The sequence below is a fragment of the Mercenaria mercenaria genome, chromosome 7 (assembly GCF_021730395.1).
Source record: "Mercenaria mercenaria strain notata chromosome 7, MADL_Memer_1, whole genome shotgun sequence".
Classification (NCBI taxonomy): domain Eukaryota; kingdom Metazoa; phylum Mollusca; class Bivalvia; order Venerida; family Veneridae; genus Mercenaria; species Mercenaria mercenaria.
Genome location: NC_069367.1, coordinates 21,361,728 through 21,433,816, shown reverse-complemented (window position 1 = coordinate 21,433,816; position 72,089 = coordinate 21,361,728). Strand labels below are relative to the sequence as shown.

Below are 72,089 nucleotides of genomic sequence, written 5' to 3'. Positions count from 1 at the left end.
CAGCCGGGACAGTACACATTTGTCGCCACTTGCATTCCAGAAAGGTCAAATATTCTTAGTAATGACTTGATAGACTGCAGTAAAATTGATATTATTCATCTTCTATTTCATATTAAAATGTTGGTGAATCCTGAGCGCTCTTAGATATTATAGCTGGAATTGTCCCGACTTGAATAATGGACAAAGAACTTACAGGAAATCCCACGTTCTTAGAATGCAGTCCACTAGAAACCAACATTATATGAATTATTTTAGCGTAGGCAAAGCTATAAAGGAGCAAGGTGATGCATCGCCTTAGTGTTTCTAAAACAAGACAACTTCAACTTTTGTAAGAGTTCCTTATGTATTTTTATCCTCTAAGGCGAATCTGTCTATATTTTGCAAAAGTTAATATCGTAATAAATTTATAATTAATATCTATTAAAATTGATAGATATCTTGTAATTTCCTTTAATTCGTAATAAGTCAATTACAATTATACAAATTGCTGACAGATTCAAGATATTTTGTAAAATTACGTATTCATTAGACTATCTTAAATCTTAATGATCACAATGTAAAACAATTAGTACATTGAAGATACGATGTATCTGACGTATCATTATATATAAAATGAATATCTCTAGGGAAATGTCACATTATATCCAATTTGCATTTATGTTCATATTTATATGTTTACTCGTTTTATTATGATGAGCTGCAATAGTGGGGAACGTCATTTAAATTTATGTTTATGTCTTATTTCGATACAATATTATAGTCAGGTGGTTTTAACGATAAAAGTGCCCTGGAAATCGTCCAGTGAGTACCGGCATGTTAATTCCCTGGAACAATATCTATGTTGAAGATTGAACCTTTCCAGTGACTTTAATAGCTGTCTCCAAAACATTTAGCATTATTTAAAGTTAATAAGAGTGATCAAAATGTCATACTATTACATTCTGGCTTTGTGACTTTTGTGCAGCTTATATTTCATTGACTAGGTAATCTTTGAGGAATATTGTGCCCAAAATATATTCTGAAAATATTTGCTTTTAGTTAAGATTAATGCAAAGCTAATATAGGATATGAAAAGAGGAAAAAACTGTCTTTCATTGAGGACAAAGTTCATGCATTCAGACATGTCAGTCTATAAATACAATGAATACGTATTTAAAAGTGAAGAAGGAACTTTACTTAATAAAGTAGGATCAAGGAAAAGTACTTGGTATATGTACAATAACTCTACCGAGATTTCGTTTTTACCATATCCCTTTTCTAACTTACGTACAGTACGTTTTTCAAGAAAATAACTCCAAACTTAACTACTCGATTTTGTTGAAACTTCATGTAATAACAAAAGATTTAGTTTTGCTTTCTTTTAAAATTATCACCCTTTATAAAAGTTGTCTGTAATGTTAATCGCTGAATGTCGCTAAGTTGTCACACACAGGTGTAAAATGGTCTTCCTGTCTTAGAGTATCAGCACAATATCTATTGATACGTGTTTTATAATTGTTTTAATATATCTACGTAACGAAACTTTCAGTACTTTCACTTTTCGCGGCCCCCAGAATGTCGGAAATAGCACGAAATTACATTGACGTTATTTGGACGCCAACCTATGCGTGACGTTAGACGTCACTTCCGATGTATTGTTTTTTTAAGTAGTAAAAAGAAGTACTTACGTTACTGATGCCAGTATCGAAAGGTATTTGCTTCACGGATTGTTTAATACTGTAGAAAATATTTCAGGAGCTAGTCATACGAGTTGACGACATGATGATTATGTATTTACTGTATTGTCATTGTACTTAATAGGCACACTAAATATGTTTGACCTGAGCTCCTCGACACATGCAATACAATCAATATATACCATACCTAACCATTAATGATCTTTGACAATTATGCATTTTATTTGTCTACATATTTTGTAAATCAATTCAACACGGATATCTTAATCATTTAATCTGTACATAAAATTTTATACATGGACAATAGGATCTCTTATTCATTTTAGCAAGATTCCTTATTAACGTATGTACCGGTGTCGTGACCAGATTCACGGTTTATATATGTTGTTCAAAACTTGCCCATATACTTATTCCTTTTACAATATTTACAAAAATGCATAATATATCATCAAAATAAGTTTTGCTCTTAAAACATCTGAACGTTCAAAAACCTACTAGCAAAATAGATCATTTAAATACAACCTGACATACTGAGCACTGATATTTCTTACGGGAAAAAGGCAGTGTTAATGAAGATGCAGTGAAAGTGTGATATATGTAAAATAGGTCAAATACAGAAAACGGCAATGCGACGTTAGCTTAATTTACTTAGCAACGAAGCAAAGCAAAGGAAGACATTATTTTGACCATAGGGTTTTAATAATTCCCTATGGAAATCGCTTTAAAGTGCATCCTTTACCGAGGTACAGCTTACAGGCGCGTATGTTACTTAATTTGAATATAATACAATTTCATGTTATTGTTGTGTTAAATAATTATCTAATTAAGTATTTTAAAGCAATGCTGTTACATACTGACTTCCCAAAGTTTTATCTACATTATTTGACTTTATTCATTTATCGACTTCAACTCGTTTTGACAAGTCACAAAATAAAATAAAAAAAAATCATTTATTAATGTTTTTCATGGAAAAGAGGAAAATGAAATAGCTTCGTTGTCGTGCTCTGTCTAAAGATATTTATAATACACGAATAACTCTTTGATAAAGGTATGCAATGTTTCAAAACGTTTACGGTAAATTTCAAGATATTATTAAACTAGCAAATGCTTGGTTAGCTGTTTTGTTCATGGTATATATCCTGTGGCCCTCAAACCTTATATATCAGATTGGACAACCCAAGTGACTTTTCGGTATTATACACAACTAGAAAATCGTTCTATCTCAATAATATTATTTTCATATTTTCCCTATCACTTGACAAACTTTAATAAAATCAAAAGCGTCGCAGACAGGAAAATGGGGGTTTCCACGCCACAAAGCGTTTGCCAAAACTTATTTATACTTCTCTCAAACACTTCGCCTAAATGATTTTTCACGGACCAAATGTGTAGGTAATTATAAGTTTCACACTTGAATAAGCGAAAAGTGTTTGAAGACATTATTTATTTAGAGTACCAAGGAAATTACTTTTCTTTCTGTCTTCAAAGCTTTTTGTCTTATTAAAATCCATCACGTAACAAGAAATTTACACATGTTGCTGAAGTTGGCGACCTTACGGAATAGCAGCCTGAGGTTGGCGGTCTTGTGGCCTGGCGTCAGCGGCCTGGCGGTCTGAAGTTATCGGCCTGGTGGCCTAGCATACTCGTGTATTTCTTATAGAGAATAACAGGCTACTGTCTTTTGATATCAATGTTATCAGGTCGAGGTTGATATGGGCTGGAAGGGGTGAGGGAACCGAACCCCTTCCGCCCATATCAGCCTTGACCTGATGACATTGATATCAAAAGACAGTTGCCTGTTATTCTATTTATCATGCAACTCATTCAAACATTATGTCCTCGTCTCTTATTTCGTAAAAATATTCTGAATCAAAGACTTGATAAAATATTTTACGGATTTGAATATTCATCCGCCCCTGAAACGAAATAATACGGCAGCCATATTGAATTCAACTTCGACAATGTTTCTTGTCTTTCTGATATTCTTGTAAAAAAATAATAATGAAATAAACTCTTACCTGCATAAAAATAAAAAATCATTCTCTTGAATAAACCAGAACATGCTTTATTTCCCCATTATTAAACATTTGACTCAGACAGCTACATCATGTCCAATGTACTGAAAATTTCACTTCCAGTCAGAGATACTTTCAAGTTTAATCAGGCGTAAAAAAAAAATTGTTTGTTTCCGGTGGCCCGACCTACCCTATTTTTTTACCGCCGACCCTAAACTTTTTTAGCGGTAAAATCGGGCCGCATATTTTTGCAAATAAGTATATTATCATTTTTATAGCTCTTTGCACGAATGGACTACTCCACCGATCGGGCGAGTGGTTTTTACGTGGTAACTTTACCAAATTGAGAAATTAATACATCAGGCAAAATTACCTGGATTGACTGGAATTTACCCGCGAATCGTAAAAATATCAAAACGTCATGCTGGTAATTTTCCATTCCACAAACACGTGCGCCCTATCGTAATATCTTATTTACATCGCGGTTACTTTTGACACAATAAACGCGCGTGGTGCATTCATTTTTCAATGTAATCGCTTCAAATTTTCAACACCGCTTGAGAACTAATACAGTTTGAGTTCTGTAACAATTTTAATAAGATATCGACAGGAATGTAGGCAAAATTCTTTAAAAACGATCAGATTTTCATATAATGTTTTGTAAAATTCAAACAGCGCGATCTTGATTATTTACTTCTTTCTTGAAGTAAATAAACGGAACATACTATGGTAATAAAATTCAGACTCTTGACCAGAATGTACAAAAAACACAATTAAAAAATCTTAAATAATGAAAAAGCGGCAGCAATTTAAATACATGGAGTAAAACGATTTTTGGTAAACAGATTTCTGTTAGCACGGCAGAATAGGTTACGTGACCTCGTGAACGTAAATAGAAATGTGGTTTTAAAATAAAGCAGTATGATGTTGTTGCGGATTTTAATAAGTTTTAAATTATTCATAGTACATGTATTTTTTTACACAACACTTTGTAGATATTCTTTTCAAACAATAATGTAAATTCCTTGAGGGCAAATAGGTCACAGAGGTAGGCTATCCACTATCATCGTTCACGACACATTTACATGTCAGTTTATTCGGGATATTGCACATCCGCTTTTAAAAAAAGATAAAGAAAAAACTTTTTTATTGATTTCTTCTCAACAATTTAAGGAATCGAGAAAGTACGATCAGACAGTGATGTGTCACATGGCGCGAAAACATGACGTAATGCCATGACAATCTCGGGCAACTATACCGCTTTGATCTCCACTTCAGATGCCATAATAACCGACACACTTCTTTTAGCTCTTTGAGGGGGTGTTAATTGATGATGAAAACAAAGCTAATTACTTAGTTTATCATCAGAATAATTACCGATAATTATTAATGTTTTTTTTTTCACTTTCAACACGGGTCGACGTGGGGTGGATGATGATTATTGTGTCCATATTTTGGGACACTTTTCAAAATAATTATTTTTCGGGATAACAGATTGCTACAGTCTTCCATTTTTAATTATTTTAGAAATAAGTCCTGTTTCTTTGAGTCATATGAAGTTATGACGTCTACAACATCACAATTTATGTGATAGAATTGGAGGTCCACTAAAGTCTGAGGAGCAGCTCTCCTAGATTTTAGCAGTTGGTGGACCTGCTGAAAAAAGTTAAGGTCGAGGCCTGCAGTCTTGAAAAGTCGGGTTTTAGATGGGATTTACAGGGTTTTCCCTAGCCCCCAAAAAGGTAGTAAATTTACCACTTTTCTAGGTCCTTGTCCCCCTTTTCTTAGCAAAGGGGGCATGAGTTTTCCCAAAAAAAAAAACAATTTTTCAAATTAATTAAAAGTTAATTTCAATCAATTTAAACTATTAAAAGCCCAAAAGAGTATCAAAGTATTCAAGCAAATCCTAACATGTCCCCCAAAATAGTCTCTTTTTTCCAGAAAAATAAATTTGGGGGGACATGATGTCCCTCAAAATAAATTTCCTAGGGAAAACCCTGGATTTATAGTAGTAAGACGTTGAACAACCACTTGCAGCTTTATTAATTCACAATTTGGGCATACCAGTCAAAACTCCATTGTCTAGCATTTCCAGTTAATCCAGAATTTTAGACTGGGGTAGGGGGTGATGGTATTAATCTCAATGCAGATCAAAGATTCAAATCATATTCCTGGCCAGTGTGCTTTTACTTGGTTTTAGTTTGAAATATAAATGTTGGTTGTTGAATAATATTCAATATTAAAATTATTATTTAAAGAGAGAATCCACAGCAAGATTTCATTCAAGTTTCATGTTTAATCAAATATAAACCATGTTCTCCGCAAGTAATTGCCAACTTCTCCACATAAATTAGCGGCGGAGAATGAATGATATAGGACACAACGATCCTATGACCACTTGATCCGTAGATCGACTGCTCTACCTATTGAGCTAATCGGATGGGCTACTCTGGAAATGAAAAAACAACAAAACACAAACATAAAGCATATATTTATTTCATAATATTTAAATACACAATCAAATGGCATTTTATATTGCTAAAACATCATCAAAGTCATTGTACATTCAGGTGTAAATCAAACATAACAATAGGATGCATGTTTATAAGGTTTATAATCTCCCTGTTTGAAACTAGGATGGTGTTAGGTTTAAAAAAAAAATGCCTACCTACCTACCCTATTTTTTTTTGGCCATGTCACTGGAAACAAACAATTTTTTTTGTTAGGCCTCACTAAACTGACACTGATCCAAGAATTATATTTACAGTAACTGATCCAAGAATGATAATAAATACGAAAACTTTTGTTAATAATTAATTAAATGTCCATGCCTTAACTTAAGTTAGGCATCAAACAAGAATAAGTATACTGTACGTTGTCCAGTGTATTGTAAACCTTTCCAAGAATTGATCCAGGTAAACATTGTGATGTCATGATGAACGTTTCACAATGACGTCATTCAGTGTTATTGTCTGTGCGATAAATGTAGAGACAACCTTATTCAAGGAAATTTGTTGAGATTACAGTATATTATAGAGAATAACAGGCTACTGTCTTTTGATATCAATGTTATCAGGTCGAGGCTGATATGGGCTGGAAGGGGTGAAGCAAAAAATTAAATTTATATTTTACGGATTTGAAAATTCATCCGCCCCTGAAACATCTGAACGAAACAATACGGCAGCCATATTGAATTCAACTCCGACAATGTTTTTGACTTTCTGATATTCTTGTAAAAAAAAATAACAATGAAATAATTTCTTACCTGCGTAAAAATCAAAAATCATCCTCTTGAATAAACCAGAACATGCTTTATTTCCATATTATACAACATTTGACTCAGACAACTATATACATGTCCAAAGCGCTGAAAATTTCACTTCCAGTTCCAGACTTTAAAGTTTTTAAAATCACTGAATTTACACTGATCCAAGAATTATAATTAACTGATTCAAGAATAATAATTAACACAAACACTTTTGCTAATACTTAATAAAATGTGCATGCCTTAAATAAGGCATAAATCAAGAATAAGTATATCATAAATTGTCAAGTGTATTGTAAACCTTTCCAAGAATTGATCCATGTAAACATTGTGACGTCATGATGAACGTTTCACAATGACGTCATTCAGTGCTATTGTCTGTGTGATAAAATTAGAGACAACCATATTCAAGGAAATTTGTTGAGATTACAGAATCTATTTAGAAAAAAAGTTGTGCAACATCGAAACTGGACTCTGTAATAAAATTCAATCTGGAAGGAAACTGATGAAAAACTAGTCCGTCAATATGGGAGGAGCTTAATTTTGATATCAGGTCAGTGACCTGATAACAAAATAAAATATCAGGCAAGTGATATCAGGCACTTTGCATAGTAATTGCATGATAAAAACCCCAAACTGCCATATAAAAGCCAGACGATGGCGCTGGGGCTGGTTTTTATATAAATCGTGCATGCTTCACATCCGAAAGCCCTTTTTCAAAATTTTGAATTAATTATCGAATAAAAAATTTTAAAAAATGCATAAATACACATTCTAATATGACTAACAATGTTTTAATGATCACAACGATATGAGCCATGCCATGGGAAAACCAACATAGTGGGTTTGCGACCAGCATGGATCCAGACCAGACTGCGCATCCATGCTGTTCGCTTTCAAAGCCTATTGGGATTAGTGAAACTGTTAGCGAACAGCATGGATCCTGACCAGACTGCGCGGAGTGCAGGCTGGTCTGGATCCATGCTGGTCGCAAACCCACTATGTTGGATTCTTATGGCATGGCTCATATAATTTGACGTCATGTCGACGCGATATTTAGCGCCATGTATACATCTAAAAATAGCGCTTTCAAACTCGGGTGGTTACACGTCGTTCGAAATAATTCACTCGGGCTGCTCCCTCGTGAAATTATTACGCCCGGCGTATAACCGCCCATCGTGTATAAATAGTGATAAAGCACTGTTTTGCTATAAATTATTTCTTAAATGAAACATTCTTGATCAGTTGGTGTAATTATTTTTTAGAACAAAACATTATGAAGTATAATTTCAAAAAAATTATTTAAACCTAACTGCCAAAAATTTGAATTTGCCGGGAGGAGCTAATGAGGTCATGAACCCTAGAGAAATAGAGAATGTTAACAATTCCCACGTGGTAAATGTTATCAACAAACCTGATAAGCAGAAGGCTTCATATATCAATGGAATTAACACCTAGAGTGCATTGTAAAGCTGTGGCCAGAAAAGTAATTTTGAATTTATAAACTGAGTAGAATTTCACAATCATTTCTGCAGTATTTTTTTTATGTTATGCTTTAAAACAGGTTTCAAATCAAAATGTAGTGAACAACTAAACTGCATACACAATGTGACAATTTATTTCTTGCACACCGGGCTGGCGTTTCCATTGATTTTACCCATGCCGGCAAAACCCATCTGGCACCCCTATGCCAGATGACTCTCGTGCTGTTAATGACAACTAGCGATTCATGCACTGAATATGTAACATACGAAAATATCAGGTACCTTGATAGTTACCCTCCGTTCCTTACAGCATATTTCTCGATTCAAAAGACGTTATTTTACGGTAAGAACATACCGTTACGCTACAAACGATAACACTAAAGGGGGACTTTGTTATTGTGCGTCACTGAAACGTCATGACGTCACTTCTGCTTAAGAACGTTAATTTCCCGCGCTTTGTATACATACTCCACTACAAGAATGAGTGCATTTCTATTTGCTTTTTTTATTTTATATTTTGTAAAATACGGCATGCAAAAAAAAATCTGTTAGAATAAAAAGCTTATATTTTACGATATGCAAGACAAAATATCAATCATGTATTTACGAATCGGATAGAAATATCCGTCCGTTGGCTAGCCTCGTTACCGCTCAATGCGCAGGTGCCCTCGGGACGGATATCTCTATCCGATTCGTAAACACATGACAGATATTTTTAATCAAATAACTTATCATTCTTAAGACATTTTCGCAGCAAAACTTGCTAATTTGTGTGTATTGTTCTGCATCCCAGACTTTAATAGTTTATTATTTCCACACTGATTGCTAGATTATCTCAATTAATGGGCCTGTCAGTTATGACAGAAAAGCTTAATGGCTTTTTGATTTTGAAGTTTCACTGTTCAATTTACGTGAAAAGTTTAAATGTCAGGAATGCCAGTCTCAACTATGACCTAACCATAAGTTTGATTCTAATGTAGATGCACAAAATATGGATAGAATTAATTTGCATCCCTGAACATATGCAGGTTCGTAACGTTTTCTTCTTCAATTACCCATTGTTTACATTTGCTTGTGAGTAATTGAAAGTGAGCTATTTTAGCTGACAGACAGCCTACAGAAGCGTTGTTATTTTATAGGCTCCTCCTACAAAATTTACTGCCAGGGTAGTAAATGTTTGGGCTTTAAGGTATTAGACCCGTAATAGAGTACCTCTATTTTGAGGAGTATTCAATTCCTACAACAAAGCTACTTTGACTGAAAATTTTCAGGGGGCGTAGGTTCAAACCCCACTGGGACCAAATGTTGTTTTTTTCTTATTTTCCCTTTTTCCTAGTAAGTTTTTATTTTTTCAAGACATATTATTGATTTAATGTACAAAAAAATGGATTTTTTAATTTAATAAGCCATTTCTTGCTGTTCAAAGTGAATTTACCTCTAAAACAGAAGGGGGCAGAGTTAGACATCTTTAAAAATACTGAGTTACATGCGGTAAAAGTTCTCTGCATTTACTATTTAGACTACATGTTGTGGAAGAAATGTAAATAGGTTTTACTTCTGCCCCAAGATTATTTTTGAAAGAAGCGAGCAAAATTTAAAACAGTCCCACTTGACTCGACCATAATTTTTCAATGTTGGAGTTAGAATTCGGTCTCATTAAATCCGTTTACTTGAGGCACCCTAGAAAACAATTAAATTACGAGGGTGGAATCAAAAGTAATGCAACCAATGGTGTTAAATGACAACTAAAGGCTGGATTAAGAAAATCTTTATTTCAAACCTTCAAAGTACTTTGTCCATTGGTTGCATTGGTCGACGTTTCTGGAAATACTTGAGAAGCTTTTTAAGAACTTTTTATGCCCCCGAAGGGAGGCATATTAATTCTCAACTGTCCGTCCGTTCGTTCGTTAGTTCGTTCGTCACAAAGTTAACCTTTTGCATGAAGGCACTTTACTCGCGAACCACTGCACCCAGGACCTTCAAACTTCACATGCTGATAGTACTTATTGAGTATACTACCCGTGCTGACTTTGAAGTCACCAGGTCAAAGGTCAAGGTCACAGGGGCCAATGTTAACTTCTTGCATAAAGGCCTTTTACTCGCGAACCACTGCATACAGGACCTTCAAACTTCACGTGTTGATAGTACATATTGAGTACACTATCCCTACTGACGTTGGGGTCACCAGGTCAAAGGTCAAAGTCACAGGGGTCAACGTTAACTTTTTGCATGAAGGCACTTTACTCGTGAACCACTGCACCTAGGACCTTCAAACTTCACATGCTGATAGTACTTATTGATTACACCACTTCTACTGACGTTGAGGTCACCAGGTCGAAGGTCAAGGTCACAGGGGCCAAGGTTAACTTTTTGCATGAAGGCACTTTACTCGCGAACCACTGCATCCAGGACCTTCAAACTTCACGTGCTGATAACACTTATTAAGTATACTACTCCTACTCACTTTGGGGTCACCAGGTCAAAGGTCAAGGTCACAGGGGTCAAGGTTAACTTTTTGCATGAAGGCACTTTACTCGTGAACAAATGCACCCAGGACCTTCAAACTTCACAAGCTGATAGTACTTATTGAGTACACCACCCCTACTGACTTTGGGGCCACCAGGTCAAAGGTCACGGTCACAGGGGCCAACGTTAACTTTTTGCATGAAGGCACTTTACTCGCGAACCACTTCATCCAGGACCTTCAAGCTTTACATGCTGATAGTACTTTATAAGTACACCAACCCTACTGATTTTTGGGTCACCAGTTCAAAGGTCAAGGTCACAGGGGCCAAGGTTACCTTTTTGCATGAAGGCACTTTGCTCGCGTACCCTTGCACCCAGGACCTTTAAACTTCACATGCTGATAGTACTTATTGAATACACCACCCCTACTGACTTTGGGGTCACCAGCGGTGCTGCGGGGGCATTTGTCACCATTAGTGACAGCTCTTGTTTCTTATAAAACTTGGCATTCATTGACTTGCCTTTAGGTACAGAAACCTGGATGGCGAGACCTTTAGTAGTGAAAAATATGGCATACATAATCTTTTTCACACTTGCAATCTTTTTGGCAATACAGGCCTTCTGGCATTTTTGGTGAGCCATACTCGGTTACTAATTTTTCGATGCGGTTCGAAGAAATGTATCCAAGGCTCATCACCTGTTACTACATTCATAAATGTTTTTTGATCGTATCTTGGAAACCTTTTCAAATGCTTGCGTGCCATCTTAACGCTTGCGTTTTTGCTCATCAGTGAGCAAATGTGGGACCCACCTAGCACTTTTCTTTTTCAATTTCGAAATATTTCGCAGAATGCGCAACACACTTTTGAAATGCCAACCATGTCCGCAATCTGCTGAGAAGTATATCTTGCATCAGAAAGTACTATTTGTTTTTTTAACAATCCTTGGACTACCTGCAGACTTAGATCGACCAGTTTTAGGCGCATGATTGACAGACTCCACGCCTGCACAAAATTTCCTAACCAAAATGCAAACTGTTGAAAAGGACATTTCATTACTACCATAAACAGCACATGTCAGCATAAATGTCCTTTGAACCTCTTCCGAGAGAAACGCAAGTCTTAATGTAAGACCTAATTTTGTTCGCATTTTTTACACTTTTACCAATCATTTTGCCTAACCGCCTACCTGTAGGTTTTGTGCAAATGTGAACTGCGGGCGAGATATTGTGTCTACATGATTGTATAATTTATACGTCGATTGAAAGCTATTACAACGGGGAACACGTACAAGGGGTGAATTTTGTACTCGCGCTAAAAATAGCCAGTGGCATTACTTTTGATCCCATCCTCGTAACAGTTTTATTTTGAGTTTTGTTACTGTTTACCAATAGTTTAGTGTTTCTTTTATTAAAATCAATGGTATAATGAATTCTCTGCAAACGTTTTAGACAGTGTCCATTACTTTGCAATTTGTCTTTATTTCGTCTTGCGGAAACACCATAAATTAGGCATGTTCTAATCTCTGGCCTGGCAGGCCTGGCCCGATGAGCCCAATTTTCGACTGGGCCGGGCCAGGCCAGGCCAGATTTTATTGTACATAGAGGAATGAATGGCATAAAATCTAAATATACAATTACAGTAGCAGGCAGTATTAACCTGTATTGTTTACTTGCTGCAGGTCAAACAAAATGAGAAACCAGCCCTCAGGAGAATCATTAATTAGGCGTCATTCATCTTATTTGAAATACAGATTTGCACTGAAGAAAATGGTGTAACTAAATGATAACTACCCATTTTTTCTGTGATCAAATTATTTAAAGTCAACTTTAACACTTGGTTTTAAAACTAATGGCTAATTTCATTGATAAGTTTACCTGCTGCAATATAACTGAATATTTGCATGCAGTGTATGCATCTCTTTGGGAATTGTATTACAGGTTGTGTGTCCCTACTATCCTTAGCTGACCTTTTAACTGTTCAGCTGAACTTTTAATGTGTGTTTGGTATGGTTAAGCTGATGTTCAATTTATGGAAGAGTAATAAAACTAATATTCATTGTGGGACCTCTAACTCATTGTCAGGGTGTTGGCATTTTAGATTATTGATATTTTTCTTGCACAAAAAAATAATGGTGCATTGTGTTTACGTTATTTCTAAGTGATATATTTAACGCTAAAAGATGCTCTTCAGCCTGTTTCACAAAACGTTGTAGGATTTTTTCCACATACTTAGAACAATATAAAAACAATCGTACAAAAATATTCAGTATGTGTATAACCTAAACTACAAAATTTATTTATCGCTTCCCCGCACCATACTATCTCAGATCCTAGAATGGAGATAGCATTATTTTAGAAATTGAAAGTTGTTCAATAATTTCGGACAATACTGAATAATCCTCAATAGACAAAATAATAATAATTAGTTAGGTTATTCAATTGGGGGAAAACCAAACCACCAGTCAACTGTCAATTGAGGTGGAGATCCCCTGATAATAGTCATAACAATTAATCAGGCATGACCTTTAAATTAGACTTAATAGTTATGTTAGCTACAGGCTTATTCCCAGGTGTATAATTTTACAGAGTGGGAATTCAAAATGTATTTATATAATGTCTGAAATATCCAAATTTATTCCTCAATAAGTTCGAAAAGTCAGATTTTAAAGACGCTACAGAAATCACTTTCATCTTTTACGAAATTGAAATCTATGGCCTGGCCTGGCCCGGCCCAGTCGAAAATTGGCCTCATCGGGCCAGGCCAGGCCAGGCCAGGCCAGAGATTAGAACATGCCCACAAATTATACAAAATTTATAGAAAACGGCACGGTAAAAGTTGTTTAAGATGTGCAACACAATGCAGACACAGTCAGCTTTAAGAATATACCCAGCAAATATCATTTTTAAACATTACTACCTTAAAGAAGAATGATTTGTATGAGAAGATGAATATAACGAAAACTATGAATACAAACGTTATAACTCAATAAAGCATAAAAAGAATGTTGCATAGCGTTGAAAACAAAGGAAGGTTATAAAATGCTTCTTGAAATCAAATATTTCAAATTATGCAATAACAGTGAGTTTTCTGATTTTTTGTACATGAATAAATAATTGCCAATAGTTATCTTTATGCTTAAATGGAAAGGCGGATAAATTCAACAAAAGCGATAGATTTTTCAAGATATTATTATTCAACTTTACAATATAAGACACTGTATTACACCAATTGCGAACATCATATGAAACAGATAAAGCTAATACCTATAGGTTATTAGCACGTCGAGTTCTTCAGCGGAAATATTCTTCCGCTGAAGAACGAATGCATATTTCCCGATGCAAAGATAATAACCTTTTAATTACATACGCATCTACACGTATAAATATTATGTAATTATTAAAAATATGTTTAATAACCTGAACAGGATTGACAATACTGAACCAAACAGAAAAAAATAGTGCAACAACACACACTGAATTACATCACGCACCTGATATGAAATTCAGGCGTCAGTGTATGGAAAAAATATTGCCGTTTCCGGTACCAGTGTAACTTAACGAGGAAAAGAAACGAGTATGTAATAAAAAACATAACTGAGCCAATATGAGATAAACAGAGACAATACGAGAAAACAGGGTCAGTACTGAATTCAATCATTTTGATTGGTTCAAAAGAGAGGGCCAATAGAAGGACCGGAGAAGTCACTTCCGTTAGATTTTTAAATGACGCCATTTTGTTTTACATCAGAGTTATAGATTACATAATTTTTCATATTTCTGACAAAAAAAAAATCTAATATATCCACGTAATAACCAAGTATGACTGAGCGGATGTACTATGCATTAGGTTAAAAATAGTGCAAGCGGTATATAATTGTTAATCAATACAGTAAAATTGTGTACTACCACTAAAATCTGGAAATTTTTAAGCAATCAACTGTTACTGCATGACATCTAGCTACATACATACACAATTAATTTATACATTTAGTAAAGTTAATATATTTGATAGGAATTATCTGCATTTAAAGTAAATATCACAATATATCTTTTAAATACATACTCGTGATCATATTTTTGTTCACAGTGCATGTTGTAGTGTTATACCAATGTACAAAAGTCACTGACATCGAATCACATTCCTGTCTATAGCTTCAAACCTCAACAAGCGATGTAGTTGTCCTTTATGAGGTAAAGATATCAACTTAAAGCTAGCTTATGAAAAGTCATTGGTGCTACCTAGGTGACTGCCCGTACCCGTGATAATGTCCGTGAGACATTTTAGCCTTCTTCTTCTTTTCAAAGTCGAAAGGTTGCCAAATTCTTAAACAGTGTCTGTGTGGCTAAACACCCTACAAACCAGACCAAATATCAAGGCAGTTGAGTCATTGAGTTCAAAAGGTGGAAATTTATTGGTTATGAATATCGATAAGAAAAATATACATGATCCGTTGTTGTACGTATTATTATTCATGGCTCAGTATGTTGACATGTTGAGAAATTGTTCATCCAAACTGATAAAGACAGTAAAGAAATAGAGTTAAAAATAATTCTTCTTCTAGGTTTTAACAATGTTATTGCATATCTGTAGTGCGACAGGCCGTTAAACTGGCTTCGTTGTGCGAACAGTTGATTTATTTAATCATGTGGTCATAGGTCCTGCCTTTTTTCAAGAAAATGTCGAATACGGTAAGACTCATTCAACTATGAATGTGATACTTAAGTAACAAGAGCTGTAAAAATGTGACTTACGCTTAATATATAATTATATAACGATACTGGCTTAATGTGAATCAAGACTGTTGTCATTGCAAGAATATTTAACCCTTACCCTGCTAAATTCCTGTAATGAACTTGTCCATCTTTCAGTTTGGACAGTACCATTAGCTGTTAAAAGGGATGCTTAAAAGACACTGACAGAATGGCGAACAATGCAGATCATGATCAGACTGCGCGGAGGGTTGCAAAGGTGGAATCAATTGTGTCCATCATGATAAGGCTTTATAATCTATACCATGCTACTAGTATCCCTTCGCAGAGCATAATGTCAGAATTTATTATAAGAATAAAGAAATGTTTACAGTTTGTTTTTGTTGGGTTTACCGTTGCACCGACACAATTATAGATCAAATGGCAACTTCCCTGCTTTGATTGTAGATGAAGACCACACATGTCCCTCCGTAACGAATGTAACGATCCGAGTGAGGCTTGAATCCACATCAGTGAGGGGCAAGTAATTCAATGTCAGTGACCTTCACCGCTCGGCCACAGACGCCACTTACTCACCCCACCCCACTACACTGATAAAAGAAAGAAGTTACATCCAGATTGTGTGAAGTTTCAAAACAGTAACTGAAACAAATAACATAAGATAACATATTTCAGTTATCTTGCTCATGTTATATTTTGATAACTGAAAACAATTAAAGTCATGAATGTATAGCATTGTCGTTCAGAACATTTAAGCAAACATAAAACATTAGCCAGTAAATGTATCGTAAACCCCTCGAAGTGTCAAACACTCAACATCGTATAATGCATAACATACTGTAAGACTGAACATTATGCATACTACTCAGTTTAGCCACTGAGTCACTATCTTGCTTGTTTAGCTATGAATTCCTCTGCCGCTAGTTTAATAACTGATTCACACAGGCTTCCCCAGTCTGGGATAAGTGTGTAATGCTCTTCGTCCTCAACAAGCTTTGCTCGTGTTAGTCTATTGAAAACAGTGAGGAGGAGTCTCGGCATGGCATCTGTTTTTACCTCCTCTTTGAAGATAAGAATGATTGGTTTGTTTGCTTCATGTGCTTCCCTTAATTCCATTTCACACCAACGACTTTCACAGAATGATTTTGAAATAACAAATATAATGACACATGAATCGGATACGCACCGTAATATTTCGTCAATAATTGGCCGTCCCAAGGAAAAATGTTTATCCCCAATACAAATGACATCCCGTTCACAGCGTACCTCCTTCCTTAAAGCTGCATTCAAAGTAGGATTTATGACATTCAGAACACACGCCGCATCTTCACTTGAATATGATATTTGACATAAATATTTTTCTTTCAAGATACCCTTTTGAAAGTCTTTCAGAAAGAGTTTTCGCTTGCACTTTTCTTTTTCCTTTCTTTTTCGTCTTATCAGAACAATTATCCCTGTCACTAGAATGACAATTACAATGGACACACTTATTATAACTGTTGTGCGATAACATAAATATTTCGCAAGCTTAAATGATTCAGTATCTATTTCTACTTCCTCATTTTCCATTATACATACATGTTTTTTCTCAGGTTGTTGATGTACCAAGGTTATTATCCATTTCATAAATTCAGCACTATCACAACTACATTCAAATGGGTTTCCAGCCATTTCAATGCTTGCAGAAGTACGTGTTTTGTAAAATAACTGAATGTTTGTTAATGCTTTACCTTCTATATATTTTATACGATTTCTGACAATATTTAGTAATCTTAGCTTTTCCAGATGTTTATAAATAAATGTGACTGTCTTTAAATTATTGTCTGCTAAATCAATTACTTCTAATATAACGTTATTTCTAAACAAATCTCGTGGTAAATTTGAAATGTTGTTGTCGGCCACACTAAAATATTTCAAAGCGGTAGAAGCTGCGAGTAAATCCTTAAATTCTGGTAAATTCTCCATTTGAAACAGATGGTTTCTTTCCAGATTCAAACTTTCAAGCACCCTTGCTGTTTTAAGTGCAGATGGAGATATGTACTTTATTTCGTTATTAGAGATATCAACCTCTTTAAGCGTATTAGTTAGTGGAAGATGAAATGTTATATTGAAATACGTTATTCTATTTTTTCTAAAATGCCACTTCTTTAAACTGAAATTACAGTCTGAGATATTCAGTAAGGTATTATTTATAATTACCTGATCGTGAAATATGAAATCTGAATACATGTTTTCAACTTGTAAGTAAAGTATTTTCATAAACTCATGCCCTAATTCAGCGCAATTTCTTACGGTTTTGTTATTCAAAAAGTCATTGTCTGGTAAAAAGAACTGCAAAGGAATTGCGGATATATTCAGTGTTTTGATACCTTGGATAAATGGAGCATAAATCTCATGCAATGTACCAAAATTTGTGTTTTCTGGTAATTTTAACATTCTTGCTTGTGAAACATCAAGTGCTTTTAACAATGTTGGTTTCTTTTTCCAGCGTTTCAGTCTATGCAGACGAATACTTGTTCCCCGTAAGCTCAGACTGCTAACCTTTGCCGATTCAAGGAGATCATAGAATGTGTCATTAATATTACATTGTTTTTCAGACCCACTGGATACGTCGTTTAAAGACATAGTTTCGATTGTAATATGAGCATTTAGAAGAGCTGAAATGACACTGTCCATGTTCAAATAAAAGCACTCATAAAACATGAGTTCTGTTAGATGTTTAACATTGTGGAATGTATCCAAACTAAATTCTTTAATACTGTCCCCTTGAAATCGAAGTTCCTGCAAAGCGTCCAGTGTGCTGAAACACATACTTGAAAATGAAACTACAATTTCGCCATACTTTTGATTGTATTTCGCCTTTATGTCTAAAAAGGTTACATACCGCCAGCTCTTGTGAGAAAACAAGGTGGCATTGAAGGATTTATTACCAGAATATATATTGATAAAAACGCGTGTGACATTTGTAGGCAAAGCAACAGGGACTTCATTGTCACAGCTAAAGGTATCTGTATCAGGATGAGTACACATCTGAAGAGTCCAGTTTGGACAAAAGACACATACAAAAACAAGCGAAGTGAACGATTTAAGCATAGTTATTATGAATGTCATCTTTTGGTAAATGTGTGTCTCCTTTATCCTGAAATAAAAATAATAGTTATTTCATCACACAGAGAAATATTAATACATTTAGTCCTGTCAGACTTAATCGGTTACCTAGGTTTTACAACACAAAGTCTAAAGAAAACTAATAAATAATATGTCATTTTACATAAGATTTGATAGAAAATGTAACTGTAAATTCGTTGTAAAAATAAAGTCTGTTGATTCAAAAAATAGCTTAAGTGGCATATTAAAGAATCCCCCCGCACTCATCTACAACACACACACACATACACACACACGCACACACACACACGCACCATATTGTTCTCCGTTATGATTTGATTTGATACTTCGAAGGTTATTCACCTTTATTCCCTAATTCATTTAAGGAAGATTCTCTTTGCTCAGCGAGGATGACTACTGATAATATATGATAGGTTCACTTATGAAGTTCCATTGATCTTGAATATAGGCCCATGGCTTATGTTCACCGCACATAAACATGACAAATATTTCCCAAGTCTACATGAAGTCTGATTAATGGCCTCGACATAAAAGTGTAACATTTAAAGGCACCACCTAACCTGGACTCTGAGATTCTTTACACTTCATTCCGCAATAGCATGATTAGAGCTCGAGTCAGTAAATACCAAATATATATATAGGATTTTATGCGACTATATAATACTACCACTGTACTTTACTGAACAACAAGGATATAATAATGAATATTTCGCGTTAGGTACAAAAGGAAGTTTGAAATGAATAATATCCTTGAACAGTTATGGCGAAGAATGAATCAAGTATTATTTAAAATAGAAATATCTACAGCGTGTCTGGATGTGGCTGAAAGATAACGAATTAGGAAGTTCCTGTATGACTCTTATATTTGACTGTGTAAAAACATGACTCTTGCGGCTATTCAAGATATCTCAACATCAGTTATTTTCAAAAGATGAAAACTAATGCTTTTATATTAAGCCATATATATGTCAAAGTTTGTATGAGTATTTATGTTATCCTCAAAATACCGTAGCAGATATCTGTCACGTCGAGGGGCAAAGACCAAAAATAGTCGCCAACTCGACAATTTCTGGTCAAGGTTTTGTGTTAGCGGCTACAAAATTCGTTATGGTCCATTCATTCGTCGATTTGTCGTATTTTTGTGTATACTGTCTGTATTTGTCGTCTTGGCGTGTTTTCGTGTTGCGTCTTCGTCCGCCAACACGATAACTCGACATGGCAGAAATCAGCCATCATAAATATTCATGAAAATAATGTGTGTGTATATTTTTTTATTTTTTATGACTGCCACGTTATTCTCCAAGTCAAATCAACTTACTGTAAACGGTTATGAAAGAAAGCTAAAACTACCCAGCCAATCTTTAATTCAAATAATTTCCTCATTTAGCCGTTTCCAAATATTGCATGGTTTCAAATGCGGTTAAACAACATAAATAACACTTCCCGTGTATTCTTTTACAGACATATTTAGGGGCCGAAAAGACCCAATGAAATGATCATCGTTAGACACGTTTCAGAAGTTCAAATTTTATTGTGCGTGCGTGCGTGCGTGTGTGTGTGTGTGTGTGTGTGTTTATTTATAATTAATCCCTTTAATCAGAAATTCTTTCGCAAAAGGGCAAATCAAAAATATTTTTAAGTGGGTCATGATGGTCCGAAATCGCTCACCTGAGATTCGTATATTGCTTGTTTTGGAAAAGGGTCATGCAAGGTAAATATCTGTAAAATGCCTCTGTACATGTTATACCTTACCCCTAGGTATTCTATAAGAACCATGGTCATGAACGGAAAAATATACTAACCCGTTTCAATCGCGCATTTCATACCTAAAACACGCAGTTCGGTAAATTTGTATTATGGATATCAAACAAGTGGTAATTTATCTTCCACTGTGTACCGGCCACATTTCTTCAATACATCTTATCTTAGAAAAACAACATGTAGTTTATAGTTATTTCAACGTTACACAGAAAACGTTGTTGAGCTTCCCTGGTGAAGTTCCGTTCTAGATTACAAAACCATTCTGATTGGCTGTTGTGAAAATGTATGTCAATTGTTTTTTTACTACACGTGTTTGCTAAAATGTGAAAATGCAGCATAAATGTGTAAAATGAATAAAATAAACAGAACACATGCAGAGACATGTACGTTTTCAAATTAAAGATCATACACAAAATGAATTTCATTCAGCATTTCGAGTTTAAGTGTGAAATTTTGAATTTTTTTTTAAATTCTGGTTTTGTTTGTTTACATATCGCAAAACATGTGCATACTGCCATGACCTCTAGACCGGATGTTCATTAGGGAGGGTGAAGCAAGTTTTTTCTGTAACGTTGACGAAAGCATAAACTATGTTGATAATCTCAGCAAAATGGAATATTGAGACAATGTGACTGATGCACGAAGGGGGATAAATTATCGCTTGTTCATTATACTAGGTACCCATTCACCGAACTGCGATAACATATACAGAGGCATTGGTGGTATTCGACTGGAGGTTTTCGTTGACAACATAAAGTGGGCGGAGTAAATTTTCTTTCTGTTCTAGCGCCAGTGGTAAAATTATCTTAAATAGGGTCAGTGGTTTCTGAAGGGAAGATTTTTAAACTCTTTACTGATTGATTCGGGTGGGTAATAACATTGCGCGTTGTGTATGCCTGGCAGAGGGGCGGGACGCGCGGGTGTGATGATGGCACAGAATACAAAGACATAATACATAATTATGCGATGGGGAGGAATGGGTAGAAGGAATGATGACGTGATCCTTAGAGGCAATATCAGGAAACACAAGCAATTAATGTAATGTAATGTAAAACAATGTATACTGGGTGGGGTAGAAGGGTTTGAGGTAGAGAATGGCGTTTTGGGGATATTGTGGATTAGAGCTTGATGTAATTTGGGAATGGGTCGGTCGTGGTGTGCAATTATTTTTACCAGCAGTTTCAGAGGAGAACCTTAACTTTTCCTTGGGTATAGTCATACCGGGAAAGCTATATCCGTCACCAGACAGATGATATGAGAATGGTTTGAAAGAATATTGCGGAGGGTCACCAAAAGAACATTTCTGTCATCTTTTTAAATCGGACCAGCGTCTTTAGAAGAGAAGATTTCCGCATTTTATAGAAAGCGATCTGAAGGAATTTAGTAGAAGGTAACATGGGAAATATTCATGTGAAATTATCTTACAGTCGTACCAATGGTTTGACAGCAGAAGGTTTTCAAACTTCTTTAAACACTACTAGATGCACTTGCCATTAAAAGAGTCATGAAATTGGCCTTACTTTTTTCAAAAGCTTTTTAAAGAGTTTTAACAGGTAACCATTAAAATTCACCCATTACTTCTTACTATTTAAAGGGATTATCAGTAGTATAATAATTGCCAGTTAGATCACACTTTTTAAATTTAATTAAAAAAAAATAATTTATAAAAATTTTTATAAATTATTTAATTAAAACGTATATTTTTTTAAAAACAACTTTCTAATTTAAAATCAACAATTTTTAAAAATTATATTTTTTGTAAAACAACTTTCTAATTTAAAATCAACAATTTTTAAAAATTATATTTTTTTTAAAACAACTTTCTAATTTAAAATCAACAATTTTTAAAAATTATATTTTTTTAAAAAACAACTTTCTTAATTTAAAATCAACAATTTTTTATAAATTATATTTTTTTAAAACAACTTTTTAATTTAAATTTCTATGTATTACGTCACTTCCGTGTACAATGTTCACGTTTATTTTAGATTTAGTTTACTACGTCACTTCCGTGTACAATGTTCACGTTTATTTTTAGATTTAGTTACTACGTCACTTCCGTGTACAATGTTCACGTCTATTTTTAGATTTAGTTACTACGCTACTTCCACACATTTTGAAAGTAGTATAGGAGTCGTTTTAGGTACATTTTCATATTATTTATTAAAATAATTTATAATTGTTTGTTCGTTTGCTCTTTGATTGTTAACTTTTAGTATTTTATACAATAATCATACAACGGTACTTTATCTTGTAACATTTTTATGAAAATAAACAATAATAAACCACAAAGGACACTTAATTTGTCTTGATATTGAGCATTATTATATTTTATATTTTTTTTATATTCAATTACCTTTTGGTGGAGGAAGTCCAATGGGTCGAAATACATATTTTTTAAATAACAAACCCAATGTGTTCCAGGTCCAACAGAGTCGTCTAAATTGATTATTCCACATTCGTTTTTTTTTTTATATTACCTATAAATTATTTCTACTAAATATACCTTTAAAGTTTTTTAATTTTTAATTGTTTACCCATTGTTCTATTTCAAGTTAGAAATTGGTTTGTTTAATTTTTTTTTTTTTTTTATATTGGAATTCGTCTATATGGTCTACGTTGAGAATCATCTGTATACCACGGCCTTTACTTTACAGTTAATTAAAGATGTAGTTAAAGGTATTCAAGACTAGCAGCCAACATGCCTAAAAACCGCCGTCTTGTTTTTGTTTTTGTGTTAATTTAATTATACACAACCCATTAATTGTCTTTTTTGATTAGGTGTAACATATGGTATTATCATATTTCTCTTATCATTAGCTACTGAATCATGCCATTCCCAAGTAACTTACTAACACCAGTACTGGCAAGTCCGATAAAGCACCGATACCTAGAGGGGCTAATATTTTTGGAGCTATTTTTGCTGCCATTGGAAAAATTGTTTTTCTAACAAACCAGCCAAAGCTCCCAAAAATCCACCATTTTGACCTTGACTGGACATTTGTTTTTTTGAATTGTAATTTCTAATCCCTTGTTATTTACAACAGCTTTTTTAATTTGATTAATTTGTGTTTTTGTTAAAAGTAAAGGGAAGTTTCCACGTAATTGTTCATGTTTTAATCTAAAATTATATGGAGTTTTATTATTATAAGCTTGTGCTAAATTTTTCTTTTGTCCATCTGTAAGGTTAACTTTATATTCAATATAATTTGATGACATTATATACTTTATTTTTATTTTAGTTTTATTTTATTTAAAAAGTAACAAGTTCATTTCCAATAGTATTTATTTCAACTGTTTCCTCATACAATACAATTGCGTAAATACGATATCTTGCAGCGGGAAGTGAATTTATTTTAACTGTTAATGTAATTTGTTTAGGATCTTCTGTTATTACTTCATTTTTATATTCCAAGTTAAAATGAACAAATCCAAACAAACTTTGAAAATTAAATCTATTTAAGAGACTTCCAGTAGTTCTGTTATTTTGTTTATAATAATAATTAATTACATCGTCATATATTCTTGATATACTTGTGTATTCTGTTTCTGGATAAAAAACACCATTACCATCTTCAAGACGACAAGAGCTTAAAGTGCAATTATTATTATCAACATTTAGTTTAAATGTATCTAATAAAAGCGGATTCATTAGTTGATTATTACTTTTGTCAGGTCGTTGTAAATAAACAATACATGTTGTGGTTTTATTACACAGCCGTTATTCTAAAAGTTGTATTAATCTGTTGTGTATCAGCTGATTGTGTTATCATTTCCGAAGGTATGACCATCTTGCTTTTATAAATCTTTCAGAAATTAGATTAAGTCCAAATTCATTGAAAACCAAACGCGGAACCCATAGAATTGATTTTGGTACAATTACCCTACCTGGGTCTCCACCATCTCTAAAAATTAATTCATCATCATCTGTCAACCGCAGTGTTATTTGAATTTGACTTGGAGGTATAATATTAGTTTCTAAACCCTGAAAAAATGAATAATTATTTAATGGAATTTTAACATTTACCTCTTTAGTACCCGTGATTAATCCTTCCCTAAAAGCAAAACCTTTATTATCAGCAACAGCAGCAGTAGCAGTAGTATCTAATAAATATATATTCGTTTGTTCCAGTTGATTCTGCATAATCTTTGATAGTTCAACCAGATTCTTTCTATTTACTACCTTATATAAATTGTAACATATAAACATTTTTTCCATTTTGTTTAACCATAATGATCAATTAATGAAGCTGCATTATTAATTAAAGCAATTTGATCTCCATCAGCATAATTACCACCACCAAGCTTATTTACTTTAAAACTTACTTAAAATAACCATTAAACCAATCAAAAACTGAGCTTCTATCATTAATTGTAAAGTGATATCCCTTTTTTTCTTGCTTAACATTATTTCCCAAGACAGATATTAAGGCTGTATCTAATTGAATAGGAGTTAGTTCGTATCTTTCACAATATTGTTTTGTTCTAAATGTATATTATATATTATTTTATTTTTTATTAAAGTTAAAACTTTAGTTTTATAAATTAATCTGTTAATACGTTTATGTGTTCCAGCACGAGCCTGAAGCTCATGAAGAGCTGAAGCTCCAGATCCTGACAATAATCTATTTAGTCTTATATTAATATCCTCCTCCTTCTTACTATTTTTACTGTTATTCTTTTCTTGTAATTCCTTAACAATTAAATCACCAACTGCCGGAGCAGGTTTCTTTTTAAATTTTTCAATAATTTTATTAGCAGCTAAATTTCCAACTTCTGTTCCAACCTTTTTTGTTCCACTTTCAAGTGCTGCTTTTCCTGCTGTTTCTAATACTTTTTTTCCAGCGATGCAACTCCACTTGAAAACAATTTTGTTAAAGTGTCAAAGATACCTGTTCCGCGTATAATTTCTTCTCCCGTGTGAGCATCAACATAAATAAATATTCTTTATTTTGTCATAAACTTTTTTATACATTATATAAAACTAAAATTTTTATTTCTTTTAAAATTAGTGTAAAAATGTTTCACCTCATTAAAATTAATTATTCTACCAAATATGTCTGTAATATGTATTTTATTGAATCTATCATAGTTCTATTAACTTCAGAATATCCAACTCTTCGGGGTTCCATTCTAAATGGATAAGATCTTGTAAGATCTGCAGTACTTAAAGCATAGATAATATCACTGAAATTACCATCAACAGTGGATTATCAATAAGATCACAATGATATAAATTGTATCCACAGAGTTAGTTATATTTGGTGTTGTTAGTTCCCCATTCAGTATTTCTCAATGCTTTTTTCTCAAATCCAAGCAGTGTATGAAAATTTGACATTCTTAAATCTAACATAAAATTATCTTTAATTGAAATCAAAATCTTAAAACTACTTAAATCAAATTCCAAACTTATTGGAGCAATGTCTGATTTATCAAATTCATAATCATCATTACTTATTAATGTTTCCTTATATAATATTAATATCAGTGTAACTGTAAGAACCATTTGTAAATATAATATCTTTCCAATCCTTACCATTATTATAACGAATTCTTTTATTATAATATTCATCACTAATATTATGCCAAGAATAAGTCATGGTGTTAATACTATCCAAACCAACAGCATAAGTTTTATTTTTATCTAAAATTAAAGAACGACTAAATTGATTGTAAAATCACTAGGGGTATTATTTTCGTAATTTTTAACTGTTTCAGACTTAACACAATTTTTGTTCCATTTATATAATTATTAAACATATTTTTTAATAAAAGTGTAAATTCAAGAAAAATATTTTTTATATAACATTTCATGTTGTTTTGGTAATAATTTATCGATTTTTAATAATTGATCTATTACCATAATACCTTTATTTTTTAATTCTTCGTTATTATTTCCTGCATCAATTGAACCACAAATTAACTCTAAATCATTAACTAATTCTTCTGGATTACACGGACAAATACCATAACCTTGATTGCCGGAGGCATTGACGGAATCACCCCTAATTATTTTTTTAAATTTCATAGATCTTTTATTGATAGGTAATCCTGATTTTTCTGTTAGTTTCTTAAATATTTTTACCGAATGGATTGAGTGTTTTTTATTTTTATTATATCTTTTATTAATCAAATCAATTAAATCATTATCTACCTTAGTGTTAATTACTTCCTTTCCTGTTATTTTATTTTTAGCGATTAATCTGTTTTGGCCATAAAGTTTATTTAAATTAATAAACAAATTACCATAATGGCCGCTTGGTGAAACTTTATAATATCTTATTCCTTGTCCAACCGTAGGAGCTAAACCAATAATATATTCTAACTGCATTCTGTGCTTTATAAGTTCTCTACGATCATTTTCTAACTCTTCTATTTCTGCTATATCATTTGGGGTTTTTATTTTCCTATTTTTTTACTGCTTATTATACCATTTAAACTTTGGACATCCTTGTTGGTATTTTTTATATCTGCTCTAAAATCTTCTTCATATATTTTTTCTGGATAGTCATTATCTAAATTAAATAAATAAGACATTTCGTTCGGGGTTTTATATCCATATTTTTTTACAACACCAAGATTTATACCAACATCAAAATTTGGTATTTTTGGCTTTCTTTTTCTTTTTAATCTTTCAACATATTCTTTGATTTCATCTTCTTCAGGCGGATCAAACATCTCACTCCTAGATTCTTTAAGATATTAATTTAATAGTCCGTCTTCCATTATTCTTCTAGACCGTAATCTTTATTTAAAATATTAACTGATTTTTCTGATAAACCTCTAAACTCTCTTTTCGTCCAATTTCTTCCTAATAGATTTGTTAATATTTCTTTATTTTCTGGCGACACCGGTCTTGTTACTCTTTCTGTATATTCTGGTGTGGGCATAAGTCTAATAGCCCCCATCTCATATATCGTGGTTGGTAATTTTTTTTTACTTCTGTTGGTAATTTTTCATACTCTTCTTTACTCATCACACGATCTGCTGGTGGTGGAAAATACCTTTCTTCAGTTATTCCTGACCTTTTTCTCCCATAATCTTCTAATTCATCCCCAATCTATTGGTGTTAAAGGAGCTGGTTTTAGAGCTTGTTGCTGTTCTTGGAATAACTCCGGTAAACCCGATATGTTTCTATATCTTTTATTTCTCACCCAGTAACGCTAATTGTTCCTTAATTCCAGGTAATGCTTTTAACTGACTTGATAATTCTTCTTTTTGACTTTCTATTCCTTCAGTAATTGGTTTATAAATTTCAGTGTACATATCACGATTTGCAGCTTTTCTAATTTTTTCTTTCATTATGTCTTCTCTAAGAGCCCTCATCTTTTGCCCGATTAAGTTTTTTCTTATTCTTATTTCATTAAGTTTTGATTGCATTTATATAATAATGTAAGGTAATGTAAAATAATGTAAGATAATGTAAAATAATGTAAGATAATGTAAGATAATGTATTATTATATATAAATGGAAATTCCAAATTATGATACAAAAAGTAATAAATCCAATAACTTTAAACAACATTATCCTTTTATGCCGGATTCATGTTTTAGAATGTTAATATGTGGATCTTCTGGATCTGGAAAAACAAATACATTAATACTATACTTCGAAAACTCTTATATATTTGATAAATTATACCCATATGCTAAAAACTTAGAACAATCTAATATCAGGATTTAATTAAACTTTTAAATGAAATTGCAGAAAAAAATAAATTGGATCAAATGAATACTTGAATATTCAGCTGATCCAGCCAAATTGAACTTGTGGAATCTTGAATCAGAAAAAACAAAAAGTAGTAATATTGATGATTTTGTATGTGAAGGTAAAAAGGTTCAGAATGAAATAACAAAATACTTCATTCAAGGACGTCACAAAAACTGTTGTGCTATTTATTTAAGTCAGTCTTACTATAAAACACCAAAAGATATTAGAATTAATTGTTCACATTATATTTTATTTGAAAGTCCAGGTAAACGAGAAAATGATATGATTTGTAATGAACAAAATATTAACCCTAACTCTTTTGCTAATGCAACAAATCAAAAATATGATTTTTTTGTATATCGATAAACCAAGAAAAGCTTTTAAAAAAACTTTACCGGTAATATAGATGGGAATGTTTAATAACACAAAAGAAAGAAGTAAACCTGGCAGCGTAAGTAAAGTTAAATTTGATATTGATTTAAGTGATTATGCTACTAAAAAACAATTCAAAAAACTTAGAAAAGAATCGGAATCATATCTTCACAGAAATAAGGAACTTGATAACACAATGAACAGAGCATTAGATATGGGAGGTAATAACCTTATAAACCTAGGAAATCCAGATAAACCCAACGATGCAGTTTCGAGACGATTTATGTTTAGAAAAGTTCAAGGTGTAATAGATGATTATAATCTTGAAGATGTCAAAAGTATAAAACAGACACTAGAAGCAGAAGTAAAGAATATTGAAGATTTAACAAAAGATTTTAAAAATAATTCATTATCAATAGTTCAATTACAAGATAAAATTGAAAAAGAAATGAAAGCTATGGTTGATTCTATTAAAGAACTTGAAGAGAAATCTGATTTGACAGACGAAAACATAAAAGAAGTATTTAGAACCAATTTTGAAAAGTTATACACTCAAAGTCAAGAATTAAAGATAGTATGATTAAACATGAAGAACTAAAGACAAGATTATTGAGCTGGAAAAAGTTACAAAATATGTATCAGTTAGAAATCAGAACGAAATAAATAAAACTAAATACTGAAACTGAAAAAAAGAATCAAGATTTATTAGAATTAATTTCAAATAAACTTGCAGAATATAAATCTGAATTGGAAAAGGAGCTTCACAAAGAGGTGATGATCACGGCACAGCATTAGATAACCTTAAAAAGAGCTTAATTCTAAATAGAAACTTTAAGAAACAACTTCGGATCTTGATTAGTACTGTTGACACACGTCATAATTTAAAGTACGCGGAATTAAGTAAACTTACAGGTTTATTACAAGAAGATATCAACGAATTTAATGATAAAATTAAAAAAATAATAAATGATCTGGACTCTGTAGTTGAAATATCAGCTAAACAAGGAGAATCAATTACTGTTAATACCCAAGCAATTTCTACTAATACCCAAGAAATTACAAAAGTAAAAAATGTTTTCTTAAAACAAGAAACACAATTAGCTAGAACAAAAGGTGTTGTTGACATTTTGTCTGCTTCTGAAGTTGCTACAACAAAACGAGTTGATGATTTAGCTAAAGTAATTCTTGAACATGAAAATAAATTTGTAGAATATAAATCTGAACTAGAAAAAGTAAGACGTGAAGTGTTTCTTTTTGAATATTATAATAGCAAACAGTTACATGTAGATTATATTGTGGGGGGAAAATATGACATTGAAGATAAAACAGTTACAACAAAATGTATTAAATACCACAAATTTATTTGCATTATTTGGAATACGAGTTAATAAGATAACAGATTATAAAAGTTTTATTAAAACAGATCATAAATATAATGATCCCGAGGATATGAAGCGAGTGTATTTCGAGTTCAACTAGCTGGGGATTATATAATTGAAGTCAACATTATCGTTGGTTCACCCCTGTGATAGTAATGTTGTTATCCATTTTTCATTGTGGAGCGAGTCTGATTTAGTTGGACGTGAGATGAATTTCAATGTTTCCAAGAAAATTGAAATTAATTTCAGCAAAGGAACATTGTTTACAATTCATCTTGGATGATTCCAGGAATTCATATACTATAGAACAGAAGTTATGCAAGATTCTATCTAGTTAACTAAAACTTTAATCAAAACTTTAATGATTACTTTGTTTTTATTTAACTGGAATAATTATATAATGGGAATATTCAATATATAAACGAAAAAGTAAGTAAAATACGACAACAGATAATAAGAAAACCTCCATTGTTCTTAACATGTTATACTGAAGATACTGATAGTGGATTATTTCAATGGAAAACTGTAAATGCTAGTCCTGGTTTAGTTCAAAATGGTAATAATGCAAGAATCAAGCATGATTTATTTTAATTATTCTTGTTGATGCAATTAAATTAGATAAAGGAGAAGCTAAATTACAACTAAAAAATAAAGAAAATGTAATTCTTCAAGTTACAATGCAAAACACAAAGAGAAGAAATGAATCTATTTTATTAATTATGCTAATAAATTTAAATGAATGATATTATTTCTATTAATTCTTTGAACGTTAAAAATATTCAATTAACAATTTATGGTTCTTTTATTTAAGTAGAAACTTATGTTTCCCCTAAAACAATTATAAAAAATCACATCATAAAGATGTTTTAAAAATAAGAAACTATGTTCTTTCTAAAATTAAAATCACATCAAAAAGATGCTTAAAAAATCAAAAATCACATCATAAAGATGTTTTAAAAAATAAGAAACTATGTTCTTTCTAAAATCACACCATAAAGATGTTTCAAAAAATCAAAAAATCACATCAAAAAGATGCTTAAAAAATAAAAAAATCACATCAAAAAGATGCTTAAAAAATAAGAAACTATGTTCTTTCTAAAATCACATCATAAAGATGCTTAAAAAATTACATCGTAATGATGTATAAATCTTTTTTTTTTATTTGTAGGCTTGGGTAGTAATCCCATCCTTAAGAATAAATCTTTTATCGTCATAACATGATAACGACGTTTTATTTATAACATAACTAGAAACATTATGTTTTTTTGATTTATAACTTTAAATTTATGCATACTTTGTGTTGATTTAAACAAAGTGTCTTTATAATTTTTATGGTTATTGTCTTTTTGACAACGCTTTTTTTAATTCCTTTACATTTTTTAGTATTTGCTTCATTTTCTAGCAAATAAGAATACATTTTGCTCCGTAATCCAACAAACTCAACTACTGGAATGCCGGCAGTTTCATCTTTAAATTTTCCAATTACTTTTTTATTTTCATTGAAATAAAATTTTGAATTACTTTCATAATCACTATTATCAAATAATTCTTTATCTTTATAAAAGTCTTTATACGCATCTTTAGTTTTAATTTCATAACACAATGAGTCTGTGTCAGTAAATAATAACTTTGTTGAATCCTCATACTTTTCTTTAATGTAATTATAATGGAAATCATACATTAAATATTTTGATAAATCTAAAATGCACATTCCAACATAACTAGGTCTATTCAATATAGACTTTCTTTTATTTGTTTATTGTCGTTGAATTTTGTTGCACTGATAATGTTGGACGCGCAATATTTTATAATATTTTTTCGTCATGAGTCAATTTAATGTTAACCCTTTTTCTTAAATTTTCCATTGTTTTACCAAAGACGGAGTTATTCATTAATTTAAAGAAATCCTTTTCAAAAGAATTCTTAGACTCAGATCTTTTCTGAGTATTAAAATTAATATATTTTTCTAACCAAGGACTTTCGTCAAAGGTTAAAACTCTATGTATTTTGGTTACTTTTAAACCCAACTGAGTATACAGTTCTAGGTTTCTGTAATGAACTACATATTTTTCCTTTTTCATTAAAGTTGGAACCAACTTCTTTACATTGCTTTTTCCTATTTCAAATTTTTCTTTAATATTTTAACTATAATTAGACAACCATTCGTCTGGTATAATAATCTTTTCAGGAGCAACAGGGTAATCATTATGGGTCTTCCATAATTTCTCCGGATAGTCAAGATCACACTCAACTATAAAATTGGTTTTACCCTTTGCTATTAATTTCTTAATTTTTTTTTCTGTGAGCCATTTAAAATTACCAGATGGTAAAGACTGGCTCATTGCCCAACCATATAAATTATTCGCATCTAAATAAGTAATATACTTACTTTCTTCTTTTTTATTATAATTTTTCATATATTTATTATTAGCCTTACTGTAACGATTAGCTATATAGCTAATTCCACCCCTAAGACCTTTTTCAATAAATAAAAACATATCAATATCTGATATTAAATCTAACTGAATACCAGTCATTTTTAACATAGCATCCCAGGCTAACCTAGGACTGCTAAAATAATGACAGGGGTCTAACTTATAGTACCCCATACATATTTTCCTAAATTTTTCAAAGACGTCTGTTAAAAGCAGAACATCAGTTTTTAAATATAGATCATGGTATTCGCCCATTGTTTTTATTTTTAATTTTTTCCAAATATTTTTTGCATGTTCATATTCTTCGTTGGAAATATGTGTTTCATTCAACGCAGAATAAAATTCTTCTTTGGAAGGTAATTTTGTATTATTAAATTTATCGAACGAATCCATATAATCATATGGATAAACACCCTTTGTTTTTAATAAATTAATTTTACTTTTGGGAAATTCTTCCAGAAGATATTTAAATTCTGGAATATTTTTTACTAAGTTATCTAACGACTGAGGCATAAATTGAAACGAATCTATAAATACTAAGTCGCTAATCATAAACGCCATATATTTTTCTATATTATTAGGAATGACGTTTATTTGCTTTTTAAATTTACCAATTTGTTGCAATAATAAAACGAGAGTCATAACCTCTCAAATTATGAAATACAACAGGAATTTTATAACTTAATCTAAAATTAATATTGCACTCTGAGTGAGCGCTCCCTCTGAATTTACCAGTTATATGACAATGGTCTCTTACTGGTAAATCATCTTTTTTGTATTCTTTACCGCAGATATGGCAAGATTTCTGTTTCTTATATTCGGTTTCATCTTTTTTAGACATTCTTAAATCTTTATTAAAATTATTTCTTAATACTTCTTTACAATGCTCTTCTTCTTCAAGCATTTTTTCTATAAATTTATAAACAGCATCGGGTCCTCTATAGACCTGAGTTGGCTTGGTATATTTGTCGTCATAACAACAGACGACTTTGTAACCATAACCACAGTCAGTGTGTTTCTGATATTCCTCGGTAAATGAGGTGTCAGAAGTAGGCTGTGCTGAAGATACCTTTTCAGTTAATGCCTCAAAATCAGCATAGATAACAAAAGGTGCTGCCAACTGTTTTTTAAAATTTTCAAATTGTACTTTGCTACCAACAGGAGGCATCTTAATAGCCTGTGTCCCGTTGATAGCAAGACAATTCTCTTTATGATTATTTAAAATTCTTTCTTGAGTAACGTGCTGCAAGCAACTTTTGCAGAAATGTTTTTTATGTTGTTTTTTTTTGTAATATTATTCATTAGTCTGTTAAAATCTTTAATCCAGACATAATGATTTTTCTCATCGTTACTAATTAATAACATATCACAGTGGTCTTCAAAACAACTCTTTGATATATATAATGGGTAGACACCAGAAGGTTCTTCATACCCAAATACATTAAATGAAATACTATTTAAATTTTCGATTTTAGGTATTTCATTTGATGTCACTGGAAACTTTATTCCAGTATAATTAAGATCTTTTATATGTTTTTTATAATTAGAAACTCTTGTAGAGTTATTTTTAGCAGGAAATTTACGTGCCAAATGACACCACCTGAAACACTCATTGTCATTGTTCTTTATATTTATTAATCCTTTTTTTGAATGTTGTAATAATTTTGGCAATTCTAGATAACTAGAAGCGGCTAAAGGCTCATATTTATATCTGTTTATATAATGAGCATTGACTGACTCTATTCGCCAGCCGCTTCCTTCAGATATCCAGTTACCAATTCTGTTTATTATTTCGTCAAAGGCTTGGCGTAAAGTTTTTTTTATTTCGTTTTTGTTAATAACTTCTGAAGCTTTTGATTGGAAATAGGCTGATTTATATATTGTATCAGTTGCACTTATTTTTACAAAAGTTATTTTTAAAACAACATTTATTTTTATACCTTTTAATTTTTTAATCTCATTTTTAAGAATACCATAAGAATCGTTTATAGTTAAATATAATTGATTCTTTGGATCTTGTTTATATTCAATTTTAATTTCAAATTTCTTATAATATTGTTTTTTTGATCTCTCAATTTCCATCTATATATTAAATTTAGAAAAAAAATCTTAGGACCAAACGCACCCTCGGTAAAAACCTATATATATTTCAATTTATATTTTTCTCCATCGTTTTTTGATCTTCCAAATTTTGCCCTACCTCTGCCTTCGCAACAATTTGATATCGTTCTAGTATGAATATTAAGATCTTTAGCTGTTTAATAAATAGTTTTATATATTTTTTCCTCATTTGTATTACAATTTATTGCACTAACTTTTCTAGGATTGTTTCGATAATTATTTGGTATGGGACAATCACATAACCTTTTAAAACCAGAGGTTTTAGTACCCGGGGGTACACTATTCTCTTCTTCAGTTAATAGACAACCACATTTCCATTCAAATAATTTATTTTTTTCTGATAGATAAGGATCAATAACATTTTGTAATTTATCAATGATATGGTTTTTACATTCATCAACGGCTATTTTATTAAGTTTTGATTTAATAACATTTCTTCTTTTAAGAACTTTTTTATATGAATTTTTATCTGGATTTGTTATTTCCTCTAAAACACTAGATAATTTTAACATAACCATTCTATCTACTTTTCTATTAACCATTTATATAATACTTATAGAAAAAATCTTTACACAAAAAAACGCACATTGAAAACATATTATTCCTCTTTGTCTTTTATCCGTTAAGTTTAATTCTTTATATATCTTTCAAAGGGTATTAAATAATTGTTTTCTTTCTGCATTTCTAACAGTATTGAAAATATATCTTGAATAACTTTTTTCTCTTCTTCTTTTCTAGGTCATTAGGGTTATGAACAGCTAAAGCCGCAATCCGTGCTTTTGTTATTAGTTGTTTTATTTTGTGGTGATGTAATTCTAAAATAGTTTCTTGTCGTTAAGTTTTAGTCTATTAATAAATATGGTAATTATTGATGGAACAACACCAACAGCTGCTAACAATACAGGAATAGCTGGAACAAGTGCTAATGCAGCTGACAAACTAAAGATATTTGTTGTAATATATAACCCAGTACTTACTCTCCCAAAATTTATAACTTTTTCTGTAAGCAGCAGCTAGTTTAGTTAGGTGAATAATTAATTGATCTATTGTTTCTATTCCAGCGGCAGCGCGGGGGCTACGAGTCCTCATTATTAGAAAATTAATTTTTATTACTCATTTATATAATATATTTTTCAATTTTAAATTTCTTCCAATTCACTAAAATGGAACCAGCTATTAAATTTTTCATTGTAACCTTTCCATTTTACTAAGTTTGTTTTTTCTTATGTCTCGTCTGATAACTTTTTCTATTCTAAAAATTCTTTGTGTAGTAGGTAAAAGTTCTTGTTCGTAAAATGAACTTGAATTATTTCATCATTTAAATCTTTAATAGAGTATGTTCTTGGATTTGTATTATAATTTTATAAATTATAAATATTTCTCTGTCCAGTTTGGTGTATATCCTTTTTCAAAATGTCTTTTAAGTTTGCTTAAACGAACTCGATCACCAATTTTAAATTTTGTTTTACTCTTTGGTATCTTTAAATCACATATAAATTAAAGTAAACAGTACCTTTATTTAAGTTTTTACTGGCTTCGGTTGGTGTATTTTTTTACTAGAATGTTTTGTTTTGTTATATTTATCAACATTTCCTGCAAATTATCTAAATAAGTATAAGTATTATTTGCTGTAAAATATTTCACATTATTCTTTTTAAACTTCTATTAAATCTTTCGATTACTACAGCCTTTCCTTCATTAAATGTATGATACATATTAATCTTATTTTTATTCAAAAATGATTCAGACTTTTTATTATTAAAATTCTTTTCCTTCATCTATCATAAATTTACTGGTAATCGTCTTCTAAAATTATTTTTTCAAATGCTTCAGTAACAGATTCTCGGTTTTATTCTTTAATGGAATAACCAAGCATATTTACTGAATATATCAATAACGGTTAACAATTACTTTACACCTTTTATTATATTTTGAAAAAGCTTGCATATCAACTAAATCAGCTGACCATGTATCATCAATATCATTAACTATCACTCTTCGTTTCCTAAATTTTCTTTTAATTGGTTTGTGTAATTCTTCTGCTAATTCATCACTCCAATTTATTTCGGGGGCAGAGTATACCCCCTTTTCCCGTTTTTTGACTTTCGTTTTCGTCTGGGCGTTAAGTTGTTAAACTGTTGTTCCTGTCCGAGACCAAGTTTGTATTTCGTTTTGATAGCTGGTTTTACAACTAAATGTTTTGCAATCTTTTCTCCAAATGTTTTTGATTTAGTGTTCTTTAAATTGGAAAGCATTTGTTTATCACATTCACTTTTACTTAGTCCACTATCATAACAATAATCATGATTCATACATACTGCATCCAGTTCGTGACAGGAGGTCCATTATCTAAAGGATTTCTGGCCACAATAGTTATATCTGGAAGTGTTAACCTTTTTTAGGTAATAAAGGTAACATGCTTTATGGATATCTAAATTCCCCTGTACTTTTAACAAACTTTGATTTCATTCTTCCACAAGAGCACAAGTAGCATTATCATTTTTCTCCGTTTTTTGTTGTAACTAATGAGGATTTATATTATCAGTAAATCTTCTTTCTTTCAAACAATATATTTTATTTTGTAAACTCATCTATATTATATGTATTTATTTAAATCACACAATGTCAAGACAAAAACAAGTACACTCTGTGGATATTATTGTTTATTTTTCATTAAAATGTTACAAGATAAAATACCACTGTATGATTTATTGTATAAAATACTAAAAGTTAACAATCAAAGAGCAAACGAACAAACAATTATAAATTATTTTAATAGGTTTTAAATTGTTGTTTAAAAAAATATATGTTTTAATTAAAAAGTTGTTTTTTTTTTAAATTAAAAAGTTGTTTTTTAAAAAAATATAATTTATAAAAATTGTTGATTTTAAATTAAAAAGTTGTTTTTAAAAAAAATATAATTTTTAAAAATTGTTGATTTTAAATTAGAAAGTTGTTTTAAAAAAAAATATAATTTTTAAAAATTGTTGATTTTAAATTAGAAAGTTGTTTTTAAAAAATATACGTTTTAATTAAATAATTTATAAAAAATTTTTATAAATTATTTTTTTCTAATTAAATTTAAAAAGTGTGATCTAACTGGCAATTACTATACTACTATAATCATGACCATAGTTTTAATGCCATATATTAAAAAGCAATGAAATAAATTTATTAAAACCGTAGTAAAATATACCTTGTGAAAATGACTTTGATGGCCATGGAAAGCTACTTATTATAAAATAAACCATTTAAATAAGTAAACTGGCTCCTTAAAACTCCATGAAAAAATTTAATTGGCATGAAATTAATGTGCCATTAAAAAGGTACCTCTTAATTCCACATTAATTAGTAAAAACTAATTGGGCCATTAATTTTTTAATACTCTGTTAATAGCTGTTAATTATTAAAAAATTGATTAATGGTCTCATTAAATATGTCAGATTCAAATTTAATGGGTTCGTTATATTTTAATGGTATATCAAATTCAGGGCCACCAAAATTTGCCATCAATATTAGACATTTTAAGATAATCAACTTCATATTAATATTTGCTATATTGATTTAAACTACGTATTACTACACATGTAAAAGTATCTTTACATATGTACTGTTTTGTAAAGTGCTAGAAGAGTATTTGATTCTTCTTTTTTCTCTCATTATTTTGTAATGTAAACACATGTAACAGCCTCGTACAAACATTTGTCATATTGTATCCTCATTCTGTCATATGTTCATATGAAATGAGAAAATAAATAGATATTGTACTGTATTGTGTTTTACTGAGAAGGGTTTCAAGGTACCGGTTTAATAGATCAAGTGACCATTTGGGTAGTTTTAACTATTCAACATTTTTATATTGACAAACATTCACAGTTTTTATTAGTACAGACATTAGGCGTCAGGTGTATTCAAAAAGCAACTGTTGATGACAATGTCAGCGCTCAATGGGCGATTACAATTCAGCTCTCCTTCAGTACTTTGTGCTCAGGTGCATGGACTTAAACAGCTAAGAGCAAATGTTTGAGAGACTGCACCACAAGTAGCTCCCCCGCAGTCAAGCGTACCGCACTCTTTGATACAATGAAACGAAGAAGCGACTGATCTGCCCTTTCCCATATTGAATTTAAATCAGACTGTAAATCTTCACAATCATGTGTACTGTTCACTTGTCTCTAAACCTCAGTTTCTACTCAAGGATTGGAAAATTTGAAAATCTAAACTGGTCTGAACACATTTTATAATGTAAATTCCTTACCCCACCCACTTTCTTATACAAATGCAGATTATTTAGACAGGAAAAACAAAACAAAAACAAAAACAAAAAAAAAAAAAAACAGAAAAAGTGGCATGCATCAATACGTATTTACCCTTACTAAAATAATGTGGATTGATGTTAACAAATAAATTAATACATTTTCATCCGACTTTCATTGAAATAAATCCGATTTTTTGTAGGAACACAATTTGGCAAACATTTGAAAAAAAATGGCGTTAGTGCATCAAGGGAAAATAACTTTAATGCAACTAAATATAACATCATGATATATTATAGACGATGTGTGCGTAGTATGTATTATGATTAAAGCTCATTTTAGAACAATATGGGACTGGAATTATGAGCATTCAATGGGACGAGTGCAAGCCAAAAACAAAAAAAAAAGAAATTTGTTGAGCTTCTGAAAATATACAAATCACACTTTACAGAACGTAGGATTTAATGGGCATCACATTGCTGTTAAGGGCCATTAAGTTTACTCTTAAATGAAATCGTACAGAACCTGAACATTTAATGGGCATTAAATTAAAATTAAGGGCCATGAAAAATACTGTTAAATTCAAACTATACAGAATTTCACTATTTTTATATAAGCCATTAACTTTTTTAGCTACCAAACTGAAGGTTTGATGGTGTTTTAATAGTATTTTAACATGTAACCCATTAATATTGTGAAACCTGCTAAATAAAGAGATGCAAGAATGAATGGGGTTAATTAGCGCTTTTTCCTATTTTAATGGATATTTTACAGGGTTTTAAACCATGTTTAATGGTATGTGCATCCAGTTGTGAAAGCTATATGGAGAAAATTATTTCCGCTCTTTGGATGCCATGCTTTTAAACAAAACAGAATGGTTCCAAGGAATTTGGTAAAGGGTCACCCTAGAAACATCATCATCAAATTGTTTTAGAATCAAGTGAGCGGTTTTAGAGGAAAGGATTTTCAAAAGTTTCCATATAATCATATAGGGAAAATTAGCTCCAGCCCCTGGTGGCCATGGTTTGTAACAGAAAGGATTTTCTGAAGTAATATGGAAGAGGGTCAAGCAAAGAAGATAGTTGTAAAATAATTTTGAAAGTTGACCATTCATTCCTGAGGAAAAGATTTTCAATGTTTTCCATATAACAATACAGGAAAGACCCAGTGCATTGTTGTCATTTTTATCGAAACTGATGATTTGAAGGAGTTTGGTAGATTGTCCTGTGTGCAAAAGCGGAGTATCACTTTTGATTTCAACATAATTTTTAGTTTTATGATTCATTTGATAGATATTTAGACATTTCAACAATTTGAACCAAAATATAATTTTTAAAACCGGTGAAGCTTCCTAATTCATTCATTTTGAATCGGTTTTTGTTGCGCAAACAAGGTAGGAAATGGAGGAAAAAATAATTTTTCATACTTCCACGGTAAATATATCTAATTGTCAATGCGCATCTGTGACAAATATAATATAATAGTTTTTACATTCCTATTATTCCTTAGGCTAAGTACGTTATACGAGGGGTGTTCCAAAAATAATGTCATTTGTGTTTTATTTCGCGGAAATCGTGCCATGTGTACACAAAACCACCTCGTGTCGATAGAATGATCACTGAATCGTAACATAGGTAAATATCGCGCTCACACGTTCACTGACTTTGGTACAGTGTACATTGCTTTATAGCGTATTCATTACACTTGACACAAAATGACTGGGAAAAGAGCTGAAAATGTGCTTCAAATTACGGCCTACATAAAAAGGTAGGTCGCTACTCGGCATGAAGCTTGTAGATATTCACCCTGAGGTGTGCGACATTTGTGGAGAGGGTCAAATGTCTCACAGGACTATTTGTAGGTGGGTAGCTAAATTTAGGACCGGACAGCAGAATCTCAAAGATGCTGCTCGCACAGATCGTCCTGCAACAACTACGTCGAAAGGTAACATCCAAAGAAAATCCTCAATTTGCTAAGAAAGGATGCCCGATTCACCGTAAGGCAATTGGCCCGACTAACAAACTTGTCGTTAGCACGAGTTCATGGAATTTTGAAGAAACACCTAAAACTTAGAAAAATAAATGCAAGATGGATACCCCATTTGTTAACAGATGAACAAAAGAGGACCCGTGTAACAATGGCAAAAAAAGTTCTGAACATGTACCTGAAATACAGCAAAAAGGTTTTTGATAATATAGTTACTGGTAATGAAACCTGGGTTTATTATTTTGAACCAAAGCGGAAGTATTCCAACCGAATTTGGGTCACCAAAAATGCGAGACGCCCAAGTATTGCCAAACGAATACGAACGGTGAAGAACGTTTTGTATGTTTTTCTTTCACTCATAAGGGTTCAATCATTCAATTCCGGTACCAAAAGGCAGTACGGTCATAGGAAAATTCTATAAAAAAAAGTTGTTCTCAGAAAATTGAAGAACTACTACAAAAGTCGCCGCCCCAAAACAGGACTTAAGTACCTCCGACTTTTGCATGATAATGCACCCGCTCACAAGGCACGCATTGTGACCGAGTTTTTGGAGTCAGAGGTTACCGTCCTTCCACACCCACCGTTTTCGCCAGACCTGGGCCCCTGCGACTACTTTCTGTTTCCCAAACTTAAATATCATCTGTCTGGAAAGAGATACAAATCGAGAAATGCCCTTGGATCTGCTGTTTATCAGTATCTGATGGGTGTTCCCATAGAAGAGTATGAACAATGCTTCCAAAAGGGGATTGACCGGCTCAAAAGGTGTATTCAGGCTGACGGAGAGTATTTTGAAGGGCAGAGCAAGTTAAAATGATCAGAACATTCGCAGTATAGGAGAACCGATGCAAGTGACATTACTTTTGGAACACCCCTCGTATGCTAAACAAGAGCACCGCTTTGCGGGTGCTGACGCTCATCTGATTTTTTTGTATAAAAGAAAAATTGTCCTACCAAGAAAGGGCCATAATTCTTTCAAAAAGCAGGATGGAGTTATGTTTCTTGATTTACAGAGTCAGCTGATGATGGTGAACAACAGTTGCAAGTTTCAAAGCAATACCTTTGATAGTTTAGGAGAAAAGATTACCTAAACATAAAACTTAACCAATAAATCTGGCATTTTCTAAGTCCAAAAGGGGCAATAATTCTTGCAAAAAGCAGGACAGAGTTATGTTTCTTAATGTTATGATGGTGAACAACTGTTGCAAGTTTCAAAGCAATAGCTTCGATAGTTTAGCGGAAAAGGTGACCTAAACATAAAACTTAAGTGCAAAAGGGGCCATAATTCTTACAAAAAGCAGGTTGGAGTTACGTTTCTTGCTGTATTAAGTCAGCTTATGATGGTGAACATGTGTTGAAAGTTTCAAAACAATACCTTTGATAGTTTAGGAGAAAAACGGACCTAAACATAAAACCTAACAAAGAAATCTAAATTTCTAAGTCCAAAAGGGGCAATAATTCTTGCCAAAAAGCAGGACAGAGTTATGTTTCTTAATGTACAGGGTCGGCTTATGATGGTTAACAACTGTTGCAAGTTTCAAAGAAATAGCTTTGGTAGTTTAGGAGAAAGCTGACCTAAACATAAAACTTAACCAAGAAATCTGATATTTTCTAAGTCCAAAAGGGGCCATAATTCTTGTTAGGATAGAGTTATGTTTCTTGCAGTACAGGGTCCGCTATTGATGGTGAACAAGTGTTGCAATTTTCAAAGCAATATCTTTGATAGTTTAGGAGAAAAGCTGACCTAAACATAAAACTTAACCAGGCAACGCCGAACAAGTGATGGCAATAACTCATCATTTTCTTTTCAAAAAATCAGATGAGCTAAAAAACCTTTATTTATGTCACGTCTAAATTGTTCAAGAAAAAATGCAAGAGCGGAGATATATCACAAATAATCTGTAACAGCGCAAAGGTAATTAATTAATTCACCATGCAGTGTCGTTAAATGCCATTTATTGTCATCAAGTGTCGGTATTTCCAGTAATTTTTAAATGAAATTGAAAAGAAATCTAAAAGGAGATAATAAGTATTCAAGTTTTAATATATTAGCCGCACCATGACAAAACCAACATATTGCATCTGCGACCAGCATGGATCCAGACCAGCCTGCGCATCCGCGCAGTCTGGTCAGGATCTCTGCTGTTCGCTAATGGTTTCTCTAATTGCAACAGGCTTTAAAAGCAAACAACATGGAGCGCAGGCTGGTGTGGATCCATGCTGGTAGCAAATGCAATATGTTGGTTTTCCATGGCGCGGCTCAATTATGCTCTTAAAACTGAAGTACAATGTACATGATTACACTAGCATGCATAGATACAGAATAGATCAAGTGGAGATATGTAATACATATCTGGATGCGATATTAAATTAAAGAGTCATTACCTGTTTTACTTGGTATGGTATTATGTGCCCCAACAATATGCGTACGTCACTATAAAAGCCTTTACCTGGAATTAACCGCACTATAAATACAAGAATAAACATACAATAAGAAAAGTCACATTATTCCAAGAACGAACCCCTCCAACTCCTAGTTCAATAGGAAACGAGGCAGAAAAAGATCTTGAATTATTTCGAGGAGTACAAAATATAAAATGTTTCATTTGTGTTGATTTTACGAGCATTTGTTTTCTTTCAATTTCCCGACTTAGGTAATGTTTCTATATAGTTCTCATTGATCCATGAAACACTGGTTCGCATGCGATGAATCTTGTTAAATATGAATTATCTGTGATGAAAGGTTTCAATACAAATAATAAAAGACTCACCACAAATCTTCTGCCCTGTATTTCTGAACACGTATGGTTGACTGGTATACAAATGAGTATGTTCCTTGTTCACTTATTTTTGTTATAACGTGACATCATCTGATGGGGTGATTTTTCTGGCCCACGCATGTAAGTGGAAACAAACACTTATAACATTAGTCATTTGTAATCGTCACTAATCGACATAAGTCATGTGCATCAACCGAGTGTTTGCTAACGAAGAAAAAAGAGGAAGGAAACAATTTTTTGAGGATCAAATACAATTTGAGCCGCGCCATGAGAAAACCAACATAGTTGCTTTGCGACCAGCATGGATCCAGACCAGCCTGCGCATCCGCGCAGTCTGGTCAGGATCCATGCTGTTCGCTATCAGTTTCTTTAATTCCAATAGGCTTTGAAAGCGAACAGCATGGATCCTGACCAGACTGTGCGGATGCGCAGCCTGGTCTGGATCCGTGCTGGTCGCAAAGCCACTATGTTGGTTTTCTCATGGTGCGGCTCAAATATGGATCCTACTATTTACGTCGTACATGAACTGAACAACTATTTATACTCCATGATGTAATCTGAACAATTGTGAATTATAACACTGAAGTGTGAAGAAGAGAACAAAGCAACTAACACAAATGGAAAAAAATCAAAATTTTGTATCAGTCCCACACCGAAGTTCCGGTGCAGTGTTTACATAGATTACTCTGGTTAATTCCATTTTTAATTTAGATGCGCTACAAAAGCACGGAGTTCCCTAGTCAGTATCTACACTTTTTTAATAAAATAAAATTCTTCGACATATTTCCAGCAAATGTTTCAAATACGACAGATAACTTACTTGAGTCACGCCATGAGAAAACCAACATAATGGCTTTGCGACCAGCATGGATCCAGACCAGCCTGCGCATCCGCGCATTAGACCCCAATGTTTGGAGCATCACTCGAAAGTATTGAATAGAAATTTAATAAAAAGGCCAACAACACAAAACATTACATTGTGTACCTATTGAAATATAGTTATTTCCTTCTCACCGTCACAGATTTACAATTAAAAAGCATATAGGCTATATACCAATAAAAGAAATTAGTCTTTGTTACATATAAAAATTCAGCTAGATCATAACAATTTTGATACAGTTTCTAGATTTTCACTCCGTCATAGACCTATTTCCCACAAGACATCCATGCATTTGCTACAAGAAAACGACTTCCTTTGAAGCTTATACTTGTTTGTAGCTCTTTCAGAATGTTGGCAAGGGTAGGAACAAAAAGAAAAATGGGGTGTTGAATGGTATGCAAGTAAACAACCCGAAAGCATGCGAATATAAGCATGAAAAGTGTCTTATTTTATGTAAAATACATTCCACAAGTGAAATAATGCCCATTTGGGCCCCTCGGTTTATGCGCAAATGCGCTAAAATGGAAAAAAAAATAGGATCAATAGACTTCCATCTTGTGCCGAGTCTTTTCATTGTCAAGTTTTATATATATATCTTTAATCAAGGCATTCTGTACAATAAATTGTGTGATCAAAATCATTTTTATTGTGGCAAAACAATTCATAATATAATGATCATTTTATAAATGTCTTTTTGCCACACGTAAATAGCGCATGCGCATTAAAATTAAAACATTTGGTAAAACATCAGGGCAACCAATAGCGTTGTAAATCCGTCTATATTCCATGATATCTTAAATTATTATTAGTATTGTTATTACTAAATTAACTCTGTGTTAAAGATATAATTACATATAACTAAGGATATCATAAAAGAATTAAAAATAATAAAAATTGAAATTTTTGTCACAAAGTATAACATAGGTTCTGAAATGGCTCCAATAGGATTTCCTTACTAGTCATTCAGCATTTTAGTCAGTTTCTGTAGGCATTATATAGCCTTCATAGAGAAACCTATTAATGTATTCAATTCCTTTCCCAAAAGCAAAATCAAAGTAAATTCTGAAGGTTTTATTAGTTTCTTTACTATTCATTTATAAAAGCATTGTTTGACATCAGAGATGTAACTTTTTGCTAACAAATTCTATGTTAAGCATAAAAAATCAAAAAGAAGCGGCTGTTTCGATTTTGACAAAATGTATACAGAAATATGGCAAGGAGGTAGTCGCAAAGTTTTACTTAGCTTTACCTTAAATTTTACATGTTCCATTTTCTTTTCCAGTATTTTCACACTCTTCTCCATACTTACAATCAAGTTGACAGGGACTCTAAAATGAGTAGGTGTCGACTTTTTAAGTATTCGAACCAGTCAGATACCTATATTGTAATGACTGAATTACAGTCTTAAACTTTGATCAAATAGACGTTTTGGAAGCCAATTCCGAAATTAAAAATGAGTAAATTACTTTCGTGAAATGTCATACTCCTGATTTAATATTGAACGTTTGTTGTACATTTTTAGAATGTACAAATCAGTGTAAATATCCAAAGAAATTATAGTTTGTTCTTTATTACAAAATGTTAATAACTTAGAACATTGTTTTGAGAAAGCGCATCCGTCAAAATAATGCAAATATTTATGCTCAATAGTTGTAGAGATTACTTCAATGTTAATTAAGTTATGAAATTATTTATCGTGCAGTATTTTCTGGATTGCTTTGAAATGAGCTATATAGTTCATCTTAAATGCAGATCTAAATCTGCTTATTTGTTTCCGAAGCATATTTGTATAGTTGAAAGTGGAGTTTGATATTGAACATATCATTTAAACGACAATACAAGCATCCGGTAGGATTTTACTATTTATATGTTTCGATTTTCTCTTTTGTTTAACGAGTGATTTTCGTTTGTCAGTTCTCAGATATTTACATTGCATATACATTTCCGTTGATCAAGGTAAAACGGCCATTACATTTAATTTTCTAGAGGTCAAAACAATAGATTTGCTACGACATTTTACTTTAAGAAAAATGGGTTTAAAACTAAAGATTTAAGAGCACTTATCCAGATATTCCTTGAACATCCATTCACCGGCTTTTACCCATAGATGAAGTGGTTTGTAATGCAATTGTAAGAAGTTTTCTGTTCCAACAGTCGCTAGCAGTTATAGTTTATTGTCTTTTCAGAGACCAAGTAGTTCAAAAGTATGTTCTCTAATCTCTGTGATTATCTGAAGTACTGTTTAGATAATAAAAAGTATCTAGATCTGTTATGTTTTGAATCAAAATCCTAGCTTTGACTTTATTTTTTACATTACAACTCTTTGATTATTACCTAGTGTTTTGGGTTTAACGCCGTTTTTCAACAGTATTTCAGTCATGTAACGGTGGGCAGTTAACCTAACCAGTGTTCCTGGATTCTGTACCAGTACAAACCTGTTCTCCGCAAGTAATTGCCAACTTCCCCACATGAATCAGAGGTGGAGGACTAATGATTTCTATCTAATGCAACTTCTGTTTGAATCTTAAAGCTTGTTTTTCATATGAATGAATTAATCATTTTATGCGAAAATTGTCTGAAGCGTAATGCTTAAACGTCAATTGTATGAATTTATCATGTTGTTACGCTTTCGTATGTAATTCGAACCTTTTCAGAATCTTAATGATTTTTTTTTCATTCGTACGAGTTTATTATGTTAATGCATTTTTTATATTAAATGCGACTTTTGTCTGAATCTGAATGCTTGAACATGTATCTTGCATTACTCTGAACTGTAGATCTGTTGTGAACAAAGATAATTGTGTTGGCTAATACCTCATGGATAAGAGAATAGATTTCACACTTTTGACTTAAACTTTGTTCCCGGACGAGAAACAGCATCAGTTTGAAACTTCTGACTTAAACCAGAATAGATATAGATTAAGTGTAACTAATAGAAAAAATCAAAAAGGCGGTGGTGTTGCGATCACTTATAGAAACAAGATCAATATGCGAAGAGTAACTTACGACACTGTTGAAGCTTTGAATATGGTATTTGGAAACCAGTTTTCAAAAAATTAACCATACACATAGTGGGTATGTATAGACACCAGGCTCTATTGACTGATAACCAGTTCGTTACTGGAATTTTTGATTTCAGCGAAAATATTTTACCACATTATGACAATTTACTTATAATGGGAGATTTCAACTTGCATATAAACGCTGACAACAGTTATATTACAAACTTCAAGGACTCCCTAGTAGCTATTGGCCTGGAATAACACGTTGATTTCAGTACTCTTCAGGAAGGACATAGCTTTGATCTAGTAATAACTGAGTCACTTAATGGTGTTCATGTAGAGAAATGTGAGCCTGGACCATTTTCATCTGATCACTGTGTTGTTAAGGTTCTCTTAGATGTTAAAAAGAGGCTATTACTAGTAGGAGCGTGTCATTTAGAAACTTTAAACATTTGAACGAATCAGAATTTTCCAGCGACCTAAGTGCAATAAAGGTTGATTCACAGATTATAGACAAGTTTGTGAAAGAGTTTGAATCGGAAATAGAGGATGTCCTGAATAAGAACGTTTCCCTGAAAGAACAAAAAAAAACTATAATCCAGAGAGCACCCAAGCCGTGGTTCAATAAAAAATTGCAGCATCTAAAGCAACAAGTTAGAAAGTCCGAGCGTACATGGAGGCGTTATGGTAAAACAGATCAGTTTGAGTCCTATAAACAAGTAAGAAATGAATAGAATTTTGAAATCAAACGTCGTCAAAAGAGAAACACACTCAGTGAAAAGATAGAGAACGCTAAAAGTGATTCTGTATGGATTGATATCTGAACTAACTGGTACCAAATCTGAAAACCCACTGCCTAAAGGAGAGTCTAATAATTCATTGGCCGAAAAACATGCTGACTTTCTCAAAAATACGTCAATCCCTAAGTGAATACCAAAACTTTGAACCTCAAGTATAAAGGATATACAAAATTTAAACAAATTTACTGAATTGACTTAAGATGAATTGAAAAATCTCATCAATGAATTGAATACTACGTCTTCAGAGTTAGATATTTTGCCAACACATATTCTGAAATCACATGTAGATTAACTGCTCTCTAGTATCACTAAATTGGTGAATCTCTCATTACAACAAGGTGTTTTGCCTGTGAAATACAAACAAGCAGTTGTTAGACCTCTGCTAAAAAAGCAGTTCTTGAACTAAAGCTTTCCAAATATCGTCCTGTGAGTTATTTATCATTTCTACCAAAACTTATTGAGAAAGCTGTTCTTTACAGATTAAACAAACATGTAAATCAAAACAGTCTTTTGCCTAAGAACCAGTCTCCATATAGGAAACACCACTCCTGTGAATCTGCGCTACTTCGGTTGGCCAATGATCTTCTAAGTGGTATGGAGAAAAAGGAAGTCACGGCCTTTATTGCGATTGCCTTAAGTGCGGCATTTGACACTGTCGACCACTACATCCTTCTAGATGTCCTAAAAGCACAATATGGCGTCTGTGATACAGCTCTTCAATGGGTAGACTCCAATATAAAGCCTCGTACTTGTAAGATTAATATCAACAATGTATATTTATCAGACCGCCATCTTGAATGCAGTGTGCCCTAGGGCAGTTGACTTGGTCCGTGGCTGTATCTCATCTATGCTGGAACACATTTTGATGTCATTCCCAAATCCATATCAGTCTACGGCTTTGCTGATGATTATATAGCAAATAAAAGCTTTCATCCTACATCTGTTTCCGTAGAATCACAAGCGATCGGAGACCTTGAAAGGTGCGCAGTTATAATCAATGACTGGATGAATAGAAACAATGAAAATGAACACCTCCGAAACTAAATTTATTATGTTTAGTAGCAGACCTCATTTGAACAAATATTTTACAAATTCCATTAACATTGCTGGTGATGGCACAGTTAGATATCTCGGTGCATTTCTTGACGAAACCTTTAACTTTAAAGATCTTGTAAATCGCAAATGTCGTACAGCCATGTTGAATTACCTACGAATTAAAAACATCTGAAAATACTAAACAAAAACAGCCACTGAAATTTTAGTCTTGTCTCTACTTATTTTACATCTGGAATATTGCAATGTCATACTGTATGGTGCTAACTGTGAGGTGCGTAAGATGCAATGTTTTCAAAACATGTGCGCAAAACTTGTCCTTAACAGAAGGAAATTTGACAGTTCTTAAAAAGCATTCTATCACTTACATTGGTTGCCGGTGAAAGCAAGAATTGAGTTCAAGATACTTTTCTTCCTGTATAGCTGTCACACTGGCAGAGCACCTCTGTAATTAACAGAATTGCTTACAGAGTATATTCCTAGCAGACAAGTTTTGAGATCGTCTGAAAATTCTGAATGTCGTTATGCAGTTCCATACAACAAGTGCAAAACATTCAACGATAGAAATTTCTGTACTATTGGTCCAAAACCCTGGAATGAACTGCTGTTAGAACTACGCAAAAGTAAATCACTTTACACATTAAAAAAGACACTGTATTTCGCGTCATTGTTTTTATTTTTTTGATAACTGTTTATTGTGGGAAAACAGCAGGTGATAGTTCTTAAATTTTTGTTACATGTTTTACATTTCAACATTTATATTTCCAAGGTATGTTTAATTAAACTCACTTGTTTGTAAGGCTCTATGGATAGGGTAGTGTGTAATATTTCTTTCTTATTAGCATATGATGGCACTATTAACCGGGGGTTTGGACCTCTATATGCAGCTCGTCTGGGCATACCATGTGGTGCTTTAAGCACTGGTATTCGCAATAGGGGTTAAATGACCTCAAGGGGAGGGGTGCGGTCATGACTCTTTGTTACAATAAGGCTGTTGTTATTATTATTATTGTCATTATTAATATTATTATAATTGTTATTATTATTATTATTATTATTATTATTATTATGTACAACGCCATTGAATATATTATTGTAGAAAGATAGGCTTTTAATCAAATTATTCAGTTTCAGTTTCAGTTGAATGCTTGTTCCTTGTTATTTTTTGTATGTGTTTCGTATGTTGATATACATATGTATTTAATACTACTCTTGTCTGAACATTATATGTCTTCTTTTTTGTATCAGTTGCCTGTCTTGATACACATGTATTTAATGCGACATATGACTGAACATAAATGTTTTACATTATTTGTATAATATGTTTATATACTTTTATATCAACATACTTCCGTTTCGAATTCAATGAAAGCATGAAATAAATTGGCTGTGTTTGTGTAGCATGTTTTCTAGATTTCGTTTTAAGTCTGATCCCGGTCGCATAAATATGTTTTAATAAAATTGTTTCTGAGAAAAATCTCTAACTTTCTAATAAAATTTGTTCGTTAGCAATATAATAATTGAAATAATTGTGTAAGATAATCAGGTATAATCCCAAAAGGGTAGGTCTAATGACAACGCTTCTAATATTAAGAACTCAACCATCCAATACTAGCCTACAACAGAATGCCAAGACTTAGTTGAGAAAATTTTGGCCAAGAAGTAACAGAAAAATATGCTCACATATAGAACATTAAAACATTTCAATGCTAAGAGCGGGAATACTTTAAAGCCTGAGAGATGATTTTATGATACGAATGATATGTGGGAAGTTTTAAAGCATTTCTATGTTATAAGATGACACAAGTTTGACAAAGGTTAGACGAACGTAACTTGCCCCTTGTTATGCTGTATGTGAAAGTCATGTCTGAAATTTGAAAGCAATAGGCTTAGCAGTTTTTAAGGTGTATTAGATACAAATTCCATACTAAAAACATGAATATTACTTCATATAGTTTATGTAAACATAAAATTAACAAGTTTGTGTGTATTATTTTGCTTCATGGTGGAGAAATAAAACTTTTCCGCATTTGAGAAATTCTGCCTTAAAATCGAAAATATATTATATTAGAATACAAGACCGGTATACCACTAAAAATGTTAAATTATAAACCTAGGTATTGAAAAGTACACGAGAAAGTCTTTAGTAGACTTCGACACGGTTATGAAAGACAACCATGTATTTCATACGAGAAAATGAAAATAACATATCATCATTATTTTCGTGTCTTGTTTTCACGCGCTTCGTTTCCATTTCCGTATGGGGGAAACCACTCGAAACATTGGATTTGTGAAAAATAAGACACGAAACTTGAATGATAGTTTCTCTGGCTTAAACCATTTCATGTAATTTGGTTGTGTATCATAAAAAATGTTAACTGTAATATAACAAAATAATAAAAGTATCATGACGACTGAAACCTTAAAGTCATTCTTTTCATAAGCACTCATTCTTCAGTAAAATCCAGTATCAGTTGATTCAGAACATGTAACTGGGTCACAAAAAGTTTAGAAACTGAATAGGAAATTTTGAATATTTGAAAGATTTTACTAGAAAAAAAATATCGTTTCGTGTTAAACTTCAGACAATGTATTCATATCAGTCATTTTGGACATGGCTCTTCGAAATTTCGTTTTGTCTTTAGATGGAAAAAAGTTATTTTATTCGTATGTACATCTTAGGATCGAAGAAGGAAGGAAATTTCATCATTATTGACCTCATATGACGCAATTAACACAGAATAGAAATCATGATATTAAACTTAAATTATGTACTCCGTTTCCGAATAATTTCAAAATGAATCATTAGACATTATACCTATATATCCGTCTTTAAATTTCTCATGTTTCGGCCATAATTTCTTCATTCATAAAGGGGTCCCAATATAATTTGGGAAACTTTTCTAACACATGAAACAATGTGAGCATCTTCTTTTCCTGTATTAAGCCCCTTTGTACTATCCAGTATCCTTTATTGTTACAAGACCGTGGGGGGAGACATATGTTTTTCTCAAAAACAGTCTCTAGTTATTAGATGAAATGGGTTCATGTTTGCTAGACATCGGTTGTTTTATATGTTTCTTTCCCGTCGGTATTCGTGGCTGATTTATTTGGCCATGAATAAAGTTGTCTAACTTAAGAGTAATCGATACATCTTTGTCACCAGTTAGTTTTCTGTTTTTATTAATAAAATCAGTCAGGCATAGCTGTCACTTCGCCATTACGTAGACTGGAATACAAAACAAGCAGGAGAACTAGATAAAACTACAGAAAATGTGGCTAAATAGTTGAAAGACACCTGAGGTACCGCGCTGTGAGAATTTTTTGGGGAAAAAATACGGGGTTAAAATTGCGGGATTCCCGCGATAGCTTGGCCTAGGCACAACACTGGTTTTTGACTCTTGAAACGTATGCAATGTTCTGCCAAAGCCCAAAAATCTTTAATGATGCAGAATAAAATTCACTGATGGGTCTGTGGTCACGTCTAAATCCAAAAATGTTGCAGTTTACCAACAAGGTAGTCAGACATTCGCCGATAATAAAGTGAATTTTGTTGGTCGTTTTGGTTTTGTTAGCCAATCAATTACATTTTAACATTTTTTGGCTGCAGAAGTATGAGAAAAATTTCTGACAAACGGAACATTTATTGAAAAATTTAAGTTTTGGACCCGCCGACAGAGTAAAAAGCAATATGAAAATGATCGCTCTCCTTCAGGTTCAAATGAAACAAGCCACGAAAAAAGCTTTGGCCCGGAGATGCACAGGCTCTCATTAAATAGTTTGGATAATTCCGTATGATTACTCCAGTCAATAAGAATATTGATACTTGATAGACAAATATTTACTGTATATCATTTTCTTGTATAATGTTGTTTTTCAGATTAACTGTTAAGAGTGAATTTGTTGTTCCCTTTGACCAAATTATGCCAAGCAGCATAGACAAGTCCAAGGGTATGTATTATAATATTGCGGCATGCCGTATAATATAGAACTTAAAATTTTAGAGCAGCTGAACAATGATTGAGGGCCACTGAATAAATGGGATCTATTCATATACAAAGGGCCATGGCCCTCTGTTTATTCACCTTTAGAAACAGATGCTAATCGCATTTTGAATTTTGAATCTGTCCATATAGAAACTAAAATATGGCCCCTTGTTTAGGCTAAATTAAAATATTGTTTGTTTCCCTCTTTCGACCAAAGCTAAAAGTCTGTGACGTGACCCCCATGATAAAAGATTTTTATTGCGGAAGAGAAGTCCTGTTGTGATTGCCCTGTGTCCGGCGTCCTTCAGCATTGTCATCATTGTCATGAACATTAGAAACCCAGGAAGCGCGTTAGGTATAAGAAGGCCTCTGCGATATGACTGAAAAATTGTTGAAAGTGACATTAAACACCAAGCAAACTTAATGAAGGACTAAATGTATAATATATTGTTATGATTATACATTCCAAGAGCTTTGCAAAAATGTATATGTTTCTATACTTATCTGGTGTACTTATAAGGATAAAGGTAATTTAACGATTTTGCAGCTTCAGTAAAGATGTTTATATCACAATTTTAGTCAATTGATATTTATGATAAGCCTCAAATTGCAGATATCCTGAAAAGAAGACGGAAAAAATCAACGCTTCAGCAGCTCGAGATGGACATTGATTGGTGTGTAATTGAAAGGAAGCAGCAAAATTACACCAGTGATCAAAATGAAAAACTGGTGAATGCTGACAGGAATGACAAATTAGCACATCATGATGAGAATGACAAATTATCACAGAGTGCAGGGAATGACAAGTTATCAGATTTTGAAGGAAATGACAAGTTATCACATAGTGAAAGGGATGAAAAGTTATCACAAAGTGATGGAAATAACAATTTACCATGTAATGATGAGAATGACAAGTTACCGCGTAGTGATGAGAATGACAAGTTGATACGTAGTGATGAGAATGACAAGTTACCGCGTAGTGATGAGAATGACAAGTTGATACGTAGTGATGAGAATGACAAGTTACCGCGTAGTGATGAGAATGACAAGTTGATACGTAGTGATGAGAATGACAAGTTACCGCGTAGTGATGAGAATGACAAGTTGATACGTAGTGATGAGAATGACAAGTTGATACGTAGTGATGAGAATGATAAGTTATCACGCAGTGATGAGAATGACAAGTTGACACGTAGTGATGAGAATGACAAGTTGACACGTAGTGATGAGAATGACATGTTACCACGCAGTGATGAGAAGGACAAGTTACCTCATAGTGATCAGAATGACAAGTTGATACGTAGTGATGAGAATGACAAGTTACCGCGTAGTGATCAGAATGACAAGTTGACACGTAGTGATGAGAATGACAAGTTACCACGCAGTGATGAGAATGACAAATTACCTCATAGTGATGAGAATGACAAGTTACCTCATAGTGATGAGAATGACAAGTTGATACGTAGTGATGAGAATGGCAAGTTACCACGTAGTGATGAGAATGACAAGTTGATACGTAGTGATGAGAATGGCAAGTTACCACGTAGTGATGAGAATGACAAATTATCTCATAGTGATGAGAATGACAAGTTGATACGTAGTGATGAGAATGACAAGTTACCTCATACTGATGAGAATGACAAGCTACCATGCAGTGATGAGAATGACAAGTTACTTCATGGTGATGAGAATGACAAGTTAAATGTACCTCATACTGATGAGAATGACAAGTTACCTCATGGTGATGAGAATGACAAGTTACCTCATGGTGATGAGAATGACAAGTTACCTCATGGTGATGAGAATGACAAGTTACCACATAGTGATGAGAATGACAAGTTACCTCATGGTGATGAGAATGACAAGTTACCACGCAGTGATGAGAATGACAAGTTACCACGCAGTGATGAGAATGACAGGTTACCACGTAGTGATGAGAATGACAAGTTACCTCATGGTGATGAGAATGACAAATTACCACGCAGTGATGAGAATGACAAGTTACCTCATAGTGATGAGAATGACAAGTTACCACGTAGTGATGGGAGTGACAAGTTACCTCATGGTGATGAGAATAACAAGTTACCACGTAGTGATGAGAATGACAAATTACCTCATAGTGATGGGAGTGACAAGTTACCTCATAGTGATGAGAATGACAAGTTACCACGTAGTGATGAGAATGACAGGTTACCACATAGTGATGAGAATGACAAGTTACCACGCAGTGATGAGAATGACAAATTACCTCATAGTGATGGGAGTGACAAGTTACCTCATAGTGATGAGAATGACAAGTTACCACGTAGTGATGAGAATGACAGGTTACCACATAGTGATGAGAATGACAAGTTACCATGCAGTGATGAGAATGACAAGTTACCACGCAGTGATGAGAATGACAAGTTACCAGGTAGTGATGAGAATGACATGTTGCCAAGTAGTGATGAAAATGACATGTTATTACACAGGGATAGGAATGATAAGTTGTCACATAGTGATAGGAATGACAATAGTGATGGGAGTGATATGTTAACTGCTATTGAAATGAATGATCAGAATAGGATGTTGAGAGACAGTGACTGGATAAACAGTGATCAGATTGCGGACGTTATGAATAAGTATAAAAGTGATGTGGATGTAACGTTCAGTGACATAAGTGATGATGAGGATAATGATAAGGATTATGTTCCCGACCAAAGTGACATAAGTGAAGATGATGATGATACGGAAAAGGACCTTAACACGGATTATGATTATGAATATGTTTCCAATTCAGATTCAGAAGATGATACAGTACAGACAAATGTGGACCTTGAACAATTTCTTGATCAGGTTGAAAAAGAAATGGCACCAAAACCAATGTTAGATAAAGAGCCATCCACCAGAATGATTCAAAAAGAGGAAGCCACAAGGCCTATCCAAAGAAAATTAAAAGAAGATGAAAAGCTAAAAGATTTGAATCACAAAGATGTTTATGTGAAGAAATATATAAAGTCAAATGATGGAAAATCTGGAGGAAGAAAGAAAAGTGATAGGCCATATGACACTGTCCATTGCTGCAAATTCTGTAACCGGCTATTTACACACATACAAGATCATCTTGAAAATCGACATAAAGACAAGCTGGAAGTTAAGGAAATCCTTAACATAAGGAAACAAATTGAAAAGATGACAGATAAAGTGTATATTTCTTCTTCGAAGAGGAAACTAGCAAAGCTGCAGGCCCTGATCAGGTACGAGGGTGACCATATGCACAATCAAAAAGTAAAGATCTGCCAAGAAGGGGAACTTTTGATCCAAAGAAAGTCGTGTGTGGGGCAGGAATTCAAGTTAGAAGATTATGGTCCATGTCCAGACTGCCTAGAATGGGTAAAGATGGATACAACTCTGAGAATTCACCAGAAAAAATGTGTCATGGCTGCTGACCTCACAGATAGGGAAATGAAGAAAAAGCGCATCCTAATCATGGAAGCTAAGGCCCTTGCTGGGGATTTTTTGGGCTCAGGGTCAGAACAGTTAAAGAAGGAAGTTTTCGTTAAAATGAGAAATGATGAAGTATCGCAATGTGCGCAAGAAGATCCATTAATATGCAATTTAGGTGAAGTTTGGTTGGCAAAATCCATTGGCCATAAGCTACGAAGAGGAAAAGACAGTTCTTACCACATGAGGCTTGCAGCAAGATTGCTGCTTGCATGCAGGAAGAGAATAGGGGAGCCAGGTATGGATATGTTTCAGCTACTGGAAACAAAACACTTCGACACTGTCATTGAAATGACACTTTCATTATGCGGAACCAATGAGCATGGCGAATTGGATCACCCAAGTACGTCTGGGAAAATTGGATTTGACCTGGCAAGACTAGTCAGTTTAAAGTATGGCCTGTGTTCGAGGCAGAGGGAAAAGCTCTATGATGACAAAGAAGAAGCAGATGAATTTCTTAAGTTGATGAAAATACATTGGGCAACAAAAGTAACAAAACAGGCTAGCGAACTTCTTAAAGAGAGACATTTTGTGAACAGAAGGCAGCTTCCTCATCCGTCTGATATCGAAACTGTAGCCAAGAATCTATCCGTAAAATTAACAACATTTGACTACAGCGACAAGACAAAATACAGAGAAGTGGCCAAGACAGCATTGCTTCGACTAATGGTATATAATAGACGCAGAAGTGGAGAGATTGAGGAATTGCTGTAAGTTTTATCTGTTTTTTTTGCAGGTTACATGTAATTATTAATACAAATCAATTACAGGTACTACAACCTCTTCGAATTACAAATAATAGTTTAAAGGTTTAATACCATTTTACTACTTCAATAATAAATAAAGGTTTAGGCTCAGAAATCGATACATTGATTCCTAAGGTCAGATTTTACCTGTAAAATTGCCTCTCTTTGGCTTTTATGAGAACAGATAACAAATATCTGTTTAATGATTTTGAAAGGTCACAAAGAGACCACATGTCAAAAGCAGAATAACATTTTCTGTGTCAGCTCCGTATTTCCAGAACTCCTTCAAGGAGTTAAACTTGGCTCTAATTTGTATAATACAAAACCTACTGTAGGCCCCTAAGTCCAAGGTGGGCCTCGACGCTTTCTAGTTTATTGGGTTTTGATGTTTTTCAACTCAATATTTGACTATAAAGGATAAAGAAACACCTAGATCAACCCCAAGTTACAGCTTTTATATATTTTGTACCAAATTATGAATGGACTATAGTACCTCAGAGTATGTATATATAGGTATTTAACAAATAATTTTAACTGTAAGAAATTTCTAATCAAAGTGACAAATATAGACAAATCCAATGATTATAAATGCATTACTTCCATTTCCATACATTGATCTTTTTGCTCATAGGATGGAAACATTCCTTAAACGGAAAAAAAAGATGGATGATGTAGAGATGTCGCTTCTTGGAGAGTTGACTGACACTGAAAAATACTTGATAAAAAGTCAGGACCTTATGTGGATCAGAGGAAAGGTAACAGTAAAAGTCAATGAAATATCTCTTCTATATAAAAATGTTGAAAAAATTATTCTCATAATAATAATGTTGGAAATACGTATACATGTAGGTTTGGATGGGGAGAGGAAAGCAGAAATAAAGTACGGTGAAACAGTGATTGAGGGCCAAAAAAATGACCCACTAAATAACGGGGAACATTTAGATACATGTACAAGGGGCCATAGCCCGTATTGTATTTGCTTAAGCAAATGCTAAGGGCCTTTTAAATCCATACAACACAATTGATTTGTCTGTTATTATTTGTGCGATTGAATGTTGATGGGGCGGCAAGAAAATTGCTATATAGATTTAAGGGGCCACGGCCCTCTGTTTATTGCAGAAAGCATGATAATGGGCCTCGGGGGGAGTAATGAAATAGTTTACACAAACAGCCCTTTCTTCGTCTATGCAAAATTTGTTCAGCTTTGTTCATGTGGGTGTGGAGTGAGGTACAGAAGTCCACTCTATCCAATATTTTGGGGCTATGATTTATGGAAAAGGTCCTTTGTTTTTGGACAAAAAACATTTTGTATATAAAGCCCCTGGTAATATGGCCCGAAATGTCATTTAAGTCAGTGCATGTTTGATAAATTCACATAGTATACCAGTCAAAGAAAGTGTTTACAAATCTCTAACCTGTGTACGTGTCCCAAGATAGAATGTAAACAAATCTATTTAGTACTTTGAGTTTTGGCATGCCACTATGCTTTCTGGGTCTGTAGCTACATGTATATAAAACTGTCTTTTAATATTACTTAGTCTTTGCTATCGGTTGTAAAATAAGTTTTAAAGCTTTTTGGTTCGGTGATGCATCGGCACAGAATATGAACATATCTATCGTAAACATTATTTTTTGTAAACTCTATACCTACATCTTTTCTAAAAAAATGCAGATACTTTCCAGTCATACAAAAGAATACGAAAAAACAAAAATACTGATTTTCATAACTTCTCTTAAGAGATAGAGAAGTTATGAAAATCAGTATTCAATTTTAATGGACATTTTACACTTTTATATATGTCATGATATGCAATTTCAGCGTGGCAAGCGTGTACCTGTCCTAATTCCATCCGATGCAGTTCCAGCTTTGAACTACACTGTAAACCCAAAAGTGAGAAATTTGGCAAGACTGAAGAGGACAAATAAGTACATGTTCGCTACAACAGGTACATGTTGTTTACTTCATGAATGTGTTCCTACATGTTTCGTGAACTGCAGTCTTTTTAGGTATAATAATGCGACCCAACTGTGAATCAGAAGATGAAATACATTTGTCGCATATATGCTAGTAATTACAATATAACTGACCAGAGCTGTAGCGAGTATCCGAGTGCTCGGATATCCGCGAGTTCAGCCAAAAGTTCGAGTACAGATATTCAGTGTCGAGATCGTTGGATCGCGATCTTTTTCATGGATACATGAAATATGTAAAATTCTATTAAAAAGCTTAATTAAAGCCAAATTAAACTTCTTCGGCGCATTTCTTGCACATCTAATTCGATACAGGCTGTAAGTTTCTAAACTGGAAGTAAACAAATGCAGTAGGTAGAGTTAACATCGGTCTTATATTCGGACTAAAATTAATGTGATATATGTCAAACAAGTGAATAAACAGTTATCAATTAAAATATTACATTCAATATAAAGATAAATACGTAAATTTGCCATAAATTTCTTTCCAGCAAAAAAGATTACCACTGCTAAAATTCTGCTAAATATTGTGCTTAATGAATGACGTCTTGGGTATCGTTCTGCAAGTATGGCCGAACATTACTCTTTACAGACGTGTTGAAGACAAACATTTGCTTTTTATGTTCATCATTTATTGTTGCAAGTCACTTGGCATTACAAATGTACCTGTTTTAAAATATGTGTTATGTTTAGATGCCATAAAGAAACTGGTACTTTAAGAAGTCTAGCATTTTTCTGTCATTGTAAGTAGTTACTGGGGATTTGTGGTTCGACCTGTGAATCGTCAGCCCCGACTCGCGGATTGGATCGGATCGCCACTTGCCCGATGATCCACAGCCCTAACTGTGACAAATGATGTTCAAAGAGCCAATATTATTAGCATGTCTTTCCCAGAAGAAACATTAGAACAGACAATACAAAAATATGTTTCTATCTGGATACATTGCAAACAAAAGTATACTTTAAGATTTTTTGCTCTGTGTGGAATTATCATATGTTTTGCTGTACTTTTTAGGAGACGGGGTTATTAGTGCTTCAGAATCTATAAATGAATTTGGAAGTGCTTGCGACTTGATTCATCCAGATAGACTTACCTCAACAGGGTACAGGGCTTACATGGCAACAATAGCTCAGGTTAGATTAGAATTTGAAGTGTTCTTTAAAGCAGTCCTATACTTTTGGGGAAAAAAATGGTATATTTTAATAAATTTCATGAAATGGTTTTGAAAATGTTCTTATGAAAGAAAAGGGCTTTTATTTCTGTTCAAAATATCTAAAAAGGTAAAAGACTAGCTGATATTTACATTTATTTAGAGTGTGCATTGGCAGGTGCTAGGGCACTCCAACAATTTTATCTATAGAAAGAGGCGTAAAATGCAAAGTGTATATTATGAAAATTGTTCAATATTTTCCAAATGCCAATGTAGTGGATATTTCAGCTATTTACAAAGTACATTTAAATGAAAATGTTCTTTTGAGGATTGAAATTCCCTTTCCTATCCATGTTGGAATCCTTAAACTATCTCAGAATATTGTACCTACTAGTTGAAATGACTTAGCTTTTTAGCTCACCGAGTTATGGCCCCTGAAATAGCCAAATTTCGCTATTTTGACCTTGTCTGCACAATTACAGCATTGTTTATGATTTACCCAAACTTGCACACATCTTGTATCACAATGGAATCTCAGTTCCTTTCCTGGCAGATCCCTTTATTGGTTGCAGAGTTATGGCCCCTGAAAGGCCAAAATTCGCTATTTTGACCTTGTCTGCACAGTTGCAGCTACATTTATGATTAGATTTTAACCAAACATGCATACAACCTGTGTCACAATAAAATCTTGGTTCCTTTCATGAACAAGGCAGATCCCTTTATTGGTTACAGTGTTATGGCCCCTGCAAGGGTCAAAATTCACTATTTTGGTCTTGTCTGCACAATTGCAGCTTCATTTATAATTTGATTTTAACCAAACTTACACACAATGTATCACAATAGGATCTTGGTTCCTTTCATGAACTTGGCAGATCCCTGTATTGGTTACAGTGTTATGGCCCCTTAATGGGCCAAATTTCACTAGTTTGACCAAACATGCACACAACTTGTATCACCATAAGACCATAAGACCTTGGTTACTTACTTAGACATGGTCACAAGTTTCATAATTATAGACTTATGTAGGGAAGCTTTAAAAAGTCTTCTTTTCCAATACCACAAGGCTTAGAGCTTAGATATTTTGTATGTAGCAATGTCTTGTCTTGTTCTACCAAGATTGTTCAAATTATCTGCCGGGGGTCAAAAATGACCCTGCCCTGGGGTGGGATGGGGGTCACAAGTTACCAATGATGACTTAAAATTTGCTTAACATTATCATGACCATTTTTATAATAAAATCAATTTTGACCAAACTTGAAAATTTGTATACATGTATCTCATACGCATGGCATCTATGGTGGATGTGTAGACAGGTGAGCGATTCAGGGCCATCATGGCTCTTTTGTTATGAATGACTTAGTTTTTTTCTGTTATTTTCAGTGTATAGGTCTCAAAGATCACCAGATCCAGTGGTTATGCTCGCACCTTGGTCATACACTAAATGTCCATCAAATCCATTATCGATTTGCTTTGGAAGGCATAGAAAGAATCCAATTAGGAAAACTGTTGCTTCTACAGGATAAGAATCTCCTGGGCAAATATAGAAACACAGATCTAAAGGACATACTAGAAGGCACAGATTTTGAAGGTAAGTCCCTGGGGTCAAGATCACAAATGCTATAAAAACGATTTTCAACTTTTGCACAAACTTCATTCCTTGACCAATATCTTAGATATTTGGTATGTAGTATGTACCTTGCATAGAGTTGTGTTTGAGCTCTCTTAGGTTTGGTTCATCAATATTAACATGAAAACAGACTCATTCATTGATGAATTCAGAGCATGGACAAAAGTTGACAATTGACAAAGTGTCCTCAGGTTTGTTTTTATGGTATGAGAGGAGTATCAGTACAGAGGGAGATGTTGGTTCTTTTCTATAAATAAAATCTAGTGTTATTTGATTCATATTATAGCAGTGAAATGAGGTATGAATATGAAACTTCAAGTTTCAATGATTTCAGTTCAAATTTTGCACGGACTGTGTGCAAAACTGCTGTTACCTTTCAGCTACTCTATAGAATTTCTATTCATAAGAAATCTGTGTCTTTAAACTAGTCATTGTCTGCTGGAGAGAAAGAAACACATATATCTGTGTGGTAGATGGATCTATAAATGTCCTCAAGACATGGTGAGCTATTGTGATTGCCCAGTGTCTGGTGTCCTTCATCGTTGTCGTAGTCATCAACATTTTGCTTCAAACATCATCTCTGAAACCACTGGGCCATTGAATTTCAAACAAACATCACAGAAATGTTCCTTGTATGGTCCTGTACCAAAATGGCACAAATGGTTCAGTTCTTCTGCACAAAATGGCAGCAACATTTTAAAGCTGATAAACCTTTAAACGACATCTCATGTACCACTAAGGCCAATTTAACTAAACTTCATAGGAAGGATCCTTGGATGGTCCTGCTGAAACAGTTCTGTTCCACTGCACAAATGCCCAATCGCACTTATGGTGGATGTGGACATCATAGACTTGCTTATTAAACTTGTCATGGTCATATTGATAGACTTTGCAATTTAATCACTTGTCTGGCTCCCCTACATACTCTCCACTTTTGCCTGCATTAGTCGGGTGAGCTCTTTAGAGCCATTTTGCTCCTGTTTACTATGAGGCCACCATTGTATGATCAGTAAGAAGTTATTTGAGGTGGTAGGGTTTTCTTTTTTTTCCCAGAAATTGTTGATGAAGCAGACAAGCAGTCTGAAGCAGACAAGCAACCTGAAGCAGACAAGCAACCTTTTGAAGCAGATAAGCCTTTCTTGATTGGTGATGATATAGAAATGGGTATGTGATATGTTTTCTATATTAGTGTTTGTGGAATACGTATTTTTGCGTACTTTGCAAAAGGCTTGAAGAGCGAATATTAGACTACGCAAATTTATAACTCCAAGTAATGCTTGAATCACCAAACTATAAAATTTACAAATTTAAGACCGGGAGAAAAATTTCCTTTAGATGTTTTGTGAAAATTTGTCCCAGCGAAATTAAAGCTAACCACAGTACTTCTATACATGCACACAAAACTTTCCTAAAGATATACATTTTCATAGTGAGAAATGGGGCGTAATACAGCTGAAATGCAAGTAAGAGTTTTTTTTTCTCAATGTCAGTGACCACAAATACTGACCCAGAATACATGTGCAATGTTTCAGTAGAATATCTTTATAAATGATAAGAGAAATGAACTTGCATGCAAAAACTCTGCGTCTGATAGCTTCCTATTCTTCAAATAGTTAAGCTAAAAAGAAATAAGTGAACATTTCCTGCATTTCTGCAAGTTAAATTTTGCATTCTGAATCTGGTGTCTTTCCACATGTCTCTTGCTTTTATGGACTGTTTTGTAATTAATTGCAGAGATGGAGATTGATGGACAAAGTTCATTTGATGCACCTGTTCTGGCGACTGGAAAAGAAAAGAAAAATGCTTCAGGTTTGTACATAAAGTTTGTAAACAGTACACTATATTGATGCTCAGGGAATCATAATAGATAGATTAAATACTAGTTATATGCAAAAAATGAAAAATATCTCTGGTGTTAATTTTTTTTTATTCGAAAAGTATCAGTCAAAAAACCTTTGTTCCGGACCCTTCGAAACTTTTCGTATTGATACTGCTTTTAGACTATTGCTAGATACATAAAAATCATTAATAATCTGATGAAGTATAGCTCATTAGGATTAAACTGGCAAACAATTAAATTCTGTGAATGTATTCGGATAGGCAAACAATTAAATTCTGTGAATGTATTCGGATAATACAGTTACGGAAATTGAAATAATTTTCATTGTAGCATACCGATACGAGTATGCACGGAATATTCAATATAATCATGAAGTGCCAGTTTAAACCTCATGGGCTATAAAACCTTGTGTCTCAGAATAAACAGTACCGGTAATTATGACAATGTTTTGTTATTTTGATAACTTTTTACAAATAATTATTATTATAATTATGCAGACCTAATTTCTGTAGTTTTTGAAGAGGGAAGTCTCCCTTGAATGCAGATAGTTCTATATTTTGCATGGGCACCTGTTTTCCTTTTGATATATTTAGTTATCTTACATTAAAGTACATGTATCAACATAGTTAAAATGAAGAAACTGTCCATAGGAAAAAAACTATGGCACTCGTCTTTAAATGACGTAATGTCATAAACGTTTTTTTTTTGGCGCAGAAAATGATATCAAGCTATCTTTCATCTTAATTCTGAAGAAAAAATAAAATGTAAAAAAATATCACTTTTATCTTTTAGGCTTTGATTAAAAGAATATTAGGTTACTGTCTTGCCAGTCTTGGTGTGCTTGTGGTTATCGGGCTTGTCTCTGACAGGTTTTCACACCAAGACAAGCCTCAGTGTGTAAACCTGTCTCTGACTTGCACACCAAGACAGTTACCTAATATTTTATATGTCTGTAGTCGTCTGATTTCCCTGTTATTACGGAATTACTACAGGGAGTGTCAAGTGCCTGTGTGGCAGCTATGAAACTTTCTTTGTGGATTTTATAAAATTATTACTTTAAATTTCTTAATAGAATGCCATTTTACAGAGCTAAGTATATTGCGGAAACTGGGGTGATTGAAAGCAGACATATTTTATGATGACATTTAACATTACAATTTTCAGATTGAGGTCATTTGTCAGCATTGTTGATTTCTTTATGACACGCTTTAATTTAATGACAATATAATTGCATTTTCAGGCACAAGGGTCAGATGGACTGAAAAGGAAATGGAAGAACTCCGAGAATATGCGGCACGGTATTTGCAACTTAAAAAAACTCCTTCAAGAATAGTGTGTGCGACTTTCATCAAAAAGAGTCGTGAATGTGGTGGACAGTTACATAGGCGGTCAGCCGCGTTGATTGTAAAGAAAATAAGTAATATGAATGTAAAAGCTCGTCAACAAGATGAGAATTGAAAGTTTCATTTTAACTGTAAGGATCTTAAAATCCGACAAGTTTATGGAAGTAGTTTCTTGAAACTAAATACAATTGAAGAGGACAAAATGTGGAAGTGCAGTGTCAGTTTCAATTATTGAAAAGATCTTTGGGGCAGTGCTGCCTGTTGTATTACACATTCTTTATTTTAGGACGAGAGGTCTCCAGGTTTAATACAATGATTTTTGTTTCAATTATCGATATGTTATTTAAGAAATAATGTTATGATTTTTGTTTCAATTATCGATATGATATTTAAGAAATAATGTTACCGTTACCATTTAGTGATTAAATGATTCATATACTCTGCAAATAGAGAGGTAGATTTTTCAGGATTTGTTTATACTATGTTTGTTCCAGACATAATCAGTTCTTAAAAGAGCTATATTCCGATTTAACTGTATTACCATATATATTCAGCAATACAGCACATGACAATAATGTTTTGTTTTCCTGTCAAAGACTCAAAACAATAATTTTGCATTATATTATTTAATCTTAGATTCTCATTGAGAATGGAAGAGATGGCAACATTTTAATTTTCATTTGTTATTACCAGGTATTTTTGAAACATTTTTGGTAACAGCTTAACAGACTGATAATGAAACATGGAAATGGGTGGCAAAGGCAGGGCTAGGCGGAGATTATTGTCTTAACCACCAAAAATGCTTTTTGAAATTAAAAGGAAATACATATGAACCTGTACAACATACTTTTCAGCATGATCATTTTGAAAATAGCAACTTTGACGGCCATATTTGATGATTTTAACCGTCCTTTTTATCATTAAGTACATACACACAATAATATTAAAGCACATTTGAAAAGTTTCATGATTTTTCCAGAAATTTCATGACCCTGAACCAGATTTTTTGTAAGGAAATTATTTCATGCTTCAAAAATAATGTAGAACACAAGAATAGTTTCCACTTTTATTCAGTATATTATTCCATTCTTGTATTTTTGGCATAAGATGTTTTAATGAAAAGTTAACTTTATTAAATTAGAAAACTTGATATTTCTATTGTTAAAGTGATGCTGATCTGCCAAAGTTTATGAGGAATGTATTTGCTAAACTGCAGACAAAGCTGTACAACGAAACACAGACACTTGGTTTAAGCTCAGTCGAGCGACTGAGGCCTAAAGATACATCTTGTACATAAATATGCATATAGACCGTCCACCAACAGCATCTCATGCATGAGAAACTAATAAAACAGTAAATGATGCGATCTAATTTTTTTACTCTTTAAGCACCTTAAATATACATAAGATAAGCAGGTACAAAATGTAAACAAATGATACCGAAACATGTTCGACACACCACTACAGAACCAAAAATACACTTGCAGACTAATAACCGTGTTCTTTTGGAAGACCAATGAATACCCTTTTAAATGACGCTAACAACTACCAATAACTCCACTCACTTTACAAAGAAATCAAGATTGTTTCAACAACTGTCACTTTTTCTCCATCCATTTGCTTCTGAAGCTGTTCTTCACGAATGGTTCCCAGCATCGTAAAAGGGTACACAGCATTATTTTTGAGCCGGGGCCAATACTCCATACTGTCTTTTTAGGTTTTTCCATATTTAACATATTTTTACTGAATCCTGATATTTGACCATCATATAATTTGAAACAAAGACTAAAAGTGCTTATGTATTTTATGTGTTTCTTTTATTAAATCACCTTTAAAATTGCCCCAGCTCAGAAATAACGCAATGTACCCTTTTACCATGCTGGGAACCATTCGTGAAGAAGAACAGCTTCAGAGGCAAATTGATGGAGAAACACTGACAGTTGTGTGAAACAATCTCGATTTCTTCGTAAAGTAAGTGGACTTATAGGTAGATACTGGTGTCATTAAAAAGGGTATTCCTTGGGCTTCCAAAAGGGAGCTTTGTTTTGGTTCTACAGTAGCATGTCGAACTTGTATTGGTATTGTTTGCTTACATTTCGTACCTGGTCATCTTGTGTATACTAGGTGCATAGAGAGAAAAAAATGGGATGGCATCATTTACTGTTTATCTTAGTTCCTGATGCGTGCGATGCTGCATATTTATGTGCAAGATGTATCTGTAGGCCCGGTCGCTCGACTGAGCTTAAACCAAGTGTCTGTGCTACGAAATTATGACTATGATGTTTTTCAACTTTGTTTAACTTTAGTTCCTAGTTATTGTGAGTGATGTTTTTATTGTTCAAATTTTTGCTGTTCAAGTTTGTCAAATTAAAATTGAATTTCAAATTAAATATGCCAATAGGCTACATTATGAGAAAAGAGAAAGAGCAAGTAACTCTATAAAAAATTAGTTGAATGATTTCCATTCTTAAACTCTGTTTTAACAGTTAATTATAACTATCAGAATATTTACTTGAAAGTCGACATAATTGTTTAATAGTGATGACCTCATCTCAGTAGACAAAAGGAGGTATTTCTAAGTTAAGATTTTCGTGCTAGTCCACTTTATTCCTAAACCATGTTTGATTTTCAAATAAATGTTTACTGATACCACGGTTTTGTTTATTTGTTTATCCAGTATTTGGCAAAGTTCTCTCAAACTATATCTATTCTGATAACATACAACAGATGAATCTTGCAACATTTGTAAGAAGTTGACCTTAATGCATGTACTTTGCATTCAGATGGGTCATAGTTTGACAAAGATCCAAAGGTCGGTTTGAATGTGAAGAGCTTAAATCTGAATATATCTGTTTAGATGCTACTGATACAAATTGGCATCTGGCCCTAAATATTGTTTAAGTCATCTGTCCAAATTACTAAGACATGGTCTTGAATATTGTTTAACCCATTCCCTCATAATTACGTTTTATGCCCCCCTTCGAAGAAGGAGGGGTATATTGTTTTGCAGATGTCGGTCGGTCGGTCTGTCTGTATGTAGACCTATCCATTTCCGGATGATAACTCAAGAATGCTCGTAATCGGCTTAGATGGTCTAAGCATGCCCAGGAAGGGTGTATTAACTGACCGCCGCGATATGACTGAAATATTGTTGAAAGAGGCATAAAACTCAAACAAACAAACAAACTAAACTGGGTCATGTGGGGTGAAAAATGAAAGTCACAAGGAAGCCGGAGTATTCTGAGATAACCACAGAATTTCAGTAAGGTGTCTTACAGGGGAGTTTCTATGGTGATATTCAATCACGCAACCCACAGAGATGAGAAACCATTACATCTAAAGCAAAGTGGTATGTCACAAATTTTGGCCCCTGAACACTTTGTCCAAACTTTGACGTACATCGTATGGACACTTTTTCCATAATAGGGGGCCGTAAAGTTGTCTGAGATATGTAAGGGCCATTTGGCTATCCATATGGCCCTTTATTCAGTAGGGATGGACAAATAAGGGGCCCAAATGGTAATATAGGGCCGCTTTACAAAAGGGCTTTGGCCCTTTAAAAAAATGGCCCGATATTCCTGTTTGGGCGTACGTCTGTCCAAAAGTGGTCATCAGGTGCCCTTGTACTGGTAGCCTTTATGCGGCCCCTTATTGAATGGCCCAATATTCTATTCAGAAGATTTAAAAAAAAAATGGCCCTGTATTAAAAGGCCCTTTATTCAATGGATCTGCATCTCTTTTCAAGTCGTCAGGTGGCCTTGTACTGGTATCCTTTATGTGGCCCCTTGTTGAATTGCCCTATATCCTTTTTCAGAATAATTCTTTTTAATGGCCCGGTATTTAGATTCCCTTTGTTCAATGGCCCTGTACCTCTTATAGGTGGTTCGGTGGCCTTGTATTAGTATCCTTCATGTGGCCCCTTGATCAATTGCCCTCTCTTTTAAGAATAATTTTTTTAACGGCCCGGTATTAAGAGGCACTTTGTTCAATGGCCATGTACCTCTTTTAGGTCATCAGGTGGTCTTGTATTAGTATCCTTAATGTATACTACAGGGTTGCCACGGGTCAGGGAAACTGAAATTTTTTCAACGTCAGGAATTTGTCAGGGAATTCTGAGAACTGTCGGGGAAATTTGAAATATAGGCAAATGTCGGGGAATTTTGAAAAAAAAAAATGAGATTCAAGGCCATATATTTAATGAATTCAACACCACCAACTAATTAATTGAAGGCAGCGTCCAGATATGACCCTGAGTTATAGAGTTAATATAGTGCAAGGTTTTCTAACATGTAAATAGCTGGCTTTACTAATATGTTTTAAACTTCCTCAAAAATATTACAAAAATTATGACGGAAAGACCAAATTTCGCAATGTAACATGTCAGGGAAATTTGGAATTTGTCAGGGAAATGTCATGGAAATATCACGGAATTTTGCTTCCTCTGGTTTGTCGCAACCCTGTACTAGTACAAGGCCATCTAACGACCTGAAAGAGATACAGGGCCATTGAACAAAGGGCCTCTTAAAACAGGGCCAGTAAAAGAAAATTCTTCCAAAAAGGGATATAGGGCCATTGATCAAGGGGCCCCTTGTTGAATGGCCCATTATCCCTTTTCGGTTGAACGGCCCATTATCCTTTTTCGGTAGAAATTTTTTTTATGGCCCTTTAATATGAGGCCCTTTGTTAAATGGCCCTGTATCCCTTTTCGGTTGTCCGTCCGTGTGTCCGCAACGATCTTTGTCCGGAGCATAACTCCAAAAGTACTGGAGGGATTTTCTTCAAACTTCATACACTGATAGAACACATTGGGAGGAAGTGCAATGTGCAAGAACAATAACTCTACCTTGCCTATTTTTTGAGTTATTCCCCTTTATCTTATTTTCTTAAAAAAATTTGTCCAGGGCATAACTCCAAAAGTACTGGAGGGATTTTCTTCAAACTTCATACACTGATTGAACACATTGGGAGGAAGTGCAGTGTGCAAGAACAATAACTCTACCTTGCCTATTTTTTTTCAGTTATTCCCTTTTATCATATTTTCTTAAAAAATCTTGTCCGGAGCATATCTTCTTCATGCATGGAGGGATTTTGATATATCTTGGCACAAATGTTCACCACCACTAGGTGGAGTGTCATGCGCAAGAACCAGGTCCATAGGTCTAAGGTCAAGGTCACACTTAGAGGCCAAAGGTCAGATACAAGAATGACTTTGTCCGAAGCATTTCTTCTTCATGCATGGAGGGATTTTGATGTAACTTGGCACAATTATACACCATCATGAGACGAAGTGTCATGCACAGTTCCCTTCTTTAGAATTACTTCCCTTTGTTGTTACTTTAGATAGCTTTTATTGTAACTTTTTCATTACTAGTCGTAGGGAAAAATCGAGACCACTTTTCTGTAGTACAACATGCATGCTACATCCTATCTCTACCTGGTAAAGATTTTTATGTGGACTTACAATTTTTTTTTTTTTTTTTTTTTTTTTTTTAAGATTAACTTCCCTTAGTTGTTACTTTAAATAACTTATATTGTAACATTTTTATAATTGACCGTAGGGAAAAAACAAGACCATTTTTCTGTGGTACAACATAGATGTTACTTTCCAATTTTAGGTGTATTTTAAGGTATCTCTACCTGGTGAGGAGGGTTTTTTTTTGGACTTAGAAAAACAAAAGACTTACAATGATTACTAAACAACCACAAAATTAAAATTCCATTTGCAAATACAGCTGCTAGAGTAAAGAAATTTGCTGTGACGGGCGTATATTGTGACATTCTGGCACTCTTGTTCCCTGTTAGCTTTCCATTCCTTCTTTTTACAGTAGCCATATAGAAAAACATCATAGCTATACTGTGAATGAAAATTAATAAAATTTAGCAGTAAACCACCTCACCACTGACTTATTCTTTCTTCCACATCTTTAAAACCCCTGATGTGGACCACAACTAAACGGTTCTTCAAAGCTTTCCCCAAAATTAATACTTTCAGACACTAACTTGCCAGGAACTTTAGCCTTCAATTATAATATGCCCGTCAGGGGGGATTAGCCATGTCTAACATGGCTCTTGTATTATCTTTTAATGGCTGTTGGTTAATGAATATTCTTGTTTAATAAACTGGAAAATAATAATATATATATCACAACAGGGGACCCTTTTGCCCCATGATAAGTCTTAACCTTTAGCCTGCTGCGGGCAAGTGATTCTGCCTTTGTGACCGGTGCAGAACATTATCAGCCTGCACCTCTGTGCAGGCTGATCTTGGTCTGCACTGTTTCCTATTTAGTCAAGAAAATTTTACCTTCGAATAATTAATGGTACTGCGCAAATTGAATGAAGACCAGTCCCTTTTAGAAATTTAGAAGTGTAAAGGTTACGCTTTTTCTGCTCAGCAGTGCAAACAGTGTTATTTATTTCAGGAGGTTGTCTACATCTCCTCATCTGACGATGACCTGTTCATTCCGAAAAAAAACATGAAGAGTGACCCAGAAGAGCTGCCCAAAATTTGTTTCGAGTCTCGGGAAGCTCGGCGACATAGGCACAGACATAAACACAGGTAATTATCACAGAATATTTAAAGATTTTGCAACTTACAGGATAAAGATGTATTAAGTAGTAATGAATCAATATTGTTGCCTACCTAGTGGGTAAAGAATACATT

The 72,089-nt window shown here is 33.3% G+C and overlaps 2 protein-coding genes across 5 annotated transcripts; one reads left to right on the top strand and one right to left on the bottom strand.

Moving 5' to 3' along the window:
• Nucleotides 1–14,080: 14,080 nt before the first annotated feature.
• LOC128558456 (toll-like receptor 4) lies at nucleotides 14,081–43,712 on the bottom strand. Of its 4 annotated transcripts, none has more exons than XR_008371637.1 (4): nucleotides 43,536–43,677; nucleotides 43,150–43,214; nucleotides 15,989–18,756; nucleotides 14,081–15,259 (listed from the first exon to the last, which is right to left on the bottom strand). XR_008371637.1 is itself a non-coding variant. In XM_053547744.1 (4 exons), the coding sequence occupies exons 3-4, from the start codon at nucleotides 18,726–18,728 to the stop codon at nucleotides 16,190–16,192; spliced, it is 1,995 nt and encodes a 664-aa protein (XP_053403719.1). In that variant the 5' UTR covers nucleotides 18,729–18,756; nucleotides 43,150–43,214; nucleotides 43,536–43,712; the 3' UTR covers nucleotides 14,081–16,189. The 4 variants fall into 4 exon arrangements, 3 of the variants coding, with proteins under 3 accessions (XP_053403719.1, XP_053403717.1, XP_053403718.1); XM_053547744.1 differs by having other exon boundaries at nucleotides 14,081–16,259; nucleotides 16,804–18,756; nucleotides 43,536–43,712; XM_053547742.1 differs by having other exon boundaries at nucleotides 14,081–18,756.
• A 9,419-nt stretch (nucleotides 43,713–53,131) lies between these two features.
• Nucleotides 53,132–68,074, top strand: LOC128558455 (uncharacterized). Its single transcript, XM_053547741.1, has 9 exons — nucleotides 53,132–53,230; nucleotides 53,879–57,458; nucleotides 58,126–58,249; nucleotides 59,314–59,440; nucleotides 60,481–60,599; nucleotides 61,997–62,204; nucleotides 63,297–63,407; nucleotides 63,978–64,052; nucleotides 65,324–68,074. Exons 1-9 carry the CDS (start codon nucleotides 53,146–53,148, stop codon nucleotides 65,539–65,541), a joined length of 4,647 nt encoding a protein of 1,548 aa, XP_053403716.1. The 5' UTR covers nucleotides 53,132–53,145; the 3' UTR covers nucleotides 65,542–68,074.
• The last annotated feature ends 4,015 nt before the right edge of the window (nucleotides 68,075–72,089 follow it).

What these genes read in the sequence shown, in the direction of transcription:
- LOC128558455 (XM_053547741.1), top strand. Translation starts at nt 53,146, where the DNA reads ATGTTGTTTTTCAGATTAACTGTTAAGAGTGAATTTGTTGTTCCCTTT. An exon ending in CAGCATAGACAAGTCCAAGG is followed by an intron (nt 53,231 to 53,878) that starts GTATGTATTATA and finishes CTCAAATTGCAG; the next exon opens with ATATCCTGAAAAGAAGACGG. An exon ending in TTATGTGGATCAGAGGAAAG is followed by an intron (nt 58,250 to 59,313) that starts GTAACAGTAAAA and finishes ATGCAATTTCAG; the next exon opens with CGTGGCAAGCGTGTACCTGT.
- LOC128558456 (XM_053547742.1), bottom strand. Translation starts at nt 18,728, where the DNA reads ATGACATTCATAATAACTATGCTTAAATCGTTCACTTCGCTTGTTTTT.